The sequence below is a fragment of the Vombatus ursinus genome, unplaced genomic scaffold (genome assembly GCF_900497805.2).
Source record: "Vombatus ursinus unplaced genomic scaffold, bare-nosed wombat genome assembly UNPS02009918.1, whole genome shotgun sequence".
Taxonomy (NCBI): Eukaryota; Metazoa; Chordata; class Mammalia; order Diprotodontia; family Vombatidae; genus Vombatus; species Vombatus ursinus.
The window spans coordinates 5,799,315-5,870,484 of NW_020949696.1; the positions used below are offsets into that span (position 1 = coordinate 5,799,315).

The 71,170-nt window shown below is 44.2% G+C and overlaps 2 protein-coding genes across 2 annotated transcripts in view; one reads left to right on the forward strand and one right to left on the reverse strand.

Moving 5' to 3' along the window:
* Nucleotides 1-18,041: 18,041 nt before the first annotated feature.
* Nucleotides 18,042-59,689, forward strand: THOP1 (thimet oligopeptidase 1). The gene is made up of 13 exons (XM_027853149.1): nucleotides 18,042-18,201; nucleotides 22,816-23,019; nucleotides 24,748-24,896; nucleotides 33,636-33,743; nucleotides 39,159-39,261; nucleotides 43,691-43,851; nucleotides 45,858-45,993; nucleotides 46,657-47,023; nucleotides 48,273-48,474; nucleotides 50,536-50,722; nucleotides 51,206-51,334; nucleotides 57,153-57,289; nucleotides 58,780-59,689. Exons 1-13 carry the CDS (start codon nucleotides 18,042-18,044, stop codon nucleotides 58,921-58,923), a joined length of 2,187 nt encoding a protein of 728 aa, XP_027708950.1. The 3' UTR covers nucleotides 58,924-59,689.
* Nucleotides 59,690-70,930: 11,241 nt separating this feature from the next.
* The window catches only part of PLK5 (polo like kinase 5), an 8,453-nt gene continuing 8,213 nt past the window's right edge, over nucleotides 70,931-71,170 (reverse strand). Inside the window, exon 15 of the mRNA XM_027853124.1 lies at nucleotides 70,931-71,116. Coding sequence (XP_027708925.1) covers nucleotides 70,931-71,116 — 186 coding nt within the window. The remainder of the gene's footprint in view (nucleotides 71,117-71,170) is intronic.

Here is a 71,170-nt window from a genome sequence, read left to right on the forward strand (position 1 = left end):
CTCAATTTCCCCAACTATGAAGACTTTGGACTAGATGCTAAGGTCCTGCCCTGCTTTAAATCCTATGGAGATTTGAAAAGTATTCAATGTTTGTAGGCAGTATTTAAATGCAGTGATATCCAGAAAAATCAACTTATAGCACAGTCAATGTAAATTATGAAACAATGATGTTACCTCACATTTGTATGGCTCTTTGCAATTTACAAAATGCTTTCTTCACAATGGTCTTATAAGGTTGGTAGTAGGTGGTAGTAGTAGGTAGTAGGACCTGAACATACCAGAACCTCTAAAGGTAGGTCTCTTCAAAGCTTTTCCCCTACATTAGAAAGAAGCACTAAAGAAATGAACTTGTCAAAAATTCCCCTTTTTCTGAAGAAGAAATGAAAACCAACCCAAGACTACCAAGGGGTAGGCTAACTGTGATTTCATCTGTAGAGGGGGAAAAAAATCACAGACTCCTTGTAAAGCCAAATTAAAGGAAGTCAGCAGACATTCCTCTATTAAGCAGAAGAATCAAGAGCAATTAAACCCTGGAATCAGGTGGTTTAACATCCCTCTCCTCACTTGTTAGCTATGGGTGACCAAGTAAGGAAAAAGAATTTCTTGTCAGTTTCCTCAGATATAATATAGAGATAAAAGGCTCCCTCTCTGGGTTGCTATGAGGTTCAAATCAAAGGATGTATGTAAATTATCATTTTGCAAGCTTCAAAATACTTTGTAAATGTCAGTTATTGTCATTAGTAAATCGTTCTACTTATCCCTAGGACTCTCATCACAAATTCCATTCTGCAACTGGGCTGAGTTAACTAGATTGATAAATGAGTAAATGCGAATTTAACTAGCCCACCACCTGACTAGACAAGACCAGTCTTCACATCCCATCCAGCAGCCATTTTGTCATCTGCCACGCCACTTGGCCTTGTATCATCCTCCAGAGGCTGACCCACTTTACATCTCTAGGCTCAGTAATCGAATCAATGCTATCCTACTACCACTGCACTGACCCAGAAAGGACATGTCAACTCACTGCCCTGTGAATCAACTCACCTTCCCTGTTAACCACCCCAACCCTCCCAGGTATTCCTTTACCTGGTCACTATTCCCATAAAGGTATTATCTCACTCTATTGGAGTATATAAGCTCCTTGAGGGCAAGAAATATCTTGCCTTTGTATTTATATCTCAAAGCCTGGCACATAGTAAGCACTGAATAAATTGGTTTCTTTTAGGTTTTGTTTTATTGACATGTTTTGTTTTTAGAATACAAACATTACCTGATTATCCCATCCCAGGAGAATTCTCTTGTAACAAGGTAAAACAATTAAGCAAAACAAACAACATTATTACTTCATATGAAAGTACATACAACATTTCACACCTGTAGCCCCTCTAATCTCTCTGTTTTGTAAAGTTTTTTTTTAATTAATGGAAATCTATTTTTTTCTCTGCCATCCCCCACTCCATTTAAAAAGAGAAAGAGAAAAAGGTGATGGCAGAGAAGGTAAAGAATATAGTGATTTCTTCACCCAAAATTCTTCCAAACAGATCTAGAAAACATCAGAGTCAATTATGATGTGGAAATACAAGAAAAATGGGTCATTTTTCCTGCCTAGGTTTACCTAGGGAGAAAGACTAAGAGGTCTGTGGACACTGGGGATTGGGTCTGGCCAGGAACACATCAGTACTCCAGTGCCAAAGAAGAAAAAAAAAAAAAGAAAAGAAAAGAAAAAAAAAAGGAAGCTCTAGACCCCTACAGGAGCACCACAACTGGAACAGTTACCATCTAGCAACTTTGTCACCCACTATCCAATTCCAAGTCACAGATCCAGAGTGAACTGAGGAGGGGATCTACTCCCAGGGACAGCTTTCTGGGAGAACGAGCTGTCACCGCTCCTAGGATGTGTACTGAGAGGAACAAGTCCAGAAGCAGGCAACATCAGGAACAGAACAGGGTCTCAATTCTAGTTCCTAGCCCACTTGGAAATTTGCAGAGGAATAACCAGATCAAAAGTTCCATATCAAAGAGGAGCCAGCAATGCTGCCTGTCACTCTGAAGCAGAAGACATTCCCCATCAGCTGAGAGTGGCTGAGCCCAGCAGCATTCTTCTGCTGGTCAGATCCAAACCCAGGTGAGGAACTTGCAAAGCTCCTCATACAGGCAGTGATCAGACTTTACCATGGAGCAGACCTCTTTGGGAAGTACCTAATATGAGCTGCCATTGAGATCCTGGAATAACACAACACTCAACGTGCCAAGAAAGTAGCAGGAAGTCCAACCCAGCCGTTCCCTCCAGAAGAGCATGGAGCCTGGCCCTAAAGTCTAAAGTCAGGAAGGAGGCTGGACAAATGAGCAAAGAAAAAAAAGAATCCTACCAAAAAAGCTATCATGGTGACAGGGTTGCTCAACAAACCTAGAAGAGAATGACTGCAAAATATCTATCTACAAGCAAAGCCTCAAAGAAAAATTCAGCTTGGGCACAAATTCAACTATAGTACTTGGAAGAGGTGAGGTAAGAGCTTTAAAAAGAATAAGTATGCACAGAAATTAAGAGAAACATAAAAAAGTAAACATGAATGAACAGTCATAAAGAGGTGAAGTAAAGAGTATAAAGAAGAAAAAATATAAGAGAATAAGATGGAGGGAAATAAACAATTAACTATTATAACATGAATGTGAATGGCATAAGTTCTCCCATAAAATGAAAGGAGTTAGAAGCATGGATTAGAAAGCAAAATCCAACTATCTCATTTATAAGAAACATACTTGAAACATAATAAATGCTTTATTCATTCATTCATCCTGCCATTTGTGTGACCAAGCAAATATTAATATTTTAATACTTAAAAATTCATTTCAATAAATATTAGGTACCTACTACGTAACAAGTACTGTTAGGTACTGAGGAACAAAATTTTTAAAACCAAACAAATTCTTGCTTTTGAGGAGCTACATATTCTACTCTGAGAATACATGTTCTCATATAAGTATAGCAGGTTACCATTAGGGCTAGAAAAATCTATTTCTCAGAATTGCTGTTTGGTGACTTGGGCTCATGGAATAAAACATAAAATAGAAAAGGAAGTTAGGGTCTTAAGGTCCTGAAGTTAGGAGGACCTGAGTTCAAATCCAGCCTCAGACACATAACACTCACTGTGTGACCCTGGCCAAGTCACTTAACCCCATTGCCTGGGGGGAAAAAATCTCTTTGGGGTATAAGGGGGCAGCTAGGTTGCGCAGTGGATAGAACACCAGCTCTGGAGTCAGGAAGACCTGAGTTCAAGTCTGGCCTCAGATGCTTATTAGCTGTTGGCCCTGGGTGAGTCACTTAACCCCAATTGCCTTAAAAAAAAAAACTAACAAAATCTCTTTGGGGTATAAAGTTAGTAGTTATCACTAACTCAAATGTTATGTGCAGTTTATTAACTTCTGGGGTATAATTCAAAATTGCTTTCCAGAATGACTTGATCAATTCACAGTGCCATCAAAAAGTACATTAACGTATCTGTTTTTTTCACAGCCCCTTTAGCGTTTGTCATTTTTCTTTTTTGCTAACTTTGCCAATCTGAGGGGTGTGAAATGTTAACTTTTTTTTGTTTTTATTTGTTTTAATTTCCATTTTTCTAATTATTATTTAGGTTGTTTCTTCCATATGACTAAAGATAACTTAGATTTCTTCTTAAAACTATTTGTTCATGTCCTCTGACCATTTATCAATTGAGAAATGGCTTTTATTCTTATAAATTTGAATCAGTTCCCTATATATCTTAGAAATAAGACCTTGACCAGAGAAACTTGACTAAAAAGACTTTTTTTAAAACCTGCTTCTCTTCTAATTTTAGCTGCTTTGATTTTGTTTGTTCATTCAGTTATGATCATTAATTATGTGTTTTCCTTCCTCCTTTTCTCTCATATCTTTCCTTTTTGTTTCTCTCCCCCTCCCACTTTATTAAAGGAGAAGAGGAGGGTGAGAGAAGAGTGTATTCAGCACCAATGCTTTAGGTTTGGAGCAATATGTTTCTGTCCCCTGCTCTTCTTCTCTTTCCCCTCATCCAGAGCCCAATCAAGGGTTCTCATCTTTTCTTTCTTTTCTATCAAACTTTTTTTCAGGGTTCACCTTACTTAGAGTTGTTTGTTTTTGTTAGTTTTTGCTTAGAACTAATCCATCCTCCGTTCTTGCCTTTCTCTTCTGCTTATCAATTTAGTCAAATATATTTCTGTACTCGACTGGGTACAAATGTACAACTGTATGTACATGTGTATTCTTTCCTCCTACTACCAAAGTTCAGATAAAAGTGAGGTTCCTGTCTTACATTTCCCAAACCTTTTCCTCTAAGTATGCACATTCAAATTATGTGAGTTAATTTCCCCATCCTTGCTGTCCCTTCCCTGCACCCTAGGGAATTCCAGTTGCCTTCCCTTTTGATTCTTCTTTTAAGATCATCAAGATAAAAAAAAAAAACAACACTCCCATACTTTTTGTCTAATTAGACTCCTTCTATGACCTCTAATAGAGCCCGTAGTTGGCTCAGTGGATAGAATGTCTGGCCAGGAGTCAGGAAGACTCCTCTTCCAGAGTTCAAAATTGGCCTCAGGACACTTACTAGCTATGTGACCCTGGGCAAGTCACTTTAACCCTATTTGCTTCAGTTCTGTAAAATGTAAATGTATCTGTAAAATGAGCTGCCAAGAAAGTCCCAAATTGGGGTCACAGAGAGTGGGACACAACTGAAAAATGACTTAATAACAAGGATTAAGTTATTCAGTTTTGCTGAATAAGTTACTCTTGGTTACATCTTCTGCCTTTTAGAATATAGTATTCCAAACTCTCCACTCTCATGTGCTCCTGAATATATGTACTCAGTATTTGAACTCTTTCTTTCTGTAGTATTTGTAGTATTTCTTGTAGTATTTTTCCTTTCACCTGTGAGCTCTGAATTTTCACTGTAATGTTCTTGAGAATTTTCATTTGGGGTTTCTTTCAGGAGATAACCAGTGGATTATCTCTATTTTCACTTTGCCTTCTGATTCTAGGATATCTGGGCAACTTTCATTTAAGAGTTCTTGAAATATGGTGCCTAGGTCTTTTTGGGGGGTCATGGTTTTCAATTAGTCTAATGATTTTTAAAATTTATCTCCTTCATCTCTTTTCCAGATCATTTGTTTTTGCAATGAGCTACCTTACACTTTCTTCTATTTTATTAGTCTTTTGATTTTGTTTTAACAATTTGTCTCAAAAGCAGCATCTTGCCTCATCTCTTCTAGAAATGCTAGTTGAACTCATGCCCAAACTATGTCTTTCTTGGAGACTTTGCTACCACAAAAAGAGCTGCTATAAATATTTTTTTGTACAAGTCGATCCTTTTCCCTTTTTAAGAAAATCTATTTGGGATATAGACCTAGCCGTGGTATTGGTGGATCAAAAAGTATGCACAGTTTTATAGCCCTTTGGGCATGATTCTAAATTGTTCTCCAGAATAGTTGGATTTGTGTCTTAGTTTTCCCATATCCCCTCCAACATTTATCATTTTCCTTTTTTGTCATATTAGCCCATCTAATAGGTGTGAGGTAGTACCTCAGAGTTGTTTTAATTTTCATTTTTCTAATCAATAGTGATTTAGAGCATTTTTTCATATGACTATGGATAGCTTTGATTTTTTCATCTGAAAATTACCTGTTTATATCTTTGACCATTTATCAATTGAGAAATTATTTGTATTCTTATAAATTTGACTCAGTTCTCTCTATGTTTGAGAAATGAAACCTTTATCAGAGATACCTCTTGTAAATTTTTCTTTTTTTTTGGTTTGGTGAGGCAACTGGGGTTAAGTGACTTGCCCAGGGTCACACAGCTAGTGTTATGTGTCTGAGGCTGGATTTGAACTCAGGTCCTCCTGACTCCTCAGCTGATGCTCTATCCACTGCTCCACCTGGCTGCTCCTTCTTGTAAATTTTCCCCGCAGTTTTCTGCTTTCCTTCTAATTTTGGTTATATTGGTTTTGTTGGTGCAAAAAAAATTCTTATTTTGTGCAATCAAAATGATCTATTTTATATTTTGTAATGCTCTCTATACCTTGTTTGGTCCTAAATTCTTCCCTTTTCCATAGATTTGACAGGCAAACTATTCCATACTCTCCTAATTTGCTTATGGTATTATTCTTTTTGTGTAAATCATGTATCCATTTTGACCTTATCTTGGTATATGGTCCGAGATGTTGGTCTATGCCTAGTTTCTGCTATACTAATTTCCAGTTTTCCCAGAAGTTTTCAGATAATGAGTTTTTGCCTCAAAAACTTGGATTTTTCTAGGGTTTATCAAATACTAGGTTACTGTGGTAATATACTACAACGTGTTGTGTGCCTATTCTATTCCACTGATTTACCACTGTTTTTCTTAGCCAGTATCAAATTGTTTTGACAATTACTGCTTTATAATACAGTTTGAGATCTAGTAGAGATAGACCATTTTCCTTCACATTTTAAAAAATTGATTCCCTTGATAGTCTTAACCTTTTGTTCTTCCAGGTGAATTTTGTTGTTATTTTTTCTAGCTTTATAAAATAGTTTTTTGGTAGTTTGATTGGCATAGCACTGAATGAATAGATTAATTTAGGTAGAAATAGAATTTTTATTATATTAGCTTGGCCTATCCATGAGCAATTAGTACTTTCCCAATTGTTTAAATCTGACTTTATTTGTGTGAAAAGTATTTTGTAATTATGTTCATATAGTTCCTGGATTTGTCTTGGCAGGTAGACTCCCAAGTATTTTATATTGTCTACAGTTATTTTAAATGTAATTTCTTTTTCTATCTCTTGCTGCTGGGCTTTGTTGGTTATATATAGAAATGCTAATGATTTATATGGGTTTATGTTATATCCTGCAACTTTGCTAAAGATGCTAATTATTTCAACTAATTTTTTAGTTTATTCTCTAGGATTCTCTAAGTATACCATCTGTGTACCATATATCATAAATATATCATCTGCAAAGAGTGATAGTTTTGTTTCCTCATTGCCTATTCTAATTCCTTCAATTTCTTTTTCTTTTCTTATTGCTATATCTATCATTTCCAGTGCAATATTGAATAATAGTGGCGATAATAGGCATCCTTGATTCACTCCTGATGGTGTTGGGAAAGCTTCTAGCTTATCCCCATTACAGATAATGCTTGATGATAGTTTTAGATGAATATTACTTATTTTAAGGTAAGCTCCATTTATTCCTACGCTCTTTAGTGTTTTTGATAGAAATAGGTATTGTATTTTGTCAAAGGTATTTTCTGCATCTATTGAGGTAATAACATGATTTCTGTTGGTTTTGTGATTGATATGGTCAATTATGCTGATAGTGTTCTTAATACTGAATCATCCCTACATTCTTGTTAAAAATCCCACCTGACCACAGTGTATGATCCTTGTGATATATTGCTGTAATCTCCTTGTTGGCGTTTTATCTAAAACTTCTGAATTAATATTCATTAGGGAAATTGTTCTCTAGCTTTCTTTCTCCATTTTGGCTCTTTCTGGTTTGAGTATTAGCACCATATTTGTGATGTAAAAGGAATTTTGTAGGATTCATTCTTCACCTATTTTTTCCAAATAGTTTATATAGCATTGGGATTAATTGTTGTTTCAGTGCTTGGTAGAATTCGCTTGTGAATCCATCTGACCCTGGTGATTTTTTCTTAGGAAGTTCTTTGAAGGCTTATTCAATTTTTTTTTCTAACATTGGGTTATTAAGTATTCTATTTTCTGTTAATCTAGGCAGTTTATATTTTTATAAATATTCATCCATTTCATTTAGAGTGTCAAACTTATTGGCATAAAATTGGGCAAAATAACTCTTAATAGTGAGGTCCCACAGCTGACTGACCTTAGGGTCAGGGTCTCATTTCTTGTTAGCAATGTGGATGAGACCTTGCTGGTGCACTGGGGGTGGGGCCCCTCTGTGCTGCATAGCCTGTTGGCTTGCCCCAGGAGCTGCTGGCTCACAGGAGGATGGGGCCTCCTCGGTGGATTGCCCTGAAGATCTGGCGCTGGGAGCCATGCTGCAGGTCTCTTGCTATGGGACTGGTTACCACTGCCCTAGGACTGAGCTCCCTTCCCACTCCAGTGAGATAGACCTTTTCTGCTGGGCTGGTAAGCTACTTTCCTTCACCTTCTTAAATTGGTTCTAAGGCAGTTTTCAAATTGTTTGGGGGGGAATTTGGGAAGGCTCCAGGGAGTTACTGCCCCACTCTACCATCTTGGTACCAGAGGTCAATATAGTACTGAATGAGATATAACCTGTGAAGACTTCTCAGGGTGGTAATGAAAAGACTGTCTCTGAAACTAGAGATAGGCTCTGAGAGAACTAACAGGCCATAAGTTTAAATTACCTAAACCTATAGGAATTAGGCCCTAAACTCCCTCCTGATTGCCACTGCCAAGTCAGCATTAGCTATACTAAATAAGGACATGTATGTTTGGATTGGTTATACCCTGTTTCCTTGTTCTTTGGGAATGGGAAAGATTTTCACACCTAGAATGTAAGCCCGCCTCCCAGCCAATGGCAATAAGGGATAGTGGCGGGGTGGGAGTTTCTTGTTTGGTTAATATATATAACCTTGCTTTGTCCTTTGTGCCTCTCCTCTCTCCTGCTGGTAGTGTACTGGAGGAGTAGACGCCCCTTCTTGCAGGATTGTAATAAAGAGTAACTTTTTGCTTCCACCTTGAGAAGTCTCTGAATTTAATTGTGTTAAAGTCGCTGTACCACACAGCTTTGGAGGTTCCACCGAGATTTGCCCACCTGTGAGCGAGATCCCTAAATCTGGACCATGAGGGTTGGGGTGCCACCGGAGATTTCTCCAGCAGCCCTCAGGCCAGATTTAGGGCGCTTTCACTCCGCATGGGTGAGAACTCGAAGAGAGAGCTCGGGGAAGCAAAAAGTGAAAGAAAGTTAAACTCAGGACAGCAACAGGATTTTGTGAAGTCGGCAGGCCGCAGGCAGCAATTAAGGTGCACTGGATCAGTCACATAATTTGTACGCGTACAGCCCGGAGGTAAGCGGCTCTCATGTCTCCTTATTAGTAGGTCTCTGACCCTCAGTCAAAATTCACTAATTGCTGAGTCTTTGACTCGGGGTTCGAGGCAACTACCTGATTAAATTCTGGTGACATTGAGAAGAGCACCTGGGTGACTGTGGGGAGAGGGCGACCTCTTCTGGTGATTAATTGTAATTGTTGAGTCAGGGGATAAGAGCCATCTCTCCCGATCAAATTCCTTTGTGTGTTGCTCATTAGTAGGAGAATCATGGGCAAGGAACAGTCTAAAATAGCAGGTCAGAAGCTGCCATTTGATATTCTGGAAGATAGCCCCTTAAGGGCTAGGTTTAGCGATTTGAGATGAATTACCAAAAATATAGGGAACAAATTGAGTAATTAAGTGCACTATCAAAACAAAAAAAAAAAAGGACAAGAAAATATAAACAGGATTTGTTTCATGACTTTGTTTCTGTTTGTCATTTGTCTGTGCATCTGGGTAGTCTGAGACCTTGTGGCGTGTGGGGAATGAAGCTGGATTTATTACTTGGAAAAAAAATGTTTCCTTTCTTTCTCTCCCCCTCTCCCTCCCTAATTACAGCAGCCTCGGAGGAATGGGTGGATGGGAGAGAGAAAGAGAGACAAATACTTTATTATTTAGGTTATATGATTGGTAAAAGGCGAGTCGAGAAGGATCTTTGAAGTGTCAGGTTAGAATTAGACAGAAATAAGTTATGTGCAGTTTTAAAGGGACTTTAATCAAAGTCCATCAGAAGGAAAGGCAAGAAAGTTTAAGCTTGTAGGAATGAAAGGAGTCTGGGTAGGAAGAAAAGTATAAGTTATTTGCACGAACAGTGTGAACAGAGGGTTTGAGAGTAAAAGGTTTGGAAGCTTTTGGAAATTGTTGGAAAAAAAAAAGATTTCTCTCTCTTTACATTCTAATTCTGGCCAAGTTTTCGAATGTGAAGGGAAAGACAAGAAAGAAAAGGGGAGAGTGCTTTTCTCTGGATTTGCAATTCTTATGTCCCTTCAGAGTTCAAAGCTGCTCAGGCCTTGGTGGGTATAATTTGGGTAGAAGAATTGAAAATGAAAATTTTGCAGTTCATTGTGATTGGATATGGTTATGTAAACTGGGCTGTTCAGTTACTTATTAGAACTCTAGAGGCCTTCTGCCTAAGGGGAGAAAATTGATTATGTCTAGTTAACATTGATTCAGATTGCTGAAGCCTGAGATTCTCAGGTGGGTGGCTCTATCTGATAAGCTGCTAAACAGGACTGGGGGCTTTTTCTTAGTTCCCTTAAGGAAGTAGGAAAGAAAAGGAGAATTTAGAGCAGGAATTGTCACCACGTGTCTTTTTTAAGGGAATATACAAATTTGTGGAAAATATTTCCTTTTAAAGGGCCAAGAGTATTGGATTGAAAACAAAAATGTTTTAAAATGTTTATCATTAGTGATTATAAATTCAGATCTGATTGGATTTAAGTTTACTGTTCTATAAAAAAAGTAATAATAATGGTTGTTGTGAGATGTGACATTATTAGTTGATGTTAAAAGTTAAAAGTGTAATAAGAGTAATAAGGCGATCATTTCTATATGTGATAATATGGAAATGCAATTGATGTTATCTGAAGTTTATTGTTTAAGTTATTACTGTATTTCTAAATTGTATTGTATTTCTAAAACTCTTAGATTGTAAAATCTGAGGGACCATTTTGAGGTAGAAATGGTGTTAAGGTAACTCTTGACCTGCAGGGCGTCTTTTAGTGATAAAGATGAGATAATCTGAAAACTGTTAAATACCTAGTGAGGTGTACTTGGTTATAAGACTATGATAGCAGATTTTATTTAAAATCTTGACTATTATAAAAATGTATAGTGATTTAAAGTTATAGTCTCAACATATTAATGATGAGATGAATGATTTTCTGTACAAAGTGACTTAGAAGTACAGCCACCTAAGTTGATAATGGGTGGTTTCAAAGTTTATTGCAATTGTGGAAATAATTTTATAATGTATGCCCTGTGGTAATGATGGGATTAGAATCTGGGCCCCAGAAAGGAAAAACCCCGGACTTTCCCACATGGCCAAATCTCTGGAGTTCCCCTGAGGCTATAACCACATCAACTGGTCTTTCACTGTGGCTACACCCAATCTCCCCTCCATTGTCTTGCCTCCCCATGGCCCCAGACCACTTCCCACCCTTGGTCCCACCTAGGCTCCATTTCCCACCCTTGGTAATTCTATTCCCACATGGCCAAATCTCTGTATAATCCCATCAACTGGCCTTTCATTGTGGCTACCAGTAAAAAGACAATGATGGGCTAGCATAGATAATAGGAAAAAAACCAGTCTATAGGGGTGGGAATGGTCCCTGGAGGCTGTTGGACCAGGTGAAAGGGTTCAGAAAGAAAGAAAGATTTTTATTGGGTCTGTTTCAAGTTTTAATATACTGCTTACTTGTTTCTGAATTTTCTTATATGATGTAATCTGGTAAGCACTTGTATTAGTTATGTTGCTGGAAGGGCAATTTCTTTTATAATCTAGAATGTTGTTAAATTAATTGTGCCTTCAGGGAAAAGAGAAAAAGGAATGAATCAAGGCTGTTCTATATGATCCTGTTTTGTAACATTTCCTTTTAAATATTGTAATTTAAGAAATGAGAACTTCCAAGTTTTGTCTATGTTTAAAGGGAAGTTTTAGCTGGGATTATCTGGCTTTCACTTATGAAGTTTAAAATTGTTAACTAAGCTATTTGGAGTTATATTGTTAAGTCAAGCACTGGTAAAAATATTTTGTGTGTGTGAGAAGAAACCTGGTAATTATGCAAAAAAAAAGAGAGATTTTGTAAAATCTCATAATTCTTATAGGCACCTTTTGACTAGAGAATTTAGGTAATTAGGAATTTTAGGGTAATTAGGAAATTGTAAGCTGTTTTTGAGAAAGAGAGATACTTTCATTAAAAAAAAAGTTTTGATAAAATCTTTTATATTCTTTTAGAGGGCCTACTAAATTTCTATTTGCAAAAAAATTATGTCCAAACCTACTACGAATTTAGGGTTTCATTCCTGGGTTTGTTGTGTCATTGGACTGGACTTAACTGGGTGCTTTTAGAGAAAGAGTCTCAATGGAAGCAGCATCAGAGATCTAAGGCTAGCGATTAATACTAAAGCACATAAGCTGTAAGTAGCAAAGATCTTACTGTTTTGATCGGAATTCATTCCATGGCCTAGCAATAGTTAAAATTACTGTTTGAACTTATCGTATGTATAGGATTCAAGTCCTAAAAGTGTCTCATTCTTTCAGATTAAGAATGGTTAGAAAGGAATAAATAGCTTGAGAAACAGAGGCAAATTTGTTTAGAATAGCAACTTATGATCTCAATGGAAACTTTGTTTTACTCAGGACATTATTAGGAATCAGAACATGTGTAAGAAGTTATACAAACTACTTAGAGCGCACTTTGGAGATGTTCCCAAATTAAACTATATTCCCACCTGAAACACTGATAAGAGGAATTTGCTATCTAAGACCTTGGGGACTATTAATGAACTATTATTCTGAGTCTAACTCCAGGTATGGTTAACAAGGAACTGATTAAGCTACTGACCCATGACACTAGCAACCTGCAAAGAGGTTTGTGAGCTGCACCTATGAGCTGCAAGGGGGTGCTCTCATGGGAAGGTCAGGAGAACGGCTTTTCTGCATGGCTGAGGTAGGATTCTCCTGAGTCAATTTCCCCACTATGACACCTGGCAGACTTTAAGTCTGGCTCAATGCAACTGGTCATATATATGTAATTTCTGCCTGGAGTTGACATAACTCTAGGGAAGCCTTGTTTCATTACCTTATTTATGTTATTTCATGGCAAATTCCTACAATCATAAGTTTGTAAGCATAAATATCGAATCTATTAAACCATAGATTGATGCAGGAACATCTGAGGCTATAGGAAGATGTAAGTATAAGATTGAGTTATTTGGCCTAGAATTGCAGAATTAAATATTCAGTCTTGACATCTGTTACTAGTATATTCCTCTGTATAAGTCAGGATCCTTTAATTTCCCATAATGGTTATGATGAGTTCTGAAAGTTTGGAGGTGCTGGGCTCCAAGGTCACAACGTGAGGGTCCTGCCTGAAGGAGTTCAGCCCAGGTCTTCTTTCAACCAGGGGGAAAGTTTGTTGGAGATAAATCATATAGGCCAGTTAAGTGAAGTATGAGGGTTTTCTGGGGCCCATAGACAAATGGGAGCCAGATTCTCTCTGGGGCCAGGGGCAAAGGTCTTGGCTTGGATCCATACCCCATCATTAGGGGATAATTAGCCAAGAGATTGTGCAAGTAGGATATTATTCTGTTACTTAGTTAATACATAGTTAATGTTAAAGTTGTCTCAATTTGTTACAAATTAATGTTAAAAGAGGAATAGCTTGTGACTTATCTTGCAAATGCCTTGAAAGAAGCATGCATTTTAATTAAGGATTATTTATTTGTACATGATCAGAAGTTGGGACTAATTTAGTATTTGATATGCACTGGTTTTAAATTAACTACTATATATTGGAGTGTGTTATTAATTCCTTAGTGGAATCTCATCCTCCTGATGGGGAATATGATTAGGAATGAATAGTGAACTAATGCAAGGAATGGAACTAGAAGTAATTCAGAGTGTAAGGCTAGGTTCTAGTTTTTCTAATTTGAGTTTCTTAAAATATGACAATTGGCCAAGGTTCCAATTTTGACCTTGTAATAGTGGAGACATGGGGGTTGAGTTAACTTTCATTATTTGCCCTGGTTATTGGCAAGATAATTTAAAATTGTGTTAAGATCAACCTTGTAGAAGAGAGAGGACATAAGAAGGAGGGTCTCTGCAGGAGGGGAGTCTACTGGACACTGTTTGAACAGCACTTGGACCAGAAGACTTCACCAGATGATGTCCAGAATGTCACTCAGCTGTATGAGAAGAGACTTCTGAAGCTTCAAACGGACAATTTATTGTTACTTTTGGGTCTCTGTATCTGTACTTAGTAAGGGGACTGCCCCCTTTTTTTTAATTTGTCAATGCGTCGTTCACTTTCTCCCATATTATTTTAAGTCCCCAAAATCCCCTGATGAAATGTTGCCCAGTAGCACAGCCCCAGATAGAACCATCACTAAGGCATTGCAAGGTTTAACCACTTTTAGCTGAGGAGTTGGCAGAGAACTCTGACATAGATAATTAATTAAAGGGATAGTTACAATATTAACTGCTGTAGGATGTTGTATAGTTCCATGCAATAAGGGACTAGTACAATGATTGATGATCACGCTAAAGATTATCCCAGTGGGACCCACAGTGGGAGTTCAGAGGGCAGGCTCTGGGAATATAAAGATGATGATTGAAAGTACCAATGAGACTTTCCATAGTGATGTGGCTTATTCTGAATCTGTTAAATTAAGGGTTTTAAGGGAGCAGGTTTCAGCAAATCTGGGGAATAATGATAAGGAAAGAAGGACTATGAAAATGAGGGTGTGGTATGATAGTATAAAACAAGGTGGCAAGCTGGTTGATGAACTATATCGACAATGGTGTGAGAAATCTTCAGACAGCATGAAATAAGAGGGGGGACTGAATGAGATATAACCTGTGAAGACTTCTCAGGGTGGTGATGAAAAGACTGTCTCTGAAACTAGAGATAGGCTCTGAGAGAACTAATAGGCCATAAATTTAAATTACCTGAACCTATAGGAATTCGGCCCTAAACTCCCTCCTGATTGCCACTGCCAAGTCAGCATTAGCTATACTAAATAAGGACATGTGTGTTTGGATTGGCTATACCCTGTTTCCTTGTTCTTTGGGAATGGGAAAGATTTTCACACCTAGAATGTAAGCCCACCTCCCAGTCAATGGGAGTAAGGGATAGTGGTGGGGTGGGAGTTTCTTGTTTGTGTTAAGATATATAACCTTGCTTTGTCCTTTGTGCCTCTCCTCTCTCCTGCTGGTAGTGTACTGGAGGAGTAGATGCCCCTTCTTGCAGGATTGTAATAAAGAGTAACTTTTTGCTTCCACCTTGAGAAGTCTCTGAATTTAATTGTGTTAGTCACTGTACCACACAGTACCTATATCATAAGGTTGTAATGAGGATCAAATGAGATAATACATGTAAAGCTCTTTGCAAATCCTTAAAGCCCAGTATAAGTATCAGTTATCATCATCATCATTGATAATCTTGGTAAAACACAAACGTGGGGTCTCAAGTCAATGACATTAGAGAATCATCTCTAATTCCTTAAGGACACCCCTAGAATCCTGAGATGGAGATGTAGACTTGCTCTAGGACGTGAGACTCATCTGTAAGATTGGGTCTTTGGATAAGAATCCTTAGAGCTTAAATGGGGAACATATGTCTGTGTGATCTAAGTAAGTCACATAACCCTGTTTGCCTTAGTTTCCTCATCTGTAAAATGAGCTGGAGAAAGAAATGGCAAACCACTCCAGAATCCCTGCCAAGAAAACACCAAATGGGGTCACACAGAGTTGAACACAGCTGAAATAATTGAAATGTATACACAGTAAATAAAGTAACTATGTTTGATGAATGTAGGGGAGTACCATAATAACGAATATTCATAGAGAGCTTACTATGTGCCAGGCACTGTGCTAAGAGCTTTCCAATTATTGTCTCATTTGATCCTCATAAATCCAGCAAAGCCATAGATTCTGCTTTCAAAAAATAATTCTGAACAATATTTTCTTATCCATTAGTCCGAATTTAGATTCTAACCAATGCTGACCTGGAGAAGATAAATGACTTGGCAGCACTGGGAGGTGGAGTAATCTGTGCTTCGGTAAAATGATTGTTCTTTAGTGACCAATTGGGATGATGTAGCCTTTGGGGGGGGTGGCTATTCCGTACAAGCATGAGAGCAACTCTGATGGGTCCATTTAGCTGGTGGCCTGCTTATACCACCACCTGGTGGACAACTCAGCTCTCGCATGCTCGGTTTGGATAATTAATATAGTGACACACTACTTTAGGTTTAGAGAAGCCAATGCTCAAGCTGATGCAGGTTGTAATGCTACACAGCAGGACTTTAAGGATTAGGCAGGTGTACATATCAAGTACACCTGTAGGCCATAGGTGTCACTATAAAAAATGCATAAAATATCTGGAAATCAATGTGCTGAGACCATTCATGACTTGTATTGCAGGACATTTTTTGCAGAAATAAAGGAAGATATACATAATTAGAGGTATATTCATTGCTCATGATTGGACTATACCAATATTATGTATATGAAGATACTACCTAAATTAATTTAGATTTAGTGACATACTAATCAAACTACAAAACCTTTTTTGTAAGATAGCTAGAAGGAATAATAAACTGATGTATAAAAAGTTCTAGAGACATAGTTTCTGTTGAATTAATCATTTTATTAATTGTTGCTAGTGGATAATTAATAAAAGGATTGGTCATTTGGCCATCTCTCCTGTACCAAAGATGATCGTGGTGGCTTCTTGATACTTATATGGCCATGGAAGAGTGGGTGTTCCTGACAGGTGACAATCAGCTCTGATTGGTTAACAATTAATGAGAGATGAACTTTTTCTTTTCTTTTTTTAATGAATGAAAGAAAGAATTGATTAAGCACTTACTGTGTCAAGCACTGGGGGTACAATTAGAAAAAAGGAGACAGTCCCTGCTCTCAGGGAGCTCACATTCTAATTGAGGAAGACAACATATAGAGAAGAGTTTAGCTGCAAGGAAGATGAAGATCCCAGAAGTCCCAAAGACACGGCTACAGGTAGGAAGTTGGGTGACTCAGGTGGCCACCAAAAGTGGATGAGCAGCCCTGAAAAGGGCTTAGCAAGCCCTCCCACCAGAGGTACTTGTATTCCTTGAACACTCCAGAGACCCCCAAACCTTGTTAGAATACTAATGATTGTTCAGGTTTTCTCTGAGGACAGACTCTATGCTTGAGAATAATAATACAACCTAGGTTTTTACCCCTATAACTTCTGCATTGTGATAAATATATATTTGGCAACAGTTACCCACCACATGAACTCGGAGAGTGATTGGCAAAAGGGTGGTACTCTCTAGAGTTATAAGAAGTTCAGAAGAGAGGAGGGTTTGGGATACAAGGGAGGGGGAGAAAGATAACAAATTCAATTTTGGACATGTGTGGTATAAGATGTCAAGGGCACTTCCAGTTCCAGATTCCAACAGGGAGTTGGAGATCAGCAAATTATATATTGTTGTTGTTCAGTCTTTTCAACTGTGTCCAACTCTTCGTGATCCCATTTCGGGTTTTCTTGGCAGAGATAGTGCAATGGTTTGCCATTTCTTTCTCCAGCTCCTTTTTACAGATGAGGAAACTGAGGCAAATATGGTTAAATAATTCACCCAGGATCATACAGCTAGAGTTAGTGTCTGAGAGTCAAAGGGTGTGGCCTGGGGCACTGAGAAGGTGAATGAATGTCTCAGATCACACAACTAGTATGTGTCAGAGGCAAGGCCTGAACCCAGGTCTTTCTCATGCCAAGGCTGGGTCCTTTATTCCCTATCTATCCCCGTCTTATAAAATGTAGGGAAATTGGAGGAGAGATCAATTTCACTGGGGTGAGAGGAGGGGAGGATGGGTGGGGAGAAGGGAATTGGGGAAGCTTTCTAGAGAAGGTGATGTTTGCGTGAGGATGGGTAAGACATTATCAATGAGGCTCGGTGATTTGCCCTCTCTGAGCCTCACTTGCTTCAGGCATAAAATGAAAGGTCTATTCCTCCTCTCCAATCCTGGGATCCCCTTAAGAACTGAGACAGCAGCCCTGGCCCAGGCCCGGAGCACGGCAGAAGGACGCGCAGCGAGGTTTCCATGGTAATGGGCGCGCTTGGCACACCTAGGCGGCCTCTAGGAAACTCTTCTACTACTAAGCGGTTTGGGAGCCAGAAGACCGAGCGAAGATTCAGTCCTCCAGGATCCTAGAGGGCCCCAGGCGGAAGGAGGAAGCTGGCTCTTTGTCCCTCTGTTCCCTCGCCTCTATGGTTCCGCCACGCTCTCTAAACTACCCCGGGCGGCTGGTCTGTTTCTCTAGTCTGTGGAGGAGAAGCCCTGGGAGCGGTGCCCGTCACAGGCAGCGCTACCTGCACGTCGAGTACCGCTGCAGCCCGAGCCCCGCCGCCGCCATGGCGCCCCCCACAGGTACCACCCTTGCGCTCCCGTCCGCGGAACGGGCCCACGCACCCTTCTCGGCCGAGGGCTGCTGTCCGCACCGCTCCCGCCACTGCATCCCCTCCTGCGAGGGAGGGAGCAGGGCGACCTTGGGGGCCGAGACTGGGAGCCGGGTCCTGGAATACAGCTCCTCAGACCGCCCCCCCCCCCCGGGACCACCAGCCAGAGCCCCCTTGTAGTTCTGGGTGCAGGGAGCCCCGGCCTAGAATATGGCCACCAAGACCACGCGCTTCTGCCAAAGGACCCCCAGCCAGGGCCCATTTGTGGTCCCAAGTACAGGAAGCCCCGGCCCTAGAATATAGGTCTCCCCCATACCACCCCCTTCTACTCCAAGAACCCTCAGCCAGGGCCCCTTTGTGGTCCAGAGTACAGGGAGCCAGGTTCTGGAATACAGCCCTTCTAGACCATCCTTTTCTACTCCAAGGGCCACCAGCCAGGACCACCTTATATTCCTGGGTGCAGTGACTGGGAGCTGGGGAGCCTGAGTCCTATAATATTAGGACTGCTTAGCTCCCCAGACACCTCCTTTCTATCCCAGGGACCATTAGCCAGGGTGGTAGTCCTGGATGCAGGAACTGGGGGCCATGGAGCCTGAGTCCTGTAATACTGGAGCTGGTCGCAATTCCATCTCCCTTCCCAGGGACTGCCAGTCAGGCAGGACCTCCTTATAATCCTGGGTGCAGGGACTGAAAGCTAGGGAGCCTGGGTTCTATGACTTCACAAAGAGGGTAGTAGACCAGAGCTTTAGGTTTATACACAGAAGGTCTAGTTTCTGCCACTTATCGCCTGTAGCACAAATCACTTCTCCAGTCCCCAATTTCCTCATGTATAAAGTGGGGAGGAGAGGCAATGTGGTCTAGTGCCAAGAACATTGGATTTGGAGTCAAGAGGTCCTGGGTTCAAATCCATCTTTCATTTACCACTGTTGTGATCTTGCATGTTACTTAACCTCTCTAGGCCTAAATTTCCTTATTTGTGGAAAGGTGGATGGCCCAGATGGCCCTGAAATCCCTTCAAACCCTAAAGCTATATTATGGCTATGCCTGGATGGTCTCTTGAGATCATTTCCAGTTCCAGAGCTGGGGTTCTGTGATTCCACCAGATCTTCTCATCTTTACCTCTAAATGCTTCTCAAAAGATCATAAATTTAGATTTGGAAGAGACCGTATAGGTTATCTAGTATTTTCATTTTACAGGTGAGGAAACAGGTTAAGTTACACAAGTTAGTCAGTCGGTCAATGAAAATATTAAACACTCAGTAAGGGCCAGGTACTGTGCTAAGCACTTTAGAAAAAAGCAGGGGCAGCTAGGTGGCACAGTGGATAGAGCACCGGCCCTGAAGTCAGGAGGACCTGAGTTCAAATGGGGCCTCAGACCAAACACTTGACACGTACTAGCTGTGTGACCTTGGGCAAGTCACTTAACTCCAATTGCCTCACTAAAAAAAAAGAAAGAAAAAAAACAAAGGCAAAACCATTGTCTTTTCCCTGGCCTTCTCATGAGTAGAAAACATGCAAATAACTGTTATATATAAGATATGTGTCTACATCTATCTGCATATCATTTATCTATCTGATATAAATGAAGAGTTATCTCTATGGGAAGGCACCAGCAGTTTGGAGGGCAGGGGATAATTGAGAAAGAAGTGATAGAATCTGTATTTGAACTTGAGTCCTCTGACGACAGATTCATAACTCTGGACTACCTGGTCTTCTCAGGGAGCCTGAGGTTCTGCGTCCCATTTCTCTGTGCTGGGTCCTCTCAGAAGGTACCGTGCCTTCTAATCCTGAGTATCAGGCATAGGTTTGGCCTCTGAAAACAAAAGCCTAGATCCTTACCTCAGCAGAGGCCAATATTCTGTGTCCCACTAAACTTCCCTCTCATACTATAGTTCCTAGGCAAAGAGCCTGGAGTTCCTCTTCCCACTAGCCCCCCTCCTTTTCTATTTCAGTTGCTAGATCATTTCAGGAAAAGCTGGGGTTTCACATTCTCTAATCTATACTTGAGAAACCCTAGGCACTTTCTGTTCAACCAGATTTCCTTCTTCCAAGTGTAGGTGCTGTCTGGCAGTTGGGAAGTAAGGTCACCCCAGTGAAGCCTAGGGCTGCTTATTTCACTAGACCCACACTTCCTACTCCACTAGACTTGGATTCCTTGGTTACCTGGGCTCATGTGAATCTGGGGTTCTTGAGTCCCTCCCAACTCTTCCATCCTGCTCCAGTGTTTGAGTGGAAAAGCTGGGGTTTCTCATTCTGCAAGATAGCATCCTTCTATGCCTGATTGCTGAGGTTGGACTCAGGGACCGGGGGCTGGATACAGTGAAGAAAGAGATTAAAAAGTCCTTGTTCTTGAAGAGCTTACACTCCAATAGAACAGATAAAATATGTACACAAATAATGATACAGGGCAAAATGGTGGTGAAATATAAATGAGAAGTCCAGAGCATTATGAGAAATTTGGGAAAGGAGAGATTACTTTTGGCTGGAAAGGTCAGGGTACAGTTGGTGCCTGAGCTGAAAGAACAGGGATCCATTCCAGGAAAGGTTGGGAAACTGTGAGCAACATTAGGCAAGTGAGAGAAGCTGAGTGAAGAGGGAGTGGAGAAGTCCAGTTTGGCTTACATTCCATTTTGCAAGGTAAAGTTGGAAAGTTAGGTTGGAGCCATATTGTCAAGGGCCTGCAATGTCCAGAGAAACAATCTATACATTATTCTGTTGTTGTTAAGTTGTTGTTCAGTCGCGTCCAACTCTCAGTGACCCTATTTGAGATTTTCTTGGCAGAGATACTGGAATGGTTCACCGTTTCTTTCTGCCTCTCATTTTACAGATGAGTAACTGAGGCAAACAGTGTTAAGTGACAGGGTCACACAACTAGTAAGTGTCCAAGACTGGATTTGAACTCAGGAAGATGAATCTTGCTGACTCCAGGCTCAACACTCCAACCGCTGTGCTGCCTTAGTTGCTCTAATTTCATTCTGTAAGCAGCTTCAATACTGAAGGGTTTTGAGTAGAGTAGGGACCTGATCAGAGAAATGGATCTATAGGATTACTTGTTCCAAAGGACAAGAGGTCAATGGGGAAAGAAGCCAGTTAAAAATTAATGACAACAGTCCAGGTAATGAGGACCTAAACTAGGATGACAGCTATGGGAATGAAGGAGGAAATACAGAAGGTCAGGAATCTTGGGAAAACCCATGAAGTGAGGGAAGGAAATTGGAGCCAACAACATACATTATAGCTATAACAATGTAAATAAAAACAACACCAGACGGCTACAAAACTTGAGCCAAATACAGTGTTGCTACCCTCCTGTTGAGGTGAAACACATATCCTTTTTGTTGTGGTTATACTGCAAGGTGAAAAGAGATGAATACCATCAGTTACAGTCACTACTGGGAGTTTGTTTGGGATTATCTGTTGTGTCAAAACAAAACATAACCCCTTCCTCTCTTCCCCTTCTCCAATTTTTTTTAAAAATATTTATTTATTTTTAGTTTTCAGCATTCACTTCCATAAGATTTTGAGTTCTAAATTTTCTTCTATCCCTCCCATCTTCCCTCTCCAAGAGAGCATGGAATCTGTTATAAGCTGTACATGTACATTGCTATTACACATATTTTCGCATTAGTCATGTTGTAAAAAAGAATTAGAACCAATGCGTCTCCGATTTTTTTGAGACAAGGAGGGTACAGATAAGAGAAGCAAGCAATGTTATGGAAGTGAAAATGTCCAGACTTGGCATCTGATTAGCAGGAGAGAAAAGGACTTTGATTCAGTGCACATTGATTTAGCATCTCTGCTGAGCACTGGACTTAGTGCCAGGAAGGATACAAAAAACGAATGATAGTCTCTACCCTCACGGGGATTGTCGTCTCACAGGGGCCCAGTAAGAGAGAAACATAAACAAGTTTAAATAAAAGTTAAAATGTAAGTGTATAGGAAGAGGACAGAGTGTTATGAGATCATAAAAGGAAGAGAACACTTTGAGTTGGTTATATTTTTTCTGTTCCATGTCTTCAACTAGCTTGGTCTTATACTCCCTTGTATTCTCAGTGCCTAGGCCAGGGGTGGGAAACCTGCGGCCTGGAGGCCATGTGGCCTTCTCGGTCCTTGGGTGCTGTCTTTTGATGGATTCCAAGTTTTACAGAACAATCCTTTTATTAAGAGGATTTGTTCTGTGAAGTTTGGATTCAGTAGAGTGCTGCATTTGAGGACTTAGAGGGCCACGTATGGCCTGGAGGCTGCAGGTTTCCCACCCCTGGCCTTGACAGTGCTGTGAACTTGAGTCAATGTCCTATACATGTTTGATGGTATCTGAAACCCCATTCTCTTAGATCCTATTTTGTGTACTGTGGGGGAAGGTGATGCTCAAAGAGATATAAAATTTGGTTCTTTCACTTCCAGAGAAAATAGTTTGTAACTCAGTTTCCTTCCCTATAGCCTAAGGAAAGCTGAGCCCTCGGTGTTCTAAGAGGCCTACAAGGTTGTGTCTGGGTGGCTATGGAGGGTGTCAGCAAGCATCAGCTACTTATTTATCCATTTCACCAGTCCACATGGCTCATTTTCCTCTGTCTTTGTTGTGCAGGAGATGTCCTGGATAATGTGTCTCCATGTTCTGTGACAAACCACTTACGGTGGGACTTGACAGCAGGGCAGATTGAAAATCTTACCAATGAACTCATTGAAAAAACCAAGCGTGTGTACGATCAGGTGGGATCGCAGGAGTTTGAAGAAGTGTCCTACGAGAGCACTCTCAAGGCCTTGGCTGACGTGGAAGTGGAATACACAGGTAAATTCCCGGTCATGGCCCTGTTTGTGATTGGCTCCTACCCAATGCAAACTAGCTGAGCATGGTTCAGAAATAAAACTTATCGGCCCCGTTAGCTAAGAGCCAGGAAACGAAAAACCGGTTTGAATTAGAGACTTAGATCCAAGAGCCAACGAACTTTACGGCCTTGAAACTTGAGCCTCTTTTCACCTCTCCAAGCCTACCTATTTCAGGGAATTGTTTTCTGTTTCTCTTGCCAAATCTGGCCATCTTCTGTTTTCTTGTTTTCTTTGTCACCTTCCACCCCCTCGCCCAATTAACTTAATAATATAAATTGGGTAACAAGGGTGTGGAAGACACTGTGCTATTAATCCCCCACCCATCTGTCTCTCCCCTTAAAAAATATTATTGATATCCTTTGTTTTTAACATCACCTTCATTTCCAGATTTATCCTACTTCTCCTTCCCCCAATATGGGCTCTTATTTTTTTCTGTTTGTAGATGTTCTTATTTTAGGGACTAATGAGAACACTTAAATCTGAGGTGGAGAATCTTATTAAGAACATTTGCCAGCTTTGCTTTGTTTTTCTGTAGCATCATACTGTCCCAGGGCTGAAAGAGATCGTAGAGCTTGTTGAATTCAGCCACTGCCTAAAGCTAGAATTCCTTGGGCCGAGTAGAAGAGGTGGTGTCTTATGCCGGAACCATGGCTGGATGGGGAAGGAGAAGTCTCAGATTTGAATTGCAGCTTTCCTACTTTCTCTCTCTGTGACCTTGGGCAAGTCACCAAATGTCCTTATATGTAAAATGAAGGGGTTGAACCAAATGATTTCCAGCAGAAAATTCCAGTAGTCTATCAGTCATTTAGCCTTTGCCTGAACCCCCCTTGCATTCTATTTTCCAGGCCTTTCCTGGTCCGTGTCCTAGTAGTCATGTGACCTCTCAGTGGCTGGGCCAAGCTCTCTGAGGAGGCTTGAGTCCCAGAGCAGATCTGCTTGCGTAGCGGATGCTTCATCACTGGGGTCTGTGGTGCCAAAGAAATCCCAGTTTCCCCCTCCCCTGATATTTTTCATTTTCTTCTGGCCTGCCCACACCCTGCCCCAGTTGAATGCGTACTCCTTGAAGGTAGGGTCAGAGCAGGGTGTAGCATAATAGATGCTTACTGGGTTGAATTAACTAACTCCTGACTGACCTGCCCCTGGGCAGGCTACTGCATTCTGGGATAGCTCGGGTTGCTAGGATGTTTTTCTTCTTGTGAGCAGAAATAAGCTTTCCTTTTATTTCTGTCTCGGTGTTCCCGAGCAGCGTCTGAATTCTTGCTGATGCTGGGACATTTTGCAGAATCTCAGAGTTGGAAGGGACCTCAAAGGAAACATAGTTCACCCGTACCCTGAAAAAAAAAAATCCCCTCCCTGACCTCCTTGCTAAGTGACCACCTGACTTGGCTCTGGTGCTGCCACGTTGGGGAGGTCTCAGGGAGGATGGCAGGCAGTGTGGTGGAAAGACCCCAGGGCTCTAAGTCAGGAAGCCAGGGGTTAGCCCTCACTCTCCTGCATATCTGCTGTAGGACTTTTTGTTTTTCTCATTTGTAAAATGAGACCAGTCCTGTCTGCCTCAGGGCTTGTTGGGAAGATCAGGTGAGGTTCTCATAATTATTCTGTGACTCACCGAGGAGGGTTTAAAATTGGTGTTTATTGCTTGACCACTTGCCCAACCTGACATACTTTTCCCTGCTTGACCTTTTTTCAGTTCAGAGGAACATTCTGGATTTCCCACAACATGTCTCCCCCTCCAAAGCTATCCGAACAGCCAGTACGGAGGCTGACAAAAAGCTCTCCGAGTTTGACGTGGAGATGAGCATGAGACAGGATGTGTACCAGAGGATTGTCTGGCTGCAGGTGAGTACCAGAGGAGGATGGACGCTTTCTGTAGTCTTACTGTGGCCTTAGGTTTTAGACCCCTTATCTCTCCTTCAACTCCTCCCCTCCTGAAACCATCTAAGCCTCCTGGAAACAAAGAGGAGCCCATAAGCAAAGCTGACCAAAGCAACAACCGCATCCGGACAACCCAGAACACACTTTGTATCCACCATCAGGAAGGGCGTGCTTCAGCGCACTCGCGACATAACTGCTTTCTTAGGGTTTAGCTTGGTCCTGCTTTCTTCACTGTGCATCACTCCCATAAGGCTTTCCAGGTTTCTCACAGTTACTCATATTTGGGGCAATACTGGTCCATTCCATTCCTAGTCATTCTTTTCAGCCATTCACCCAGGGAAGAGAGCTGCTCATTGGGTCCATCCAGAAAGGGTACAGCCGGCGCACGAACTTCCTGCAATAACATTTCCCTTCAGCTTAAAAAAGTAAAAACAGGCATTTCCATATATCTAGTAGCATGAGAGAAGAGTATTGTACATGAAACTATGAGTCTGTTGTGTACAGATAACTTCTTTTAAAGTATATAATAAATTTAACACGTAACTTTAAAAGCTGTCCCACTTGGCCTTTTGCTTTCTGTTCTTTTCTGTGCATTAAAAAAAAAAAAAAACCACTTCAATTACCCTTCTTTTTCTTTTTTTAAAATGGCAATACTATGTCCACTGCTCCCTTTTGATCTGTCCCCTCCCCGCCCAGAAAACCCTTTGTAACAAGTATGCAAAGTCGAGCAAAATAAACTTCACATTGGCTATGTCTAAAAACGTATACCCCATTCTGCCTTTTGAGTCTGTTGTCTTTCTGCCATCAGCGAGAAAGAAGGCATATTTCATCAGAGATCCTCTGATAAAGTGGTCAGTCATTGTATTGATCAGAGTTCTTAAGTCATTCAAGGTTCTTTTTCTTCACAGTTTTGTTATAGCATAAACTGTTCTTCAACAGTTTGGATAAATCTTCCTAGGTTTCTCTGAAACTATCCTTTTTGTCATTTTTTACAACGTGATAATATTCCCTTCACAGACTTATCATTTGTTCACCTATTCCCCCAGGGTAGGAAACTGCTAACTGGTCCGTTCAGAAAGGACACGAAGCCACAGCTGGCATAGGAACTTAATGGAGGAGGAGTAATATTTCCCCTTCAGTACTCCCATCACCATAAAGTCTGTCGCAGTAAATGTGTTTGCTGATGGGGGAAGATAGGGAGGAGAAGCTGTTGAGCTGACTTATCAGCCCACAGAAATCAGCTCCCCAGGCTCCAGGAGAGATCAAATGCATTTGTGTCATGGGAGCACCACGTTTGGGTGAAGCGTTCTACTTAGGAAGGCAGTGGACATTTATGATCAGCCCCAATCGGCAGCTCGGACTGGGGCTCTCCCTTCGATCCACAGTCCCAAAGTGGCAGGACTGGCCCTCAAATCCACACCCTCTGGCTCGTCTGCTTCACCACACATTTTGTGCTTTTCAGAATTACTTACACGTGAGCAATGGTGGGCAGCAGTGGTGATTAATCACATTTTGCAGATAGAGAAAGAGACACAGGAAGGTGGTGACTGAGGATGGGTGCCACATCCATCATTGGACTCCTCATTCCTTGTCCACGTTCTACTTTACATCCATTATTTTGTTTGATCTCCATAACAGCCCTTTGAGATAGGTACAGTCAAGCCCATTTTATGAGGAAACTAGGACTGACTTAGGCTTCAGGGGAATACACACCTACTAAATATCTGAGGCAAGATTTGAACTCAAGTCTTCTGATGCCAAGTGGTCTTCATCTACCTGAGTAGAAGTCTAAGTGTTGGGGCAGCTAGGTGGCATAGTGGATAGAGCCCTGGCCCTGGAGTCAGGAGGACCTGAGTTCAAATCTGTCCTCAGACACATAACACTCACTTAGCTGTGTGACTTTGGGCAAATCACTTAACCCCAATTGCCTCACCCCCCAAAAAAAAGAAGAAGAAGAAGTCTAAGTGTTGAGAATAACGTTAATGAGGAACAGGACTTCTGCTGTCCTACCTTTGTTCATGAGACCTAATCTGGAGGACTATGCCCACTTCTTAACCGTTATGGAGAGTAAAGGAATTATTGGGTGACTTACATTGAGTATGTGATGTTTCTATTTCTGCCACAGTTTTTTTTAAAAATTAATTTATTTTGATATATCAACCATCACTTTTGAGTTTTAAATTTTTCTCCTTCCTTTCCACCTCCCCCAAGACAGCATGCAATCTGATATAGGTTATATATATACATTCCTATTAAACATTTTTTCACATTAGTGATGCTGTAAACAAGAATTAGAACCAAAAGGAGGAACCACAAGAAAGAGGAAACAAAACAAAACAGAAGAAAAAAAATAGCAAATAGTATGCTTCGTTCTGCATTCAAACTCCGTAGTTCCTTCTTTGGATGTGGATAGCATTTTCCATCATGAGACCTTTGGAGATGTCTTCGATCCTTACATTGCTGAGAAGGGCTAAGTCTATCAAAGTTAATCATTGCACAACATGACTGTTACTGTGTACAACATTCTTCTGGTTCTGCTCACTTCACTTAGGCTCAGTCCGTGCAAGTCTTTCCAGGTTTTTCTAAAGTCTGCCTGATCATCATTTCTTATAGCACAATAGTATTCCATTCCATACATATACCACAGCTTGTTCAGCCATTCCCCAATTGATGAGCATTCCCTCAATTTCCAATTCTTTGCCACCACAAAAAGAGCTGCTATAAATGTTTTTGTCTATGTGGGTCCTTTTCCCATATCTCTTTGAGATACAGCCCTAGAAGTGCTATTACTGGGTCAAAGGGTATGCACATTTTTATAGCCCTTTGGGCATAGTTCTAAATTGCTCTCCAAAATGGTTGGATCAGTTCACAACTCCACCAGCAATGCATTAGTGTTCCAATTTTCCCACATCTTCTCCAACATTTATCATTTTTCTGTTTTGTCTTGTTGGCCAGTCTGATAGGTATGATGTGGTACCTCAGAGTTGTTTTGATTTGCATTTCTCTAGTCAATAGTGATTTAGAGCATTTTTTCATATGGCTATAGATGGCTTTAATTTTCTTCATCTGAAAACTGCCTACTCATATCCTTTGACCATTTATCAATTGGGGAATGACTTGTATTATAAATTTGACTTAATTCTCTATATGTTTTAGAAGTGAGGCCCTTATCAGAGACACTGGTTGTAAAAATTCTTTCCCAATTTTCTACTTTCCTTCTAATCTTGGTTGCATTGACTTTGTGCAAAAACTTTTCAGTTTAATGTAATCAAAATTATCCATTTTGCATTTTGTAATGTTCTCTATCTCCTGTTTGGTCATGAATTCTTCTGTTCTCCATAAATCTGACAGGTGAAGTATTCCTTGCTCTCCTAGTTTGCTTATAGTATCAGCCTTTATATCTAAATCATGAACCCATTTTAACTTTATTTTGGTATATGGTGTGAGATTTTGGTCTATGCCTGGTTTCTGCCATGCTCTTTTCCAGTTTTCCCAGCAGTTTTTCTCAAATAGTGAGTACTTATCCCAGAAGCTGGGGTCTTTGGGTTTATCAAATAGTAGATTACTATAGTCATTGACTGTTGTATCTTACATACCTAACCTATTCCACCGATCCACCACTCTATTCTTAGCCGGTACCAAGTAGTTTTGATGATTGCTGCTTTATAATACAATTTAAGATCTGGAACAGCTAGGCCACCTTCTGCTGCATTTCTTTTCATTAGTTCCTCTGCCACAGTTTAGTAGCTGTTACTGCTGACCCCATTGTGGGCTGAACTTCTTCCTGGAAGAGAAGGTGAAAGGAATACAACACCTCTCTCCTCCAGGTTGTTAGGGAGGGGGACGGGTCCTAAAGGAAACTGAAGCAAGGTCTCATTGGAGAGGGAAGTTCTGTGGTGAAGGAGGGCAAGGAAGACTTGATTCTTGTCAAGATGTTAGCGGATAGGACAGGGTTACACAGAGAAGGAAAAGAACTTAAAAAGAGATTTGACACTTTCCCCCTTGCTGAAGGAGGAGGATCTGGATGCTCTGAGAGGAACAAGCTGCTGGTCCTCCCAAGAATGATATAGGAGAACCCCAGAGACTGTCAGGTAGGAGGAGACCCTCCAGGAAGGGGCAGAGCTGTAAGGGATTCTTTGCTTAGGAGTACTGAGGCAGCTGTTTGCCAGCCTGACCACAAGGGAGGTCTTCGGCATTCAAAACACAGCAGGACCTCTCAGGACTTAAAGTGGATTGCCCTCACTCCTGGTGATTCACATTGTCATAAATGACTTCCAGAAGACATCTAAATAGATTGTCAATGACTAAGAAACAGAAGACCATAAGGATCCCAGCTGTGTTTTCTTCACTTTTGCCTATTGAATGCAACGGATGAGGAAGAGAAAAATTAGATTAGAAAATGAATAGCTTGTTAAGAAGGTGGCACCTGAGAGTGGGATTTGGCTTTCTAGATTATGGCTTACTATATAGGGTTAACAGACACTGGATAGATATGGAATATACCTAACGAAGGCTGGTGAGAGTAGGTTTGTCAGTTCTCAGAAGAAGAATTGTAAACTATTACTAGTCATGTGAGCAAATACTCCAAATCACTAACAAGGGAATGCAAACCAAAACAACCCTAAGTTTTATCTCAAACCCAGAAAACTGGCAGAGATAACAAAAGTTGGGCATAGCCCGGTTGGTAGTGGACCTGGGGATTAGTACAACTGTCCTGGAAAGCAGTTTGGAATTATGGAAATAAAAAAGTGGCTAAAATGTCACTACCCTTTGACCTCGAAATTCCATCGCTAGGCCTATGTCCCAAGGATGTTATTGATAAAAAGAAAGGCTTCATATCCACCCAAATATTTGTAGTAGTACCCTCTGTGGTAGCGAATAACTAGAAAGTCAATGCCTATCAACTTGGGAACAGCTAACCAAATGTGAATGTATTGGAATATTACTGAGCTGTAAAAATAACTATGATGAATGCAGAGTAGTGTGGAAAGACTTAAGTGAAGTGATGCTAAGTGAAGTAAGCAGAGCCAAGAAAACTATATATAGTGACTACAGCAATTTAAATAGAACAAGCACTAAACAGTTGGAAATTAATGTTGCAAAATTACAAAAAACGGGTTTGGCCCCAGACAATGGAGATGCCTTTCTTTTGGATTCCTGGTGCATATATTCAAAATGTAACCGGCCCTCTCAGGACTTAAAAAAATACATAGCACTCACTTCCGATGATCATGTCAAAGAGAGATACACTTCTGCCCTCCACCCCCACTCCCAGCCCCAATTCTTTTTGCTCATGGGTAGGCAACATTACATATATCGTCAGATTTTTTGGGACGTATCAATTAGTTCTGTTGGTTTTTTCTTCCTCTTTTTTCTTTTTAAAAAATTCTTTGTTATAAAGAATGGCTTTCTTTCTGGGAGATGTTGAAGGAGGAGGGATACAGAAGCAAAAATAGGCAATGTAAAAACAAAAGACATCAATAAAATTTTATTTTAAGAAAATAATGTATTTGTTAGATTTGCTGCAAATCTAATGAAGAACGCTTTGAACTATAAAGGATAGGGGAGGAAGACTGCCTAAGTATATTCCAGATAGATACTGTAGAGAGAAGCCACAAAGAAGGTTGAAGAAGTAGCATTTGGTACACTCACATGTGCATAAGAAACAAAGGCCAAGAAAAGGACCAGTAGGAGAACTCATACCTCAAATGTCTAGACACAAATGCCCAAAGAGGAACTATCCTGGTTATGCTGCGAGGGAGCAAATTTGATCTCCTAGTTATTACTGAGGATTGGTAGGACTCAGTGGTGACTAGACTATAGCTCTGGATGGGTATACTGTATTAAAAGGAAATTGAGGGGCAGCTGGGTGGTGCAGTGGATAGAGCACCGGCCCTGGAGTCAGGAGGACCTGAATTCAAATTCGACTTCAGACACATAACACTCACGAGCTGTGTGACTCTGGGCAAGTCATTTAACCCCAATTGCCTTCACCAAAAAAAAAAAAAAAAAAAAAAGGAAGGAAGGAATTGAATAGGTAAAAGGTGGTTAGGGGCGTTATATATTAGAAAGGTATGTTCATAGGAGGAAATCTAGGAACCAGTGGGGAAAAACATTATGACAAGTATTTGGATAAAGATCTAAGAAAGCAGAAATAGAAGTGATTTTGTTATTTGGAGTATGCTACAGATCACCTGGATAGAAGAAGGAATAGATGAGGAGTTTGGGAAACAGGTAACAAGTCTGGCACAGAGGTATGATATAGCAATGGTAGAGGACATCAAATATCAAGACACCTGCTGGAGGTTTCCACCAAAAGCAGAGTAGCTACTAACTGCTTGACCTGCTGTAATCATAATTTCATTCTTCAAAGGGCAGATGAACTAAAAGGGGGAGTTCTGCATCTGATTTTTACTAATGAAGGAACTAGTTTTGGGTGGTGGAATGATGGAACCCTTCTGGTTCCTAAGTGATCTAGAGTTTGTGAGAGAGTAGAAGAAATCTGGATTTAGTCTGACACGCATCCTAGATTTCAGGAAAGCAGATTTGAAAGAATTTGGGCAAAAGATTGGTAAGATCCCATGGACTAAAATGCTTAAGGGAAAGCCAGCCTCGGGGGATAAGAGATGCACAAGAATGAAATTCTGAAGCTATAGAGGGAAATAATTGCAGTGAGGAGGACAAGTGGGATTTGTCCAAAAAGATAATGTGTGCACAAGGGAACTCGCCAATCAGACATATGGAAGATGGAATCAAAGCCAAGTAACAGGAGATGAACATGTGGTAGAGTTCTGTAAAGATATTTGAGGAATGATAAAACTCAGATTGAGTTGAGACTGACAAAGGAACCTAAGGAAAACAAAAAGGTTTGGTTTGGTTTTGCTGTATTGGAAGACAGAGGAGGCTCAAAGGGAAGAGGAAACCTTTACTTGCATTAGATGGGATGGTGGTAGCTGACAACTGGCAGGGAGTTGATACCCAAGCTAAGTAAAGTGCTAGCAAGAGAGCACCTGGCTCAAATGAACAGTGTCCTCGTTCCTGAAAGCACTGGAAGATGTGATAGCTGAGCTCTCAGTGATGCTTGAAAGATCACAAAAAGCTGGAGTGTTAGCACATGCCTGTAATCCCTGCTACTGTCAGGGAAACTGAGACTGGTGGATCACTTGAGCTTGGAAGTTCTCAGTTGTCATAAGTCTAAAGCTGATCACTAAGCTGATCACTTCACTAAGTCTGGCACCAATATGATAAACTCCCGGGAGCAGGGGGCCCCCAGGCTGGCTAAGGAAGGGTGAACCAGCTCACTTCGGAAACAACAGATCCAAACTTCCACGCTGAGCAAGAGTGGCAATCAGCCTGTCCCTAAATGGCTACTACAGTTCCAGGTTGAGCGAGATAGGGAAACCCAGTCTCAAACGGAGGGGAATAAGACGCCACAAGATTAAAGAAGGGCAATTGTATTTCCTATTTTCATAAAAAGGAAAGAGAACAAGAGTCTACATACTATAGGCTCTGAGCTTGACTTTGGTTCCTGGGAAGATTCTAGACAGATTATTAAAAAGGTGGTTGGCAAACATAGTAATTCAAAAGAGGTAGCGTGGCTTCATCAAGAATAGGTTATCCCGGATTAACCTCATTTCCTTTTTTGATTGATAGAATAACTAAGTAGATGAGAAGAATGCTGTGAATATAGTTTACCTCGCTATTAGCAAAACCTTTAATAAAAGTGTCTCATACTATGTGGTGAAGATGGAGAGAAATAGGTTAAACAGGGATATAACTAGATGGATTCAGAACTCTTGGGATGGCTAGACTCAAAGAGTAATTGTCAGGAGGGTGAGAGATCTCCACTGGAGTGCCCCAGGGATCTGTTCTTGGTCCTGTGATGCTTAACAGTTTTATCAGTGACTTGGGTAAAAGCGTAGGTGTCCGCTTATTGCAATTTCGGGCAACAAAGAAATAACCAATGAAGCAGATGACAGAATCAGACTCCAAGAGGATCTTGACAGGCTAGTGCATTAGGCTGGATCTACTAAGATGAAATTCAGTAGGGATAAAATGTTAAGTCCTGCACTCAGGTACAGAAAATCAGCTTCACCAGTGTAAGATGGCAAAGGCATGGATAGGCAGTTCTGAAAAAGATCTGGAAGTTTTAGTGGACCAAAAGTTCAAGAGTTAGCAGTGCCATGTGAGGGCCAAAAAACTTAATTCCTTCTTGGGCTTCCTTAAGAGTTCCTTTAATAGATACAATAGTGAAAGACTCATTGTACTCAGCTCTTAGTCCTGCTTATCCTCAGGGTTTAGGATCTTGGAGTATAGAAGTTACCAAGAAGCAGATTTCAGCCAAACATATGGGAAAATGTAAGCCTTGTAGCTGTTGCCAAATGGAATGAGCAGCCCTGAGGAGACAGTGAGCTCCCTGTCACTGAAGGTATTCAGGTACAGGCTTTTTGACTCACTGGGGTGTTGTGGAATGGTTCGTGTTTCAAGTGTGGGTTTCACTAGATGGTCATTGAGGCCTCTTCCAATTCTAGGACTTTGTGAAGTCATTTCTCCTTCTGAGGCTTATTTTCCTCATCTGTAAAGTAGAAGGGGAACGTTAAACTCAGTGGTCTCCAAGGTCCCTCCCAGTTCTAACATTCTGTAATTCTGAAATGGTGTCCTTTGAAGTAATCTTCAAGCAATTTGGTTTTCTCATTTTCCTAGGAGAAAGTTTCGGCAGACTCACTGAGGCCAGAAGCCAAGAGATACCTGGATCGGTTAGTTAAGCTGGGAAAACGAAATGGACTGCACCTGCCAGAAGAAACTCAAGAAGTAAGAGCTCTCAGTGTGTGTTCACACGGGTACAAGCTGTGGCTAAATTGAAATTAAGTCACATTATTGGCAGCAGCTCTTTGGGGCTCCCTGGTAAAGAAGCCATGGGAGCTCACTGGCGCGTGCTTGCTCCGCCTCTTCTTTACTGTGCACGCAAAATTGGCAGCCCCTTTCAGTCTCCTGCATTGGTGTTTTGTGACTGGGTGCCTTGGTGGGAACCATGCTGCTGTCTCAAGAGGCCCTTCTCATGGGAAATCTTGTTTCTTCTCTACCAGTAACTCCCTTTGTGATCTTGGACAAATCCCTTCCTCATTTTGGACTTCAGCTGATCTCAAAGGTCTCTTCCAGATTTGCATGCATTGTTTGAGCAGAGGTAGCCATCCTGTTTTGTCTGAGAGATAGCTGGGGATGTGGCAGTCTGCCTTTTTTCCACTCTTAAAAAACATACCAGAATAAGGAATAAGGAAACTAACTTTTAAAAGGTAGTAATGTACTCAGCCACGTCAGCATTTTCCTTACAAGTGTTTGTTTCCCTCGAAGAGTTGCCATGGAATTTCAGAATAAAATCTTTGAGATGGAACGTAGCTCAATGGCCATTAAGTACGGCCTATACTATACCCCCTCTACAACATACCCAACAACTGGTCATCCAACCTTTGCTTAAAGACTTCTAGGGAGGGAGAATCCTTTGTTTTTGTTATTTGGTGGGGAAATGTTTTTATTAATGCTTTTAAAAAACATCACTGTGCCTTCTCAGGCACGGAATCCTCTCTTCTTACAGTTAAGCGAAACAGTTGGACACAGTGACCTGTCTAACAGCATATGACTCATTCCTTGTCAGCCTGTCTGCTGTCTCTGCCAAGAAGAGAAGAGAATGCTTGATCACCAGTCCTCTGGAGTTAAGAAGGGTCATTGCATTGACCTGAGTTCCTAGACCTCTTAGTGTTGTTTACCTTTATGTTGCTGTGCTTACTTTGTTCTGCATGGGTTCATTCACATCTTCCCCAGTCTCTTGGAAGTAACAATGTTCTGTTACATTTACATACCACCATTTATCTAGCCATGCCCCCTTTGATGGCACCTGCTTTGTTTTCAGGTCTCTTGGATCCTCAAATATGCTGCTGTAAACATTATTGGGCACCACTGTATTTCAAGAAAGCCCATCCCATATTGTGAATGAATTGTTAGGAAGTTTTCCCTGAAATAATCTAAATCCGTTTTTCTGTTAATTCTATCCATTGTACCTGGTTCTCCTCTCTGAGGATAATCTCTCTTAATCAAGGCAGCCCCTCGGCTATCGTGTCCCCCCAAGTCTTCTTTTTTTTTTTTTTAAAGTGAAATGTCCCCCGTTCCTTCTGTTAATCCTCATGGGGAAAGATTTTGAAGCCCTTACCCTGCTGCTTGCTTTCCTTGAGAATTTCTGCAGCTCGTCAATGTCCTTCCTAAATATGGCATCCAGAACTGAGCACAGTCCTCCAGAGGAGATCCAATCAGAGTAGAATATGCTGGCACTGTCGAGACACTCCCCAGTTTTAGACAATTTGCTTCTCTTCTTTTTCCAGTAGCTTCGTTAGCTCTCTTTGACTGCTGGAGTACACCCTTGACTTATGTTGAGTTTGTGGGCAGCTATAATACTCTGATCTTTTTCAGATAAGTTTCTGTCTAGGCTTATTGGCTAGATATCTCTTACTTGTGGTGTTAATTTATTTAATCAAGTATAAGGTTATATATTTATGCCTATTAAATGTCACCGTTTTATAGAGAGCTTAGTGTAGTTGTTAGAGAGCCACCCTCAAAGCCAGGAAGACCTGGGTTCAAGTCCTTTATCTGACACATACTGGCTCTGTCTCCTTGGGCAAGTCACTTAACCTCTCTGCTCCAGGTTGCAGAGAAGTTGCTGTCCTGCCTTGGCAGAAGGAATTTCCACACCCTGAAGTTCCTTATACCAACAAAATCCTAAGCCTACCCCTTTCCTTATTCCTGCATTCCATCTGATTAGATTCAACCAAATATTGTAACTGTTCAAACCCCTTAGGAGTCTGACTCCGCCATACAGTGGCAGCAACCAACTTTTCCAGCTTTGCATCATTTGTGGATTTAACAAACATACCTGGTATGCCTTAAACCCTATCATTGGTGAAAATTTGGAAAAGCACAATGCCAAGTAGGCATTGTGGCTCTGAGGCCCCAGTAATTGAAGCCAAACTTACTAATTTGCAGAATCTTTTTTTTTTTTTAAAGAATTGGGACATTTGCTTTTCTCTCATCTTGTCACACTTCTCCCCTTTTTCCATCTTTCTGAGATCACCAACAGGGACTTGGTCATCACAGAACCTCCAGACTCTTTCAGGCCCCTGCCAGGGGTATAGTTCATCAAAGTATAGTAACTCGAGCTCATCAAGGGCAGCATGGAGGTGTTTTCTTTCTTCCTTCTTCCTTATCTTGAGTATCTGTTCCGTATTAGCCATTTTTTCATTCTGGCCTTTGCAATGCAAAGGTAATTCTCCTCAGGAGACAAAACAAGCAAAATAAAACTGCGTTAAGTTCTGTCTTTTCTCCATTGTCACCATCACCTCATCTACCCCATGCATTGATTGTATCCCTTCCCTGACTTTTCTCTTTTCTCCAATGTAGCTTTAAAAAGCCTTTTTTTTTTAACCCTTAGATTTCTTAAGCAGCTTCTGCTTAATCTGAGATTTAGCCTTCCTGACCCTGCTCTCCTAGGACAAGGGTGGGGAACCTGAGGCTTGGAGGCCACACATGGCCTTCTAGATCCTTGTGTGCAGCCTTTTGACTGATTCCAAGTTTTCAGAACAAATCCTTTTGTTAATCCATTTGGATTCATTCAAAGAGCCACACTTGAGGATCTAGAGGGCCACATGTGGCCTTGAGGCTGCAGGTTCCCCACCCAGTCCCCAAACCCTATAAGGTTCCCATCTTTTCCAGTTCAGCAGCCAACTTAGTTGGTGAGGGTTGCAGAGTAGATACTGTGGTTCTTGGTTCTTCCACTCTCTGAAGGATGAAATCCCTAGGACAAATCAGTGAATTATTACTTGCTGTGCTTTGGATTGAAGAGAACTCCACAGATGTTATTGGGGTGACTGAAGTCTCCCATTATTCCTTTCTTGTACCTCCATGGTAGGTGTCTGATCTGTTTCCCATAATCTGTACCTTCTTACCTGAGTAGTCATTACTTAAAATACAAATATGGTTCTTGGTTCACACACCAGCTTGGTTTCCCATGATCTATATATAGCACACCTTTCCGGAGCCATATTCTTGTATTGGAGTGTCATCCTACAAAGTTTAAGTCATATTTATGAGGTGAAATTTGGCCCCTTGTTTGAGGACCTTTTGTTCACCTTGCTAGTTATTTGTACTTTTATACATTTGTGAATAAACCTGGGTTTTATGATTGGCTCTTTTTTTTTTTGTTTTTGCATTTCATGTCTATGAATTTCTGGACATCTCTTCTACTCTTCTTCCTAAACTGTAGTCACTGCCTGTGGTATCTAGGTTAGTAGACACCAAGGCGGTTTTTTAGAATTAGATTTAGAATTAGATTTTTATTGATAACTTTGCCTAGATTTCATCCTATGTCCCAATCCCTCCCAGAAAGCTATCCTTTATATCAGTTTTAAAAAGGGGGGGGGAGGAAAAAGAGAAAAACAGTCAGCAAAACCAGTCAATATATATAAAAAAAAATCTGGCAAGTACCTTCTTCCAGATCTCTGGACTCCCCCACCCCCACTTCTGCATGGGCAGGCATCGAGGTGTTTTCTCCTATGTCCTCTTTTGTGAAAATTTCACATCAAGTTAGTGCCCTTTGAATTAGATTTGTGAGTCACCAGGAAAATTATTTCTTAATAGCCCTTGTTAGATGCACTCCGTTCTTGGCTAGGAGCCTTCCATTTTTATGTTCTGTTCTTCTGTTTTTAATTGTGGTCAGGAATCCTGGTCCTGTTCTCAGATAGCTTCTTCTTAGCCAGCTGTTCATTTTCCAGATCTGCCATTTCTTTTTGCAGCCATTGCCTTTGATGGGCAGCAGTGATCAAAGCATCACCTTTAGTCACATGATTCCCACACACCGGGTGGTCCATCCAGATTGCTTTCCTTCATGTCCAGCTTTAACCCTGCACTAACTGTCTCCCATGTCTGGAGATGCACTTCTTCCTCAGCTCCCCCTCTTAGAATCTCAAGGTCAAGGACCATTTCCTGACCTGCCAGCCCCGAATGCATGCTCACCCCCAGCTGCTAGTACCTGCATGAAATTCCCTTATATCTACTTTATGTATGTTTTCTATCTGCCAGCTTGTCCATAGTATTTCCCTCAAAGACTATAAGCTCATTGAGGGTAAGTATAGACTGTCTCATATTCGCCTAACCCGGTGCCAGGTGCATCAGGTTATTAAGGGCCCATCATTGTGCTCAGTGCTGAGGATACAAAGAAGCACAAATGGGCCCCTACATTTGAATGGAGCCAGCAACACATGCATGGGGGATACAGGGATGGATACAGAGTAGACAAGGCAGGTAGTCCTAGAGACAAGGGACTGGGCAGAGCCTCCAGAAAGTAGCCTTAGAGCTGAGTCTTTGAGGAAGCCAGGGATTCTGAGAGGTCAAGGTGAAGAGGAAGAACATTCTAGGCCTGGGGACATCCATTGCAAAAGTTTGGAAGAGGGATCTGGGGGGTAGGTGGGTGAGGAACACCAAGTAGGCTTAATAAATGCTTGTTACTGGATCTTCAGCCCTTTGTTCTGATGAGCAGCACCCCTCCCCAGCATTCCCCTCCCCCCTTTTGCTCCACCCATTTCTGGCAAAGCTGCCTTCGGAAAGGGAAATCAGCTTTGTTGCTTTTTACTCGTACTTGGATTTTAATGCAAGAAATAGTATCCTCAAGCTTGGTGGCCCCAGCTTCATTGGCTTAGTCATTAGGTGTGACTTTTTGGCCCTTTGCAAAAATGAAATCTCTCCTCTAAAGATGGTGATTTTCTACTCATAAATAAATTTAGAAGGACAGGCCATAGACTGTGAAAGCTGTTCATCCCCAAAGAGAAATTCCTGACGTAACTGGAAAAATCTCTTTGGAATAAGTGGACATAGTCTTCTTAAGTAACTACTTTGAGAGGAATGGAATAGGGCAGAGCACTTGTTGAGAGGGCTAAGTTGTGGTGTGTTTTTAAGTAACAGTACTTTAGTGTATGCTTCATATATACCCCCCCCCCCCACACACACACAAGAGTCCTTGCTCTCGTCACAGGGCTCTCGTCACAGGGCTGGGTCACGGGTGCAACCAATGAGACCACCAGGGCCACCCAGGGGTGCTGCCTCAAAAGTTAGAGCCTACACAGCTCCTTTTTCCCTGTGGCTGCCTTCTTCCTGATCCCTCATTTCCTTTCTTTCTTTCCTCTTTAGAAAATAAAAAACATTAAAAAGAAGCTAAGTCTCCTTTGTATCGACTTCAACAAGAACTTGAATGAGGACACTACCTTCTTGCCGTTCACCCGAGAGGAGCTGGGTAAAAAAAGGGTCCCTTGGTAGTATTTGCAGGGATGGGGAGAGAGGAGGGTGCCAGGAAGGAAGGGATGGTACAATATTAGCATTAGCTGCCCCCGGAGCTCCTATGGACCTGGGCATTCTAAATGAGTAGAAGGACACTAAGAAAGCAACTAGGGCACCAGCTTCCTGCTTTCTTCTGTGTGTGACCAATTGGAGACAGTCAAGTCCTCTCATGTGTGGGACTTCCATCTTAAGCTGAGTGTGCTCGCATCATTCATTCAAGTATTTGAGTTATCACTAGACTATGAGCTCCTGGAGGGGGGGGCCTTGAATTATTTTTAAAGTAATTTTATTGATAGTTTTTGTTTTTATATTGTCTAAATTTCCTCTGTATCCCTTCTCCTTCCCCCTCCCATAGAGCCATCTCATATTACAAGAGTTTTTTTTAAAGAAAAGGGAAAAGCAATCAACAAAACTGTTCAATACATTAAAAAAAAAAAACAACTGACAACATGTGCAACATCCAGTCCCTAGGACCTCTCCCCTCTGCAGGGCATGAGGGCAGGTGTCTTCTCATGTGTCTCCTCTGAGACCACGCTTGCTTTTTGCAATTTTGCAGTGTTGATTTTGTGAGGTTGTTCTTTCCAATTATATAATGTCTTTTGTTCTCTTGGCTTTGCTTGCTTCACTCTGCATCAGTTCATGGTAGGTCTTTCTGTACTTCTCTGTATTTATCATATTTGTTTCTGAGTGCTCAATAATATTCCATTACATCAATGTACCACACTTTACTTAGACATTCTCTAATCAATGGACATCTACTTTTAAAAAGTTTTTAGGGGCAGCTAGGTGGTGCAGTGGATAGAGCATCAACCCTGGAGTTAGTAGGACCTGAGTTCAAATCCAGCCTCAGATACAAAACGCTCACTAACTGTGTGACTCTGAGGAAGTCACGTAACCACAATTGGCTCCCCCCCCCAAAAAAAGTTTTTATTGATGTCTTTTATTTTTTACACCGTTGTAGTTTTACCCAGTATTCCTTCCCTCCCTCCCAGATAGCCATCCTACATAACAAATAGTACTTTTCCCCCCATGTTAGTCGTGTTGTGAAAGAAAATACAGACAAACCCAACAAGAAAAATAAAGGAAGTAAAGAAAAAGTATGCTTTGATTTACATTCAGACTCCAGTTCTTTTTCTGGAGGTGAATAGCATTTTTCATCATAAATTCTTCAGAATTGTCTTGGATCGTTATATTACTGAGAATAACTAAGTCATTCACAGTTGATTCTCATATAGTATGGCTGTTACTGTGTACTATGGTCACCTGGTTCTGCTCATTTCACTTTGTATCAGTTCATGTAAGTCTTCCCAGGTTTTTCTGAGAGCATCCTGCTTGTCAACAAATAGTACTTTTTAAAGTTTAAAAAAAAAAAGGAAAAGGAAAAAAAATCAACACAGTCAATCCATACAATTGAAAAAGTTTGGAAATATGTGCTGTGCATAGCACTTGTGGACTCCCCATCTTTGCAGCAGCCTGGGGAAGAAGGGTCTTCTCAGGTCTCTTCATTCAAGTCCTGCTTGATCTTTATAATTTTGCTGTGTTCACTTGTGATTTTTTTTGAGTGTAGCTATTCTTTCCATTTCCATTGTTACTGTGTGTATTGTTTTCTTGGCTCTGCATCAGTTCATAGGGATTTCTTCATGCTTCTTTATACATCGCATGCATCATAGTAATATTCCAAAATGGTTGTGCTAATTCATAACTCCACCACTGTTGAGGTTTAGGGGTGCTGGGACCCCAAAATCACAACATGTGGGTCCTGATGAAAAGAATTCGACCCAAGTTTTCTTTCAGCCAAAGACAAGGTTTATTAGAACATCCGTCATGTTAGCCAGACTCTTTAAGAATTTGAATGAACAGTGGCTAGATTTTAAGAATCTGAGCACCTTAATGGAGACAAGATAGACCTCACATACAGAGAGACTGTGGGAGTGATCTAGGAATGTCCAGCTAGGTCAGGGTGACTGAAGGAGGGATCTTAGGAAGATCTGGATGGGAGTGGCCAGTAAGCTGGGGTGAACAGAACTCCCAGGACCTAGACCACATGGCCAAGGGAGAATGGAATCTAGGTAGGATTAAGGGTGGGAAGTGACTGGGGCCATCTGGAGGTAGATTGGGTGGTGGGTAAAAGCCAGAGATTTGACCGTGTGGGAAAATCCAGGGTTTTTCCTTTTTGGGGTCTAGATCCCATCCTCATCACCACCAATGCATTATCTTCCCTCAAGCCCTCCAACATTGACTGTTCCCACCTTTTGTCATTTTTGTCAATTTGCTGATTTGCATTTTTCTTATTGATGATTTGGAGCATTCTTTGGTGTGATTGTCAGTAATTTCTTCTTTTGAGGACAGTCTCTGTGTCCTCGATACCTGGCTTGGTGCCTGGTCTTGAAGATACAAAGACAAAAAACAAAACAACAACCAGTTCTTGCCCTCAAGGCTCTTACATTCTAACAGATATCTTGAAGATAACCTATACTCTTATGGTTAGATACTAAGTAAGTACAAGGTAATTGTGTTGTTTGTTGCTGAGGGAGTTCCCAAAGAAAGGAGTGGAGGGGAAAAATAAATGTGTTCCTGGCCTAAGGGACAACCTGTGCAAAGGTATGTTGCAAGAAGAGGGGTGGAATGTTGAGTGTGAGATAAGCAAGGGTCTCAGGTTGGTTAGACCCCAGAGCACTTGAAGGGGAGCAGTGTGGGGTCAGTCTGGAAAGATGACAAGATGAGTTGGGGCCAGATTGTGAAGGGCTTTAAATGCTAATGTGGGAGTCTGTGTTTGATTCCAAAGGACATCAAGGAGCTCTCAGAGCTTCTGTGTGGCTTATGGGTTTGTGGAGAGGGGAGAGGTTGGAATCAGGGAGGCCCAATTAGGAGTCTCATATTAGTTCAGATGAGCTTTTGAAGGAGGAAATGAGTGCTGAGGATGGGGTGGGATCAGTAAACTTTGACCAGGGTTTGGATGTGGGAGATAAGATAAGAGAGGAGATAGCTTATGAATATGAATTTATCTTAACCCTTCTTCTGCCCAGGAAAATTTTCAGTCTGTATCACCCTAATCTCTCCAGAGAGTTTTTCACCTCTCTGTAAAATGAGTTAATTATATGATCTCTCAGGTCCCTTCTTATTTAGCATTCTGTTTTATTCTAGGCTTCATACCTAGTCAGTTAAGGCAGGGGGGTAGCTAGGTGTGAGTACTATAGGTCTAGGCAGGCCAGGGAACAAATCTAGGACATCCCAAAGGGTCTTCAAGAACAATACCAGAGCTTAGGCAACACTACAGTGGCATATGTGGGCCTTCGTATGTATTTATTTATTTATCTGACTGCTGGATATTTGTTCAGGAGGAGGTCTTCAAGGTAAGATGACTCTGAAGAGGGAAGGGGCGTAGGTGCCAAGATCACTAGGCTGGCCTAGAATGCAGAGCCAGGAAGGACAATGAAGATCACTGAGTCACACCTCTTCAAGTGTATGGATGGGAGAGGCACAGGAGGGGAAGGCAGGTGGGATCGTAGGCTTTAAAGCTGGACAATCACAGGCAGGTACAGCTGGATTGAGTTCTTGGTCAGGTGCTCATGCCATTGTGCTCTGTTGAGTGGGTTTGACCTTTACGGTTCTTTTATATCATGGAAGCCTGGGACACAGAAATGACCTGAGATTTATATTTTAGCCAAAAAAAAAGAAAAAAAGTTTCCTTCTTTTCATGCTATCTTGGTTCTTTCCTCTGACTCTATTTTTCATTTCTGTGATTCTCTGACTCTCCTGAATCTTCCCATTACCCATTTGCATTTGCTTTTTGGACTCCTTCCTCTTCTTCAGCTCTAGTAATCATCAGTTTTGCATGGTAGGGCTATGATCTTTCCTCTCCATTTTCTCTCTTGAGCCTTATTCTTGCTATGGGATTATTGTCCCTGTTGGCCAGAAAAGAATCTTGGACTCAGTGGTCACCCAGTGTCATAACTGGTGGAGGCAGCAGTGGGCAGCAGATGCACGCTTCCAAAGGACTGAACCGATTTCTAAGAATCTTAGGTTAATGTTACCCCAGCTAGGTATGCTCATCTCCCTGGCAGGCACAGAACACAGAATATCAGAGCAGGAGAAGCCCTTCAGAAGTCAGAGGCAGGAGATGATTGATCACCTTCAAGTCTCTTTCATGTTGCAGGGGGAAAACTAACTGAGGCTGACGGGGGAAATGAAGTGCCCTCAGTCCCTCAAGTCAAGGGCAGAGCCAGGACTGCAGATCCTAATGCCTGTTGTTTCTCCCACTGGAGTATGCCATCACTCACACTTAACCTTCCTAAAGCAGAGAGAAAATGAGCCCTTCCCCCATGCCTACTTGATAGAATTTTGGCTCTTAAATAAACTACCTCTCCCTGCCCTTGTTTCCACAGGCGGCCTTCCTGAGGACTTTCTGAACTCCTTGGAAAAGACCAAGGATGATAAGTTGAAAGTCACTCTCAAGTACCCTCATTACTTTCCTCTCCTAAAGAAGTGTTATGTTCCTGAGACCCGGAGGAAGGTTGAAGAGGCTTTCAACTGTAGATGCAAGGAGGTAAGAGAGCTCCCAGGGCTCCTCCAGCTCAGGAGTAGGGGTTCTGATCTCCTTCCTTTACCTTTACCCTCATCCTCTTTTTGCCTTCCATGTGTCTAAGAGCAGGGCTGACCTTATGGGGATTCAGATCATCATTGTGAATGCCCAGCAGGTAATGAGTCTGGCATTCTCCTGGGGTGCTGAAGGCAGTTCCCTAAGGAACTGTTTCCTTAGGGGGACCACTTGGGCAAGAATCAGTCTGACCTGCTAAAGCCTTGGGATTTTATAGTCCTGTCTTACTGGGGCTAAGGGAACCTGGCACTCCTCATTGTGCTTAGTCTCCAGTGGCTCAGATGGGCCATTCAGCTGTGTATTTGTGTTGAGGTAAGCCTTTGTCTCCCTCTAGGTTCCCCCTTTAAAATGCAGATTCCTCTGGAAAAGGTAATCCTTAGAGGCCCTACCTTCTGGGGCAAATGAGATTACTCTCCTTTAAGAAGCAACTGAGGCACCATCTGGCCTTGGTCATTGCAGAAGAATCATCTCCTCTATGTGTCAAGGTCTTATTTAACCACTGGTTATTTATGGAAGGAAACTTTTGTTCATTCTCTCATATCCTCATATCTAGTCAAGTTACCAGAGAATTGTCTTCATGATGTGTCTCCCTCCATCCCCTCCTTTCCATTCCCACGGCCACCACCCTAGTTCAGCCCCTTATTTCTGTTGGCTCTTGTCGCAGTGTTCTCCTGCATCCCACGCTGGCTGCTAGGTTAACTTTCCTGATGACATCACTCCTGGCTCTTGGCTACAAGATAAAGTCCAACTTCTTAGCCTGGTGTTCAAGGCCCTTCCCACTCTGCTTCTCCCTTCCAGCCTTCTTATACTAATCTCCATCAAATCGCACTAGTCACATCATCCCCAAACATACTGTGTTTCTCGGCATTAAGGTCATTTCTGGAATTCACCACCTCCACCTAGAGAAGTTCTACCAACCTCTACTGGCCAACCTAACTTCTTCCGTGAAGCCTTCCCTCTTCCCCACAAGTAGAAGTGAACTCTTCCATTCTCTCAGCTTTCATGAATTTTTAGAAGAGGATATTTGTTGTCCCAAATGAATCTCTAACTGGTAGAATTTCAGGCCATGTAAAACAAAATGACACATTCAAACAGGGTGAGGGAAAAGATATTTTGGCAGACAACCCCCCATCCCTGTCTCAAAATCTACTCCAGGGGCTCTCCTCTAAACTATTTCTGTTTTGCAATTCAACAAACATTTATTAAAATTCTTCGTACTGCTGCAGAGCATAGTCCCTAGCAACGAGGAAGGGGGGAAAAAAAAAGCTTAGCTAAGGTGAGGGTTCTGCCATCACGGAACTTATAGTCTGGTAGCAGAATAAAACACAAATACAAATAACTACAGTATAGAGTAGAAAAGGGCAGAATAAAACACAAGTACAAATAACTAGAGTATGGAGTAGGAAAGGTGGTGCCATAGTGGATAGAGTGCTGGACCTGAAGTCAAGGAGCCTCATCTTCCTGAGTTCAAATCTGGCTTCAGACACTTATTAGCTGTATGACCCTGGGCAATTTGTTTGTCTCAGTTTCCTTATCTTTAAAATGAGCTGGCAAACCACTCCAGTATCTCTGCCAAGAAAACCCCAAAATGGGGTCATGAAGAATCAGACATGATGGAAAACGAGTGAACAACAACACAAAGTAGAAAATAAGAGATATACACAAAGGCCTGTGTTTGAATCCTCAGCTCTAATACTACAAGGTCTTTAGGCCCTTGTCTCTTCATCTCTAACTTGAGGAGGTTGGATTAGAGGGACTTGAAGGCCCTTTCTCAAGGTTCTACAGCCTTTGGCCTTCCTCCATTTCTAAACCCCCAGGTCTTAGCTTCCCTCATTTCTTGCCAGTGGGATGATGTGGCTGTGGGCTGCACTGGTAGTGGGGAGGCATGGCCCTCGGGAGTGCCCCAGTGCAAGCTCAGAGGGACTTCACCGTGCATGCTCTTTGATCTCTCCTAGGAGAACTGTGCCATCCTCCAGGAGCTAGTGGATCTCCGGGCTCGGAAGTCCGGCCTGCTAGGATTTAACACTCATGCCGACTACGTCCTAGAGATGAATATGGCCAAAACAAGTCAAGATGTCGCCACGTTCCTAGGTAACGCCCAGTACCTTCTCATCTAGCCAGGGTTTCCGGCATGCAGAGGACCTTTGCACTGGGGGTCTGCTGTCAACTGGTTGTGATATTGGGCAGGTCACATAGCATCTCTCAACTGTAGTTACTCAGTCTGGAAAATGAAGACATTAATACTTACCACCCTGCTTATGTCATAGGGTTGTTGCGGTGATCAAATTGAATGAGACAACTTATGTAAAAGCTCTGAAAATCTGGGGTGCTGTGGCTGTGGGGTGTTGGGAAGAGTGCTGGGCACTGAGCTGGGATGGCATCCATGGTGGTGTTGCAGCTCTGACACTTACTGGATGGATGAGCTTGGAGACGTTTCACCCTTGGGAGGCTTAGGTTCCTTAGCTGTAAAGCTGGCATAATCGAGTCTAGACCTTAGAGCTATAAAGGATCATAGAGAGATCTTCTCATCCAACCGTCTCATACTACAGATGAGATAACTGAGACCCTGAGAGACTAAAGGGTCTGCCTAGGTCATAGCCAGGAAGTGAGGGCTTGAACCCCAGTCTTTGCCACATCTGTGCTCATTCATCTCATCTGTGCTCCATGATGCTTGCCCAAAGCTACCCCACAGGACCGTGGTGAGGAGAGTGCTCTGTGAACCCCATCATCATTAAATGCTGTTTTTCTTGCCAGATGAACTGGCCCAGAAACTGAAGCCTCTTGGGGAAGAAGAGCGAGCCATCATTTTGGAGTTGAAAAAGAAAGAATGTGAGAAGCGGGCCCTGGATTTCGACAACCAGATCAATGCCTGGGACATGCGCTACTACATGAACCAGGTGGAGGAGACCCGCTATAATGTGGACCAGAACCTACTAAAGGAGTACTTCCCTATGCAGGTGGTCACCAAGGGCCTTCTGGGCATATACCAAGAGCTCCTGGGACTGACCTTTGAACTGGAAGAGAATGCTAAGGTGTGGCATGAGGATGTGAAATTGTATTCCGTGAGGGATGTTGACTCAGGCAAAGTGATAGGGAAATTCTACCTGGACCTGTACCCCCGGTGAGTATCAGTGAGGATTTCAGGCTCCCTGGAAAATCACCAGGACAACTGGACTTGGAATACCTAGGGAGAGTTTACCCTTAGCTTGTTGGGGCTTAAGGGAGGGTGTGGTGTCGATGGAGTTTCCATTTCGAAAAGCAGGAAGAAATTTGGAAATGTTTTCCCTGCTAGCCCACTAAGCCTCGGGGAGGCAAGGTGGTATTATGGGAAGGACTCAGGAGACGAGAAATGGGGTTTCAGTTCTAATTCTGCCACTTACTGCCTCTGTGACCTTCCGCATGTCCTCATGTCCTTGGATTTAGAAGGTTAAATTCTCCTTTACAGCATCCCTGAAGAGTGAGCTCCATCCTCTTCATGAAGGCCTCCAGTGACAGGAAGGTCATTATATCCCTAATTAGGCAGGTCTGATATTTGGGAGGTCTTCTCTCAGTGAATCCAGATTTGCTTCCCCTTATCACTCCTTCTCTGACCAGGCAAAACAACTAATCCCCTTTCCATCTGACAGTCCATGAGATATTTGGTGGAAGTGAGGATATTCCCCCTAACACATCTCCTTCCTAACTGAGCATCCCCAGTTCCTTCCATGGTTCTTTGTATGACAGGGTTTTATTCCGTCTTGGCTGCGTCCATGTCTGGCCCCAGGAAGGGATATTGTGGGGGGGGCAGTTAACATCATGAGTTCATTCTGGTGCTAGGTTCCTTTTAAGGTGGCTTGAGAGGTCACGTGAGCTTCCATGCCAGCCAGGTCACATGGTGGCAGGCAGTGTGCTTGCGGTTCACTAAAACTTTCAGGTCTTTTTTTTTTCCCTAGCCTGAATTTTGTATTTAGTTACTTCCCCACTCTGTTTGTGTTATTGAACTCGGGTCTTCCTGATTTGGGGCCCTGCAGTCTATCCATTGAGCCATCTGGTTATACATGACTTTATATTTATCCCTTACTATATTTGGCTCCTCACTCTATTGTCTTTAAGATTTTATGATTCTAGCAGTTAAGCATTTTCTTCTAGTTTGATTTACAGATAAGGAAACTGAAGAGTAGAGGGGGACTGACTTGCCCATGGTCATGCAATGAGGAAAAGCGCTAGGGCAAGGCAGCAGGTCTGTCTGACTCTTAGTCAGCTGTTCTCTTCCCCCATAATATGTCGTTTCTCTTTGAGTCCTGGTGGGTGACCAAGCCTTTTGAGGGAGATTCTTCCCACCCTGGATCCCGAAGCCTGGACCTTGACTCATTTTCCTCCCCTGTCTATAGGGAAGGGAAGTACGGTCACGCAGCCTGCTTTGGCCTACAACCTGGCTGCTTCCTCAAGGATGGCAGTCGGCAGATCTCCATTGCAGCCATGGTGGCCAACTTCACCAAACCTACTCCTGATGCCCCCTCCCTGCTGCAGCATGATGAGGTGGAGACGTACTTCCACGAGTTTGGGCATGTGATGCACCAGCTCTGTTCTCAGGTAAGGGTGACGTTCCACAGAGATGCGCGCATGGCAGCGCGACAGTCCTGTGACCAGGAGGACTCCAGGCTCAGAATCAGGGTGAAGGGGGGGTGTGACTGGTGTGTGCAAGCCAGGGGTCAAGTGTAGAGAGGCTAGCTCTCTGGACCCTGCAGCCACTGACCGCCAGGGTTTGGTGACCCCAGACTCTGAGAAGAGCTTGGAAGTATTGTCAAGGATGTAGTGTTTCGTGACCTTGTGACACAGTCATGATTCTGGAGTCCCCTTGGTCGTGGGCCTGTCATGTCCTTTAGTGAATGACAAAGTGACAAAGACATCAAGCCACTGGCAGCACAGCTCAGTTCAGAAAACTTTTCCCAGGGACAGCCTCCCTGGTAACCCGTCTCCCCAGAGTCCTCGTCGGTCTACCACTTAGCTCCCTTGCTTTCCCTTCTTCCAACAGACTCGGCTTCGTAGTTGTAGCGTAAAAGCCAGGACTGAGAACACATGAAATGCAGGCTTTCTTTTTTATTAATTTTTTTTTTTATGAGGCAATAGGGTTAAGTGCCCAGGGTCACACAGCTAGTAAGTGTTATGTATCTGAAGTCAGATTTGAACTCAGGTCCTCCTGACTCCAGGGCCAGAGTTCTATCTACTGCACCACCTAGCTGCCCCTTTTTTTTTTTTCCCAGCCAAAGACAAGGTTTATTAGAACATCCGTCATATTGGGCAAACTCTTAAGGAGTCTGCACATGGGTAAGCAGTGGCTCGATTACAAGAATCTAAGCAGTGGCTAGATTTTAGGAATCTGAGCCTTGGCTAGATTTTAAGAATCTCAGCTGCAGGCTTTCTTTTATGTGCTGTCAGCAGGTTGCCATAGGAAGGGAGAGGTTGGCACCTTCATTAGGATGTGGTGGGGTGTTGCTCTGATAGTTCAGTTACTGGGATAACATCAGAGGAGCAAGCAGGCAGATACCATAGGTTTATGTGGACCCAGGGTCAATCCCAGTAGGTCAGTCAGGCATCAGAGACTAGAGAACAGGAGGACAGAACCCAGGCAGGAGGCTGAGGCCTAACGTGCCAGCAGCAAGACTGGCGTTGGGATGGTGAATCGAGGGTCTCCTGAGCTAAGACTAGTTCAGCCAGGTAGCTGAGCCCGTGCGGGGAGAGGTCAGGCCAAGGGGACCCTGAGCCAGAACAGTGCAGGCAGTGAGACGTCTCCCCTGCCATTCTGTAGTAGATGGTGTGGAGTTTTTAAATGAAGGGGAGATGGGTAAAGTTGTGGTGGAGCTACAATTGGGCAGAGAATGGGATCTTAGCGATCTGAGTTCTCCCAGCTTTCCAGCCAAGGAAACTGAGTCTCAAGAGCCTTTCTAAGCCTAGAATCCAAGTCTCTTGACTTAGCAGCAGAACCTGCCTTAGGGACTCTTAGTCAGCCCCTGGTTTTACTGTTGAGGAAACGGACAACATGGCGGTTAGTGAGTTCTTCAGGGTCACATTGCAGGCTCTGATGACTCTTAGTCCAGAACAATTTGAGAAACGTGGGTGTCTGGAAAAAGGGTTTTGAATGGAAAGTAAATGGCTGGCTCAGGGCTCCACAAACTACAACCTGAGGGCCAAATCTGGCCCACGGCCTGTTTCTGTGTGGCCCATAAGCTCATAGTGGTTTTTACGTTTTTAAATACAATTAAAATTTATTTTAAGATGTAAAAAAAACATTCTTAGCTCACTGAATTTGGACCCCTGGACTAGACAATTGGCATGTGTATAGAAAGACCGTAAAGCACTGTGTCCTAAACACTTACAGGTATATTGTAATCTAAGGAAATTTTGGGAATAGTGCCAAATGGACAGTATTCCCCAGATTGATACCACACACCTCCTAAAAGCTCATTTGTCCCCATTGTTGACATTCCTCCCATGGGTAAAGTTGGGGACCATAGATGGCAGAGACTTAACCTCCCAAGGGCTTCAGTAAGGTCCATGCAGAAGGAGAAGTAGACAATAGAATGCGGAGATTTCCTTGACCGGGGCAGAAGAACACAGCAGTCCATGGTCCTTACCTTGTGCCCATATTCACAGGCAGAGTTTGCCATGTTCAGTGGGACCCATGTGGAGCGAGACTTTGTAGAAGCACCGTCACAGATGCTGGAAAATTGGGTGTGGGAGAAAGAGCCTCTGAAGCGCATGTCCCAGCACTACAAGACAGGAGAGCCCATCCCCCAGGAGCTGCTGGAGAAACTCATTCAGTCCCGTCAGGCAAATACAGGTTTGGTGTTCGGCCGTCCCCGTTCTACTTGCATGCTTGTGTGGGCGCGAGGGCTGTGGAACGTAGTAGACTTTTAAGTTCGTTAAGAAGAGGGACCCTCTTATGCAAACCTCTGAGAAGAGAAGGGACTAAGCCAGTGTCAGGCTCATGGCAGGACTGAGTCTGGAACCTTGGGGAGCTGGCTCCAAGTCCATGTTTCTTTGCCTACAGCACGTTGCCTGTGATTTCCTCAAAGGAACAGTGTGATCCAAAGGCAATAAATAAGTCGATGTTTGAAGTGCTACTTATAATATCAAAAAGCCAGTGGATTCTTCTTAAGCTGGAGGTGGCACGTGCCAAACCAGGAGCGGCTTCAGGGCAAACGCTCTGGAGGGAATGCTGAAGGTTTCTAAGGTGGCAGTCATGGAGGGACCTGCTAAGGTTATTAAGGAGGCACTTGGTGGCCCCACAGTATTTCATGAGTTGGTATTTTCTCCCGAACAGGTCTCTTCAACCTGCGTCAGATTGTCCTCGCCAAGGTGGACCAGGCCCTGCATACGCAGACAAAAGCAGACCCAGCTGAGGAGTACTCCCGTCTGTGCCAGGAGATCTTAGGGATTCCAGCCACTCCAGGTACTAGCCCCTGACTGCCGTGAGCTCACCAGAGTTGGCTACTTCACCAGTTGCCCCTCAGGACTGATATGGGCCACGGTTAGAACCAGGGTCCAAAAGAGTTTACAGAAATTCCTGGGTGACGCTTCCGTAGTAGGGCATGGATGTCACTCCCAGATGGAGGCATTATCCAGAAATTAAATTGGAGAGGAAGCAAGCACCTCTCCATTGGAGAGCACAGAAAAGGAGCATTGTAGACTTCATTTTGGGTCAGAGTAGCTGAGGGAGGCAGGAGTCTAGAATCCTAGAACCTCAGAGTTAGAGAAGAACTTTAGAACATGGACTATCTCTTTACTTAGAACGTGGATTGTCAGAGCTAGAAGGAGATTATAGAGATGGTCTGTAGTCTGAGCACACTCGTTTTACAGATGAGGAAACTGAGGCCCTGGAAGGAGAAGGGACATGCCCAGGTTTATGCATGTTGCAGTTGACAGAGCAGGTCTGCCGCCTACGTCTTCCAGCTTCAGACACAAGCACTGTATCTCTCCTCTGCTGACACTGAAGCTGGAACACGGGCACAGCTTGGAGACTAACCCGAGCATGAGAAAAACCAGGAAAATGCAAAGCCAGAGCAGAGCCATCCTCTGACTTCCCGTTTGCCCAGCTGTGTCCATCATAGTCTCATGGAGTGAGGGGCATCTTGTTCTAGCCTCTTTTTTCCTTAAATGTTAAAAAATGTCAGAAGGCAGTGTAGCTGGCACCCCCTCCCCAAACTCTCCCTTGCTGACATTGTCCGACAGATTGCTAGGCTGGTTGGAGATGTCATGGCACGACAGGAAGAACAGTAGACTGGGAGTTGAGACGATTAGATTTGAGTCTAGACAGGACTCAGGGCAGGGGTGGGGAACCTGTGGCGTCCAGGCCACATGTGGCCCTCTAGGTCCTCACATGCAGCCCTTTGACTGAATCCAGACTTCCCAGAACAGATCTGTTCTGTACAACTTGGACTCATTTAAAAGGTCATATCCCAGGACCTAGAGGGCCACATGTGGCCTTGACCCCTGACTTAGGGAATGGGCACATCACCAAGGGGATTCATCAGGCCAAAAGCTTCTGGAGATGAAGCTTGGATCAGCTCATGAGAGACCACTCAATCTGCAGAGCACTTGCTGTGTTCCAGACTGTCCCGCGCTGGATGCTGGGGGAGTAATCTGTGGAGTGATGAAAGGACACGGTGTTTGGTCTCATATGAGTCCTGGGTTCACGTCTTGCCTCCACAACTTACTGGTTGTGTGACTTTGGGGCAAGTCACTCAATGCCTCTGGGCCTCATTTCAGAGGAGTTCCGAATCCCCCAGCCCAATAAAATGGCACCAGAGAAGCAGAACACCCAAAGCCAAAGGTGTGCCCGTGGCCCACAGACTGTACTATGGGAACGTCAGCGCGCTAGTCAGAGGAATTCAGAGAAACTTGGACAGGCTTGTCTGAACTGAAACAGAGTGGAGGAGGTAGCCCCGCGAGGGCAGCGCAAGCTGGCGACCTCACGGGCACTTTGACATACACGATGGCCCTGCGTCTCACAGCGTCTGAGAGAAATGCTGCCGTTATCTACCCTCACCTTATAGGTGAAGAAGGTGGGGAAGAGAGATGGGTAAGTGAGTGTAGCGAGTGGGCCCCGTGGCGAGTAAGTGTCCAGAGCAGGGCTTGAGCCCCGATCCGAGATTCTGCCCATCACACCACCCTGCCCCTCATCCTCTCCTCCCTATCCGTGGTGGCTACAGTTATGTGAATGTAAGCACTGACACAGTGACCAATATTGGATCCAGAGCAATTGAAAAAATGACCCAGAGGGGAGGGGTCCCTGGAGAGGGAGGCTAGGTAGGTACTGGATTTGACAGAGGCAGTCACTGTTAGGGTGGGGTGATGGTGGAGGCGGGGGAAGGGGGGCTGGCACAAATCCCCGGAAATGACTGTGGTGCCAAAAACCAGCATCGGTACAGACCAGCACCCCAGGAGAGAGTGTTCAGTACAGCGCAGTAGCCCTGCTAGTGACCGCCAGGTGGCAGCACAGAGCCAGGGAGAGCAGTGGAGCCATCACAGTGGGGATCGTCATCCCTGGCTAGGGACAGGGCGGAGAAAAGTCAGCCTGGATACCAGTCAGGGAGTGGCAGAGAAATGTGGCAGAAAAACACTTAGGCTTAATGTCAGTTGATCTGATTTCAAATATTAGCTTGCTTCTTTACCACCTTTGTGACCTAGGACAAGTCTCTTGTCTTTGGACCTCAGTTTCTTCTGTAAAATGGGAACAGGCATTGCACTTGGATGATTCTCACGGTCTCTTTCATGATCCGTATTAATTCAATTAAGCATTTATTACATGCCTGTTATGGGTCAGGCACTGGTGATACATAGAAACTAAATGGTCCCTGCCCTCAAGAAGCTTAGATTCTGCTGAGGACAAGAGCATGAATTCAGATAAGTAAAGACAAATAAATATAAAGGAATTTAGGGGGAGGGGCACTAACAACTGGGGCAGTTGAGAAGGCCTCTTAAGGGAAGCGGCGTTGGAGCAGGTGTGAAGGAAGCCAGGGGTTCTAAGAGGTGGAGATGAAGAAGGAAAAGATTTCAGGTACCAGGGGGAACAGATTGGCTGATACATTCGATTCGTGATGGAGAATAACGTAAGCTCAGGTGGAAAAGCTAGTTTGGGGCCAGGCCTTTAAATGCCCCAAGAGGAATGAGTATTTTCTGCTAGAGGCAGTGAAGAACCACTAAAGATTTTGGAGCTGGTCAGATTTGTACTTGGCACATGTTAACATGGCAGCGGTGTAGAGGATGGGTTAGAGGTGAATGAGGAGGTTATTACACTAGTTCAGGTGAGAGATGATGAGGGCCTAAAATGGGGGGGGCGAGTCACGAGCGGGGGAGGATATGAGTTTGAATCCCCTCTGCCATGTAGTCCCTGTTCGACTTTGGGCAGAACCTCTCTGGGTATGAATTTGCTCATCTATAAGTTGACTTCAGTGGCTCATTCCAGTCCTTAAATCCGTGGTCCTGTGACAGCCTGTATGAAGATTCTGTCATCCTCGATGGAAGGGGTGTGGAGACAGAATTGATAAGGCCTGAAAACTGATTGGAAATAGGGGGATGGTAAGGAGAGGGATGGTGGGTTCTTAACAGAATAGGGAAGTTAGGCGGGATGGGGTTAGTAGAAGGAATAATGAGTTTGTTTCAGATACCTATGGAACATCCACATGGAGATATCCAGCAAGGGGGACTAGACAAAGGATAGAAATGACCAGTTGCTTTTTTAATTACATTTTTTTCCCAGTTAACAAAAATCTGTTTTCTCTCCCTTCTCCCTAACCCCCAGGAAAAAAAGAAAAAACAAAAACACAAAACTTTTGTATGATTAAGTACAACCAATCCTCTCTTTGGCCGTGTCCAGAAAAATGTGTCTCATTTTGCATCTTAGTCAGGAGGCAGGGAGTAGGTTTCGCTAGGGGTCCTCTGGAATTGTGGTTGGTCATGGCATCAATCAAAGTTTTTAAATCTTTCAAAGAAGTGTTTTTTTTGTCTTTACATTGTTCTCCTGGGAAACAACTTTTTGTTTTGTTTTGTTTTGTTTTTTTGGCTAGGTAAGGGGGTTAAGTGACTTGCCCAGAGTCACACAGCTAGTAAGTGTTATGTGTCTGAGGCTGGATTTGAACTCAGGTCCTCCTGATTCCAGGGCCGGTGCTCTATCGACTGTGCCACCTAGCTGCCCCGAAACAACGGTTTTTAAAAGAAGATTTATAAATTATAATCACATGAAAACATGCTTGAAGTCACCATTAAGAGAAATACAATTAAAACAACTCTAGGGTTTCACCTTACCTCAATGCGAAAGCTTGGTCCTGACAGGCTTGTAGGATGACAGACACCCGAATTCGCTGTTGGTGGAGTTGTGAAGGAATCTAGCTGTTCCGGAAAATAACACAATTATGCAGATACTGGGCACGTACCTACCCTAGGGAAGTCAAAGCCAAACACCGAAGTCCATTGTATCCTAAACATTAATAGCGGTACTCCATGTCTTAGTGAAGCCTGGAAACCGAGTGGGTGCCCATTGATTGGAGTCTGGCTGCTGGTGGAGTGATGGAAGACAGGTGCCCCACGAGGCCGCTGTTGTCCGACATGCCCAGTGGGTTCATTTGTTTTGCTTACCTCCACTTCTTTCTTACAGGGGAAGGTTCTTTTATTTATTTTTTTGGAAGGAGGGAATGAGTTTTTGGGAAGTGATGATGATCTTTTAAGAACAAAAATACTACTTATTTTTTAAGATCATTAGTAATCTTGGATCGAGCAGCTTTAGTCAAATGGTTGAGGTCAAAAGCCAGACTGCAAGAGAGTGAGACTGAGTGGGAGCAGAGGAGGTGAGGCTAATGAGGATCGACGGCCATTCTAGGAGTTGAGGGGGCACATACAGGATGACGGCTTGGCGGTATAGTGAATGAACGCTTTTTTTAGGGATGGGGAGACTTGGATATGTTTGTAAGCGGCAAGAAAGACTCCAGGAGAAAAGGAGAGGCTGATGAAAGAGTGAGAGGAAAGGGGGATGGAAGAGGTCGTCTTTCCTGGAAGAGACGAGATTAAGGGCACAGATGGAAAAGTCTATAGAGGCAAGGGCAAATTCCCTTTGGGAGAAGAGCCAAGGAGAGGATAATGAAGAGGGGTTTTAAAGTGTGGGAGGAAGGAGCTCACAACTGCTTGTTTGACAACTTTTTTCTTTTTTTTTTTTTTTTAAGTAATGATTGTTAAGTAATATTTAAGCTTTTTATTCTGCTGTCAGTCATTTCCTAAGCTACCCCACCCCCAATTGAAACCTTCCCTAGCAACCAGAAAAAAGGTAAACAAACCACCCCACAATAGTCCCTTACCTCTCCCTACCAAGAGGAAGAAAGTATTTCATCATCATTTCTCCGGGACTACAGCTGGTCATTCTGATTAATCAGAGTTCATGGTGGCCTCTTTTCTTAGTGAAGCAGGAAATGAGGTGCTCTCCTAAGGAAGCGGGGGGGGGGGGGGGGGGGGGGGGGGGAGAAGGTTTAGAGCAGCTGCTTTGTGGAGTGCAAGAGAGTCAATCAGGCCAGAATGAAAGGATTGCCGTACAACAGTGAGGGCCCAGTGAAGATTAGAGAACAGAAATTTGTAGTTGATCCATTGGCACAAATGGTTTGCCTTCCTTTGGTGGAGTGTTCAGCTGAGATGGTAAGGAGGTAACCTAGGGATTCCTCACAAGGAAAAGGAGTTGTGCAGGAAGGCCCACAGAGAGAGCTACTTTGGCATCACCTTACATCTCTGGCCTTTTCCTGCTACTCCCCAAGTCGAAGGCCATCAATCCATGAGCCCCACTACACACAGTTTATAGTGATCCTTCCTGCACTTGGTTTGTCCCACTCCTGAACTTCTCTGTCACCTTATATTTTAGTTATTTGTTGATATCTCTGCCCTGTTTCTCAGAATGATGAATTACTGACTCCACTGGAGTCCTGCTCTGGTGCTTCCTCTTGGTGTGGAGGAAACTTTGTGGGTCTGACAGAGAGAGGGCCAGTCCAGCGGTTCTCAGAGAGCCTCGGCACTCTGATGGCCCTGAGGTGAGGCTCCTGGAGAGCCACTTCTTAGTTGGGATTGGTGTCACTGGGAGAAAAGCTGATGCCGCAGACGTCCCAGCTCCCTGAAGTGTCTTCCCCAGGGCTCAGCACAGTGCTATGCACACAGTAGGAGTTTGTGGAGATTTCAGTACTTCAAGGAAAGGGGAGAACTTGAGGTCTTCCCCTCACTCTGTGTTTGCTCTCCAGGTACTAACATGCCAGCCACTTTTGGTCACCTGGCAGGAGGCTATGACGCCCAGTACTATGGCTACCTCTGGAGTGAGGTATACTCCATGGACATGTTCCACACACGCTTCAAAATGGAAGGGGTCCTCAACTCTAAGGTAAAACGTCTCATTCATGGGACTGGTTTCTGCTGATTCTCTTCCAGTCCACTTGGTCCCCTTCAATCCCATCAATAGGCAGAGAGAAGTGGTGTCTCTGGAGAACCCTCATCTACTGCCCTCTCCCTCTGCCTCCCAGGGTGCCCCCTAAAGATCCATGCAGGCCCAGCTTTGTATAATCCCAAAGAAAGACCTCCGAGTGCACCTTTTGTTAGCCCACCTGAGCCTGGGTTTCTTCTCTCAGCAAAGTCTCTTCCACTGCTGGGAGAAATCAGCCTCTCCTACCTTCCCCAGCTTTGCAGGGCAGGGCTGTAGGCTCTCCTTCCCTCTTGGAGCCCTTCTGATCTAAAAACGGTTAGACTTACCTTTCTTGGCCTACGGCAATGTGGGACGGTCGTAGAGAGGTGGAGCTGGGCTCCATGTAAAGAAAACCCATCCTAACGATGAGGGCTGTCCAAATGTCATGGGCTCCCCATTCCTGGGCTCCTCAAGATGGGATTTGATGACCACTGACTAGGGGTATTTGGCCAGGCTTCCACCCACTGAGATTCTGAGAGTGTTTTGAATTAGTCTCTGTTTGATTGTGGTGAGCTTCTCACTTCCCACTTGGATGTCCGCTTTCCTTGCCTCCCAGCTCTCCAGTGACACCCACTTTGGCCTTCTGCCCAGATCTTCCTTTCCCCTGCTGGTACCCAGGGCTTTCTTTCACTTTCTCCCTGTATATCCTCCCCACCCCCTTAGAGCCGCCATTCTGTCAGTGTGGGCTGCTGGTGGCCAGGGCACACTGGTTGTGTCTGGTGATAGGAGAATGGCTGGGAGCCGTCCCCTTTGAAGCAGGGATATTCACCGCTCGAGTACCTATGATTGGCCAGGATAAGTCCCTAATTGGTGTCAGTTCAGATGCCTGAGGCTAGGGAATGTTTGTGAGAATTGGAGAGCCGTGACTCCTGGGATCCAGCAGTGTTCGAGGGGTGACCAGAGGTGCTCAGTTATACCTCAGTTTCCTCCTCAATTAGAATGCTCTCACCACCAGCCTGATCCAGACTCCTTTATGTTCTTGGGGGTTAAATAACTTGCCCAGGGCCACAGATGGTGCCTCATTTCTCTGGGTCTTTTTACTCTTCTGTAAAATGAATAATCATATTATACTTGCCTGAAAACTGGGCCTGGACTAGGTTGTCTCTTCAGATTCCTTCCAGCTTTAGGATCTTATGCTGGAGAGCTGAGCTAGAGATTTTTGTTGAGTGTCAGCATAGGAAGGGGCCTCCGAGATCATTTGGTTCAGCCCATTCCTGAGTAGGAATCATCTTCATAGCCTCTTTTTGAAGGCCTCGGCTGATGGGCAGAGACGGTGCACTGTCCGCTCCCTGTCTGGGTTCTGTGCCTCCCATTACCGCCCAGGGTATCCCAGGTCAGGGGAGGGGGGAGCGTTAGATGACCTCTGCAGCCCACCATCTCTCTCCACACTGTGTTCCTCATCCCTCCTGCAGGTTGGCATGGACTACAGGACCTGCATCCTGAAGCCCGGCGGCTCTGTCGACGCTATCAGCATGCTGCAGCAGTTCCTCGGCCGGGAGCCCAAGCAAGACGCCTTCCTCCTGAGCAAGGGCCTGAAGGTGCCGGACAGCAGCTGACTGCCTTCTGCCTGCTGATGGGCCAGCCTCGGGGGCACGGGAGCTCTTTCGCGTATCTCCGTTCTTCAGGACTGAGCAAGTGTGGACATAACTTCTGCTGGCCTCCCTGTTGCCTTAAACTCCCAACAGAGAGAGAGCAGAGGGACTCTCCCAGACGGGGGTGGGATGAAGGGGTGTCTCAACACCCTGTCCCACATCCGCCCTGTTTGGCTTTCTCCTTTGAAACCTTCCCGTCCCTTTCTTTAGGGTCTTTGCTCAGTCACATTAAGGTGTTTGGAGAGTTCTTGTGTTGGCCGTATGGCCTGATACTTTTTTTTCCCCTTGTCCATCCCATCCCACGGTAACCAAGATCAGGTTCTCTCCTGAAACTATAACTGTAATCTTCTTTTTTAAAGTGGAGTGAAAGAGGGAGTCTGTCCTCTGCCTCCCTCCCTCCCTCCCTCCTTCTACCTTGAAATGGTTTAGTTTAACATTGGTTGTTATGGCAGAAATTGTGATTTAGTCTTTCGGGAATGGTTTTATCAGACACTGTTTTGGTGGAAGATTGATTAGACCTCAGGGAATTGACGGCTGGGGTGAGTGTGTTGTGTGTGCATGTGTGCGGTAGCTGGTGAGTGAAACGAGTGATTTGTTCTCCTAACTGGAACCCAGGGGCCTTAGAAAGTTCACCCTGAGCTTTGTACACCCTTTACTCTGGGATTCTGAGGCCAGCATCTCAGCGTGTGTTTAATGCCTGGCTCACATAATAAACCCTAGAGAAAGCTTATCGATAACCTGTTCAGTAAGTGGGGTCAGGTTGGAGCTCTCCAGGAGAAGGGGTTTGGAAAGAGCTTGGCCTAAGTGACTCCCCTCTTTTACCCCAGCAGACTTTCTCTACATCCCCCGGGAGAGATTCTGCAGGCCTGCTTCCTGCCCTTGGCCCCTCTTCACCCTCTCAGCCCACGTGAACAAGACAAGCACAGACTGGAGCACAGCTTTCGGGCTGTGAGGGTATGATAGTGGAGAGAGAGAGGAAGAGAGAGGGCTCCCAGGAAAAGCTGAGGAAGATGCAGCGCCTTTGACTTTGAACTGGGAGGGAGTATCTGTTTAAAAGGGAACAGGCTTTAAATTGGTGGGGGTCGGATAAATCACGGCAACATTCCTAAGACAAACCCTGCCCTCAAGGAGCTCACAGTCTAATGGGGGAGGCACCATTCAAACAACTCGGTCCAAACAAGCTGCAGACAGGATAAACAGGAGATGCCCAACGGAGGGAAGCCCTGAAAGTAAGAGGGACTGAGAAAAGTTTGTGTAGAAGGTGGAATTTTTGGTGGGACTTGAAGGAAGCCAGGAGGCAAAGATGAGGCAGAAGAGTGTTCCAGGCAAGGGAGACAGCCCGAGAAAAGGTCTGGAGCCAAGAGATGGAGGGCCTTGTTTAAGGAAGGGCAACCATGCCACTCCAACTCCATTTCCATCAGAAGGCCATCGGAGTGCCCTCTTTTCTCCCCACCCTCTTCCGCCTGGTCTTGCAGCTGGACCAGCAGAAATCCCAGCTCTTCCCCTGACTCACTGTGTGACCTTGGGCCAACTTTCCTGGGCCTCACATTGGAGTAGGTGATCTTTAAAGCTTCTCCCCCCTTCCCCCCCATCCTAATGGTCACCACATCAATGACTATTGAATGTTCCTATCCAAATGCCTTAGTTCCTTGAAGAAGTCTTAGCTGTCTGCTTCTCGGCACACCCTCTTGTATCCTCATCCTGCTCGGGGAGGCCCCTCTGGCAGAAACCCCTTCAGGGAGAAGTCACGTTCAGGTCCTGGCAGCCAAGTGTCCTCCTGCCTTTAACTGAACCAATTAATGATGATTACATTTTAATAATGATCCCAGATCATCAGCCTCAGGCACGACACCATAAATCCCTCACCTTTGTGAGCCTGGTAGCTTTTAGCTGACTCTGGTAGCACCTAGGCCAAAGCCTTGTTTTATTTTTGTTTTTTGTTTGTTTGTTTGTTTGTTTTGGCTCGGCAGTGGGGTTAAGTGACTTGCCCAGAGTCACGCAGCTAGTGAGTGTTAAGTATCTGAGGTCGGATTTGAACTTGGGTCTTCCTGACTCCAGGGCCGGTGCTCTATCCACTGTGCCACCTAGCTGCCTCTGGCCTTGTTGTTTTAAAAAAAAAACAAAACCATCCACCCCCTTTCTATCTCTTTATTCCCCTCCCCCTTACCAAGGAATAGCCAGAGATGGGGGGATTTAGTCTCTGACTTTATTTAATCTTTTGATTTAAATTAGAAATTTCTTTTCTGAATACCTTAGTAGTAAGCCCCCTGTTCTTGATTACGAAAGTGAAGTATGGTGCCTTCCTGTCTTTACTGTGGGTTTTTCAGTCAGTTGCTTGGAGCTCCCATGACTCCTCCAGACTTGGCTTAAGCATCCCTCTTGTTTGGTCTCAGCAGACCCCAGCAGAGAAACAGCTGACAGCACAGTCAGCCACAGCACGATCTACCGGTAAAGGCAAGTACTGAGCTCTCCAGGCTGGCAAAGAAGGCCTAGAGGAAGGGAGTGTTTGCCCCTCCCCTGCCAGGGACCCGTGTGTGGGGGTGGGGGTCTTGTGCCCCTCTTTCCCAGCTCTTCCGCCCCCTTGTCTGTCACTGGTTCACACCCAGCTCCTAAACCAGGGTGGAACGATTTAGAGGCTGGTTTGTGCTCAGGCCTTGAGACTGTGGTACCTAATTTTGCACTGGGCTTTCCTAAAGCTCTTGACCAGGAGGACAGATACCTTATTTTCCTCAGCCAGAGCTAGTAAGGGTGGGTCTGAAGGGTCACTATCTGGTCTCCCTGGTGTTTTCGCTATCTCAGGAAAGTGAGGTGCTTAGTTTTAGATTCTGTGGCTGCCATAGCTGAGTGCTGTAAAGTCTGCAATCCTCCGGTCCAAAATACCAACTCCACAGGGCGGTTGTACTGGTGTCAGGAGATGAGATCGTCCTTATCCCTTCCTCTGTCCAGCTGCCATCCTTTCTGCCAGCCAGACCCTACGGGACCCAGCAGTGAGTGAGTGGCCTCTGATTCATCCCAAGGCAGCTGATTGATCTTTGCCCTGCCACATGGCCTCAGGGAAGGCTGGAGGCCGGTGGGTTCTCCTGACTTGTAACCTTTGGCCCGGCTGCTGGTTTTTGTTGTAGTTTTAATGATGTAGATGTCAAAAGTCACAAGCAGGGAAGCGAACAAGGAATCTGAGGGTCTTGGCTGCTTTTAGAACCCTGCCAGCCAGCTGCCGATGAGCTGGGGGCCATTTCCAGAGGCCACGTGTATACGGGGCGGAGCCCTGAGAGCTCATGTCACGGGGAGATCACTAGGTTTGAATCCTGACTCTGTTACTCATACGACCGTGGACAAGTCCTTTCCCCTCCCTGTACCAGTTTTCCTTATCTGCAAAATGATAAGATTGGACTATATCTTTAAGGGTCGGTCCCTCCACCCCTTAATCTGTGGTCTAATTAAGCGGGCAAAGAATGCATTATCTGTCCAAGTTATGACTGAGCCCCAGAATTACTGCCGCCTTTTCTACAAAGTCCTCAAGGAAGCAGCAAAGGCTTGATTTTGGGTGGTGTCCTTCCCGGTGACCTAACCCACCCTGTGCCCCCAGCACGGAGCTCTTGCTCTACCCCTGTGTCTCCTGTGGTACGCTAAGGAATATGGAAAGGTCACGGGTTTTGAATTCCTGCCTGCTTTGCCTAGCCAGCCCAGTGCCCATATTGCTCATTCCTCAGGAGCTCGTGTCTTAGTGCTTAGAGATACTTGAGCCTCTGGAGCTGAATATGGCCCCATCTTCCCAGTGTTCTCTCCAGTGACCCCCTCTCCAAAGCCCAGGGGCCCGGACCTCTTCACAAAGGGTCTTTTGCTGCCTCTCCCTGGCCTCATTTCTCTTAGCCTTCTCTTCCAGCATCTTAAAAGCTTTTTTTCCATGCCCTGACGTATATCGCCTGTACTGAAAGCCCAGCTCAGGTACTCAGCAAAATCCCAAAGGAGAAACACATGCTCAGTTGGGGATGGCTTAAAATACCTAATGCAGGTGTGAGGCCGCTGAGTCACCACTGGACAGCCTGGGCTCCCCAGAGGCCTCCCTCTCCTCGAGAAAGGATTGTCTGCCATCTTATCTTCTTCACCCCAGCCTGTAGACACGGCAGGGCTAGAGACCGCTAGTCTGTCTCATTCGGGCTGTGCTCCTCCACTAAGTCAGCAAGAGAATGTGGCAGCACGCTGTGCCCCTTGCCGCAGGTGCAGCAGCTGCCTGGTCAGGAAACGGGCGCGTGGTACGGTCAGGAATGCCAGGCTGGAAGGTGCCTGGCTCCTCTCCCTTGTCTCTGTTCCTTTTATCTTTCTCAAACTACTGGGCAGAACCTACTTCCTCTCTGATGACTGCCTCACTGTCCCGTGCAAGCCTGGTACCAGGCTCGGCACTGAAGCTGAATGGATTCTGTCATTCTGGGGTGGGAAAAGGAAGCAGCCCATAACCAGAAGCCACAAGCCTAGCTGCCCCGATGTACCCTCCAGAGCCTCGTGACTGCACCAACTTTATGGACACAGCTAAAATCGACTTACAGAGGGAGAATGTGATACTAAGGCTGGGAAAACTTGCCCCTCTGTAGACTTCCAACTGCCCCCAAAAGGTCCTCTTATTAATTCAACTCAGCAGTTATTAAGCATCTGCTGTGCAAGATGTGCTAGGGATACAGACAATTACCCAACAGTCCCTGCCCTCAATGATCTCACAGTCTACAGAAAGCGCTATGGGGTTTAAGGATCCGTCTCTGGCAGTTGACCTCTTCCCACCTACCACCCTCTCTTGGGGGTCAAGTGTCGGTCTGCACCCCAACCCCTGCCTTTCCCTCTGTCAAAGAATGGTGCTTTTGAGATTTTTGTAATGGTTCAGGTCAAACTGGCTTGTTAAGCTGCTTGCATTTTGGCAAAGTACTTATTGCTAATAAAAAATGATTTCTAAAAGGATCTTTTGGGATAGGAGCAGTGTTTCTTTAAGTTTCAGCCTCCTGCTTGGGGTACTTTTCCTTCCCACATAGCAGGGGGTGGGGTGAGCACATTAACATGTGAGCCTGGGGTTCCCTTGTACCCTTATTTGGGGAAATCAGTGAAAGATTGGGAAATACGTGCTATTTCCACACCTGTTCCCCCCTGCTCCCAATATGATTTTGCAGGCTTATCAGTCAAAAAAAATTTTTTTAAGCACCTACTATGTGCCAGGTACTGTGCTAAGCACTGGGACTATAATGAAAGGTAAAGACAGTCTCTGCCCTCAAGGAGCTCACAGTCTAATAGGGAAGACAACACATATGTACAACTATGTACAAACAAGCTACCTAGGGGATAAATCAGAGATCAGCAGAGATAAGGCACTGAGATTAAAAGGGTACACTGCAAAATAGAGGTGATTCTCTCAGTAGAGTGAAGCATATATGTATATATATTTTTTTTACATAATGCAGGAATTTGTTTTACTTGACTTTACAAGTTTGTAATGGGTTTTATTTGTTTTGCTTTCTTAATAGGGGAGGGGATTGTGGGAGGGAGAGAATTTGTATTTGAAAATAAAATTGAATTTAAAGAGGGATTGGGAAAGGCTCTCTGTAGAAGGTGGGATTTTAGCTGGGACTAGGGAGAAAGAGCATTCCAGGCATGAGGGACAGCCAGGGAAAATACTGGGAGCTGAGAGATAGTGTGTCTTGGTGGAACAGCAGAGAAGCCAGTGGCACTGGGTTGAAGAAAGAGTACGTGGCTGAGAGTGAAGCATAAGAAGACGCGAAAATGGGGCAGGGAGGGGGAAATGGAGGGTCAGGTTTTGAAGGACTTTGAAAACCAAAGAGAAGACTTTATATTTCATCTTGGAGGGGATAAGGAACCAATGGAATTTATTGGGTAAGGGGGGTGACATAGTGAGACCTGCACTTTAAGAAAATCACTTTGGTCACTTAACCCGAATTGCCTAAAAGAAAGAAAAAAGAAAGAAAATCACTCTGGTGACCAATTGGAGTGGGGAGACCCTTGAGGTGGGCAGGCCCACCAGCAGCTACTGCAATAGTCCAGGTGTAGGTGGCCTGTACCAGGGTGGTGGCAGCGTCAGAGAGAAAGAGGGTTATTGAAGAGATCTCACTAAGGTAAAAGGAACAGGGCTTGGCAACAGATTGGATACTAGGAAGTAGGGGAGCAGGGAGAGTGAGGAGTTGAAAGTGATAACCTAGGTTGTGAGTCTGTTACAAAAGGATCCACACCGATTTCCATAAAATTTACCTATCTGCACTCCAGCCTCCCCATATTGGTTCTCTCCAGAGTCCAGGTGTCTGTCTGATTGTAGATAGACTCAGCCCAGAACAGCTCCTTAAAATGACTCCTGCTTTTCCTCATGGAGAGCGAAATGGAGCTGTTGGCATTTGTCATAGCCCCTGCTATGTGAGAGCTCTGCTGGGTCCTGGGGGAGTTAGGGGAAGGAGTATGGTACTATGGGTATAGCCCTAAACTGGAAACTAGGACTCTTGGGTTTGCCATGAAGAGACTAATCATGATGTGACCTGTCTCTCTAAAATGAGTTAGGTTAGATAGTTTCTCAGGTTCCATGTTCGGAGACCCTTTCAATTCTCTAGTTTTCACTGCCTAACAAGAGACTTTTTGGTTAGTTGGGGATACATGCTCTAATGGAAAATTTGGACTTGTAACCAAGGATTGAATCCGAGTTCTACTTATTACCTACAGACCCTTAAGCAAATCACTTAGCCTCTTATGACCCGAGTGTTGTCTTCTACAAAATAAAAGGGTTGGACTCAAAGATCTCTTAGGTTACTATTCTTGGCTCTAAATCCTCAATTCCAGTACCATGGTTCATGTCATTCCTCTCCTCACCTCCAGGTGGCAGGCATTAGTCACTTTGGCTTGTAGGTTTCTGCTATTATTGGGTGTCTGCTTTGATTTGGGGGGCGTTCAGCTCCAGGAGGCAGGCCAGTCTGGCAGACCATCCCCTGCCTCATCCCAACTCCGTCTGCCTCCACTGGGGCCCCTCTAATGCCCTTTCTCAAGAACTGCGGCTGGCTGGGGCCCAGGAATAACTAGGAACACGATTCCACGATTCCTTCCGCGTCCCCAGACTCCGGGGGGGCCATAATGTGCCACAGTCCAATATTAATACCATAGCTATTCTGAGCCTGCCTAGGGCACCACCGTCTGCTGTCTCCCCTCCATTCCTTCTCTCAGCCCTCAAACACTCCAGACATGTACTATGCCCTCAGAAACGAGTGCAGCCACATTCTTGGCATAGGTCAGATGTATTGTGTTCAGCCCGTTCTGAATTTAGTGGTCTCCATGAAGTCATCCCCATGGTCCAAGTGCAGTCTCCTCTCCCCACCTTTTTCACCCCTAGGGACCAAGAGGAGAGTGGGTTCTACTATTACTGCCTCCTGACCCACCTCCTCTAGGGCCAGCTTGTAACAGAACCTGGAGCTTCCCTGGGATGGGGGTGGGGAGTGAGGAGACCAGCTGTAACCCTTCAGGGGCTGAGCTTTTCAGCTGGTCCCGTTTTGAGAAAAGAGAGTCATCGGCCCCTCTCTGGGAACCAAATCAACAGCCCAGGCCCATTTTAGAGGAGGATCCAAACTGTCCCCTACCTTTTTATGGTAGATTTGGCTTTTGAGAGAACCCAAAGGCATTGGAACTCCAACCAGATGAATAAGGTGGGGGAATTGGGTCAGAATTCTGACTTGGACACTCAGTAGTTTTGTGTCTGTTAACATTCCCAAGCCTCCATTTCCTAGTCTGTAAAATGGGAAATAACACTTATGTTACGTTCCCTCAGTGATGAGGAAGGTACTTTGTAAGCCAACTTAAAGCAGCGTAAAAATGTTGTTATGTGTGAGCTGGGAACCCTTCATGATAAACGTTTATTGAATGGAAATGATCAGAAACAAAGTGTGGCTAATAATATCTGCCCTTAAGCAGCTTATGATCCACTGGGAAATATTTTACTTGACAGACAAACACATTTGGATGGACAATATGTTATTTACTGACAAAAATATGCATCTCATTATTTTTCAATCCTGGCATGCTTTTACCAAGACCTTTTTACATACATTCCCTTTACAGGGTCTTTACAGTAATTCCAATAGGTTAGTAATACAAGTGTCAATTCCCTCTCTGCCTTGGTTTCCCCATCTGTAAAATGAAGGGGTTGCAGCGGGTGATTAGAATAGCACACATTTATCTTGCCACTTAGTTTACAAATGTACTTTAGCATTTCCTTTCTCCTTTGATCATCACAACATCCCTGAGGTCTGCATCAATGGGGTTATTATACCCATTTTCCAGCATTTTCCAGATGGAGGAAATAAAGCCAGAGGGAAGCTAAGTGACTTCCCCAAGGTCACTTTGTAAGTGGAAGAGCCAGGTTGAAGCCCCCATGCTCTTTATAAAACACCATGATCACAAAGGGGCTCCCCAGTTCTAAGACTGTTTCATGAGGTGATGATGAAAAAAGAGAGGACACTGCTTCCTAGACCCCAACAGTAAAAGTACCTTGGGACCCATCAGTGGTTGTCCTATGAGGAATCACAACAGCAATCTGGTTCCCAGGCAAAATAGACAAAGATTGTAGAAGGGTTGGGAGAAATCTCGGGATGGTTGGACATAAGCTTTGAGCATTCATGATTTCATCTGGGTAGGCCCTGGAGGTCCTGAATCCTCCCTTCACTAGGTCAGATCATAACTCTCTCTTGCCTTGGCCTTGATCTTGGTTCCTTGTTGGAGTTGAAATAAAGTATGCCCTGAGACCCAGATTCCCCAGGAGAACATATGCTTCATGCTTAGGTGAGTGATCTTCTGATGGCTCATAAGCACAGGACCAGTATTTCCAGCTTGGGAGGCACTCCCAGATCTTGGGCTCTGCTGGTAAAAGCTTCCACAGCCTGGGCTTCTCTCCATCACACCCTTCCTTTTTTTTTTTTTTTAAATTTAAATTTAATTTTAATTTTTTAATTTTTCAGACAATGGGGTTAAGTGACTTGCCCAGGGTCACAGCTAGTTAAGTGTCAAGTGTCTAAGGCCGGATTTGAACTCAGGTCCTCCTGACTCGAGGGCCAGTGTTCTATCCACTGCGACATCTAGCTGCCCCACCCTTCCGTTTTAATGGACAGTTCAAGTATATTTTAGGTCTGTTCCTGCCCCTTTGGACAAGAGGTGATCCCCTCCAGTTCTAAAGCTGCATCATATAATCAAGGAGCAACCCTCCCAAAACACCCTTTTGTCATCTGATCACGTCTATTTTGTTATTAAGCAGGATTTGCATTTGGGACCAGTCTGGAATGGTATTGGGACTCTGTCCCCTCCTATTGTCCTATTATAAGAATAGGATCACATTCCTTGCCCCCCTCCTCTACTCCTGGATCAGACCGTTGGTTCATCTTCTACTGGAATCTGGCTAGGGAAGCCACTAGAAGGCTCTAGAATCTAGACCCACCCCAGGATGTCCACAAACACAAGTGGGCAACAACTGAAGGCCCTTTAGCAGGCCCAGTGGAGAGTACAGGCTACTTTGCTCTCAGCCTTCTGACCAGCTCATGACCCACAAGGGTCACCTTTGAGGCCAGCCCTTCCCTACCCTTGTCTATATCTCAGACAGCTTGGGGCTGCCCAGCTAAGTCAGGAATTCAGGCCCTGACTATATGGCTATTTCCAGCCCAGACAGATATTAAAAGCCCTGAGTTGGCACGGGCGGGACCAGGGTGGGGGAAAGAAAACCTTTGGAGAAGTCCCTGGAGAGCTAGGAGGCTGAGCCCAGGAGCCCTGGTTTGGCCCTGCCTCCCCTCTCATGGAATGAGTTTTTGAAAAATCTGGCAAGGTCTCATTAATATTTCACATCCCCTGACCTCCACAGTATTCCCCCTGCTGGCCTTGTTCCCTGTCCAGCTCCAATTCCTGTGGGGAAAAACTGAGGGTTTGGCTGTATGGGTTGGGCTGCCAAGTGGAATTTCCTGTTGTAGACTGTCTCTTCCTCCTGCCCCCAACCGCCATATACCACCTATATTAGGATAATAGGATCTGAGAGCTGGAAAGGAATTTGGAGGTCATCTAAGAGAGACATTTTACAGATAGGGAAACTGAGACTTGGGGAAGGAAAGGGACTTTCCTAAGGTCACGTAAGTAGGCAGATGCAGACAACCGTCTTTAGACTCCAAATCCAGTATTCTTTCCCCGCCTCATTACCGAGACTAGGCCAATCACAAAGACTAGAGGGATCCCATTAGATCCTCTGGGCTCCTTTGAACCCTGATCATTGAAGTCAGGATGTAAAGGGACCCACAGGTTCAAAGAGATTCCAACAACTCTTTTCCCTGTGACTGGCTTTGTCAGAAGTTGGACAAAGAAACCTCTCCTTCCTGGCGAGTAGTACTTTTCCCATCTTGTCCCACCCTCGCAAACAGACAACAGGATCCATTCCCAGCTTTTTCCTTTAATGAAAAAGACCATTTAGAAGACACTGAGTCCAGCGCAATGGACACCTTGCGAGATGCCCTCAGGCCGTGTCGGCTGCCACTTGGCCCTTTTGGCTTGTGCCTGCCTACCTTACCGCAGGCCAAATCCGCCATAAGATCAAACGGGGCCCTTCTCCCTGCAGTATGAATCTATGAGGACATGGCTGACAAATGGAAGTCTGAAGACCCCCAGAGACAGGGTGCCCCTACCCCCAGGGCAGTCCGTTTCTTTGTTGCACAGATTTCTCCTAAATTTCTTTCCTGCAACTTCCTTTCCATGATCTTAGATCTGACCTCCAGGGACAGGCAGAACAGATCTGAAATTGGCAACATCATCCCTCTTCCACATGACAAACCTTCAGATATTTGGGGAAAAACCCAAACCGTCATGTCTCTCCCATCCCCCACCCTCCCATCCTCCCATCTTTTCTCCTTCCAGGCCAACATCCCCAAATTCCTTCAGCTGATCTGGTATGACATAATTTCCAGGGCCCTCACTGTGCTGTCCAGCCTTCAGCTGCACTCCGACTTACCAATGTCCTTCCTAAATCTGCACACTGTCCTCTAAATGTCCGACCACGGCAAAGGGCAGCATGTCTCCCACCTTCTTCCTTCTCAATGCTTTTTTCTCTCTTCTACCACCCAAGATTGGACCAAGCTTTGGGGGCTGCAATGTCTGGGTTGCTTCATATGGACCTTGTGGTCCACTGAAATCCCCAGATCCCTTTCACGTGATCTCTCTGGCTGCATCTCCCCCATCTTGTCCCTGTGTCGTTAATTTTTTGAACCCAAGAGTAGAGCTTTGCATTTATGCCTGTTAAATTTCATCTTGGTTGTTTTTTTTTTTTCAGCCCGATCTTGGTACCAAACTGACATCAGCCCTGACCTCAATGGGTCCATGGTGGCCAAAGGAAACTGCTCCAGCTCTCCTTCCACTCGCCTTTGCTTCTGCCCACCCCTCGGGCTCTCACTCCAGCCTCAGTCGCTGCTGGTTTTCCTGGAAGTTGGGCAGCATGGGGTAAGGAATAGGGCAGTGGACTGAGAATGAGAGTGAGGAGCCCTGTGTTCTAGTCCTGGGTCTTCCACTCTCCGTATCCTTGGCTAAGTCCCTTCCCTTCTTCGGGCCTCAGGGTCACCATCCGTTAAATGAAGGGGTTGGCCGAGAAAGTCTCTGAAGTTTCCAGAGAATTCTCTCAAATCCCCCTTCCACCTGGGCCACCCCAAGCTCTCTGCCTGCCTCCTCTTCTCCATGTCCAAGCCACCTCTCCTCAGCTCCTCTAGTTTCTGTCTCTCCCTGGATCTCTCATCCCAACCCAACCTGCCAATGACCCTCTGTACCTCCTGTGCCCTTTGCCCCCTTAGTCTCTGAGCCCCACATCTTCCCTACTTGCAGTCTTTCCTCACGCGGCTTTTCTGGCTTGTTCTCATCGTTGGGGTTTAGGCGGCCGCCCCGCAGACCCCTGCCTCCTCCCCTGGGATCCCAGAGGGTCGAGGAAAGGGCACTAGAAGGTCCGGAGCAGGTGGAGGGTGTAGCAGAGGCGCTGACGCAGGGCCTCACTGCAGCCGCAGCACTGCAGGGCGCCCAATGGATGTGACGTGGCCCGCCGCTCCTGGTCAATGTAGGTGAGCAGGGGTTCTTCTCCGGCCCAATTCAGGAGCAGTTTGGTGTGGTCATGGTAGAAGTTGACCTGGCCAGGGTAGGCAACAATGGCTGGTAACTCCTGCCCTAGTAACTGGTGCCC

Bases quoted from the DNA above. Each gene is read 5' to 3' on its own strand.
- THOP1 (XM_027853149.1), top strand. From the start codon at position 18,042: ATGGTTCCGCCACGCTCTCTAAACTACCCCGGGCGGCTGGTCTGTTTC. The intron at 47,024-48,272 runs GTGAGTATCAGT...CCCTGTCTATAG, and splicing joins TACCTGGACCTGTACCCCCG to GGAAGGGAAGTACGGTCACG. The intron at 48,475-50,535 runs GTAAGGGTGACG...CCATATTCACAG, and splicing joins TGCACCAGCTCTGTTCTCAG to GCAGAGTTTGCCATGTTCAG.